Source organism: Dama dama, chromosome 9 (genome assembly GCF_033118175.1).
Source record: "Dama dama isolate Ldn47 chromosome 9, ASM3311817v1, whole genome shotgun sequence".
In the NCBI taxonomy this organism is placed as follows: Eukaryota; Metazoa; Chordata; class Mammalia; order Artiodactyla; family Cervidae; genus Dama; species Dama dama.
In genome coordinates, this window is record NC_083689.1 from 10,029,583 (window position 1) to 10,090,916 (window position 61,334).

General features: G+C 50.3%; 2 protein-coding genes across 3 annotated transcripts; both read right to left on the bottom strand.

The window, feature by feature from the left end:
* Positions 1–17,984: 17,984 nt before the first annotated feature.
* COLGALT1 (collagen beta(1-O)galactosyltransferase 1) lies at positions 17,985–40,270 on the bottom strand. 2 transcript variants are annotated; one of them, XM_061149888.1, is made up of 12 exons: positions 39,993–40,270; positions 38,517–38,627; positions 37,646–37,763; positions 31,339–31,473; positions 30,000–30,204; positions 27,999–28,118; positions 22,953–23,029; positions 22,773–22,879; positions 22,403–22,535; positions 20,710–20,837; positions 19,723–19,929; positions 17,985–19,548 (listed from the first exon to the last, which is right to left on the bottom strand). In XM_061149888.1, exons 1-12 carry the CDS (start codon positions 40,253–40,255, stop codon positions 19,281–19,283), a joined length of 1,872 nt encoding a protein of 623 aa, XP_061005871.1. In that variant the 5' UTR covers positions 40,256–40,270; the 3' UTR covers positions 17,985–19,280. The 2 variants fall into 2 exon arrangements, with proteins under 2 accessions (XP_061005871.1, XP_061005872.1); XM_061149889.1 differs by lacking the exon at positions 39,993–40,270 and adding an exon at positions 39,433–39,761.
* Positions 40,271–42,072: 1,802 nt separating this feature from the next.
* On the bottom strand, positions 42,073–60,491 carry NIBAN3 (niban apoptosis regulator 3). Its single transcript, XM_061149532.1, has 15 exons — positions 60,437–60,491; positions 58,915–59,045; positions 55,681–55,806; positions 55,013–55,127; positions 52,947–53,111; positions 52,108–52,223; positions 51,921–52,025; positions 51,565–51,727; positions 50,756–50,946; positions 48,949–49,107; positions 47,565–47,681; positions 47,377–47,484; positions 46,303–46,414; positions 44,403–44,486; positions 42,073–42,367 (listed from the first exon to the last, which is right to left on the bottom strand). Exons 1-15 carry the CDS (start codon positions 60,489–60,491, stop codon positions 42,303–42,305), a joined length of 1,812 nt encoding a protein of 603 aa, XP_061005515.1. The 3' UTR covers positions 42,073–42,302.
* Between the last annotated feature and the right edge of the window lie 843 nt (positions 60,492–61,334).

Consider the following 61,334-nt stretch of genomic DNA (forward strand, 5'->3'; position numbering starts at 1 on the left):
AAGAAGAGAAGGGAGGGAAGGAGAGAAAAGAGGGTGGGGCAGACAGACAGGAAAAAGTCAAGAGGATCAGATCGTGCCCGGATGGGAACAGCCAGAACTTTGAAATGAAGAGAGCGATTCAGAGATGGGGCTGCAGAGACAGGAGAGAAAAGGCAAAAACAGAGAACTAGAAGGAAGAGGGACCTCCTTGCTCTCTCCAGTCTGTCCTCAAAAGATTTACCTAAAATAAGGAGGTGCCAGTTGCATCCCCCAATCCTGGTTCTTCGGCACTACATCCTGAAACCTCACCGTGCCCTCATCAGAGATGCAAAAAAAAAAAAAAAAACTTAGCCAACTAGAAATCCTTGGGACCTCTCTCGGCTGGGACCTCAGAGACCTTTCTGTCCTTCACCCCCAGCAATGTCCATCTTACAGGTGGGAACACTGAGACACGGGGGGGCAGAGGGGAGACAGCCCAGAGTTGCCCCAATTCTGCTGCTCAGGCAGAGAGGGAGGGGAACTCACTGTGGAGCTGCTCTACATCATGACCCCTGCTGTCCCCTGAACATCCTTTCCTAATAATTGTCGAGGACCAAAGTCATTTTCGCTGACACGTGTTGCTTTTCTCTTTGCCTTTTTTTTTTAAAAGAGACAAATCAAGTTGACAGTGTCAAGTAAGACCCTCTCCATCTGCCCCCCACCCCCCGCCCAGCCATAGTGACTCTTGTGCAAGGCACAGGTCACTGGCGGACGGTCCCTAGGCATCCCTGGCTACACAGTCAGGGAAAGTCAGACCCCACCTCTGGCCCTGGCCCCTTGAGACCCTGAAACCTGGCCACGCAGTCCAGGGAGGTTCTTCCTCCACACACCTTCTCTTAGCATGTGATTGCAAATGTGAACTCAAAATGCTGTTTGTCTGTTTTAATTCCATCCCGTCAGTCTGGCATCTGCACAGATGTCCCCATTTCTCTGTAAATATTGGAACAAATGTTTAAAACCAACGAGAAGTGGTCATGAATGCATGGTGTTGAGATGTTTTGCACTATTCTGACTTTTTGGTCTCTGTAAAAATATTTTATTAACAGCAGACATTAAAAGAAGAAAAAGCACACAGCCTCGGATGCGTGGTGACCTCCTTGCCTTCCTAAATTAGCAAAAAAAATCACATAGCACCTACTGTGAGCAGCCACTGTTTAATATACTTCCCGCCCACGAATGCAAATCATTACAACTGCCATGGTTCCATTTTACAGAGAAGAAAGCAGGTCCAGGGAAGGGAGATACTTAGGAAGGGATGGAGCCAGGATCTGAACCGAAGATATTGGGCACCTGTCGCTCTTTGCTCAAACAAGTTAAGACACAAATGCCAGGGATGCAGTCAAATTCCACCCACTCACCCTTGTTTGGAATTTTTTTTGTTTTGTTTTTTGATGTAGCAGGTGAGAATCTCATGTTATCAACTTGGATGGGCAAAGAATGAAGCTTCATTTTTCTATAGCTGAGTCTGACTTCTCTGTTGATTCCCTCATCCCACCAGGGAGCAGAAATGGAATCTTACTCAACTCAGGGTTTCCTCGGTAAAGTCTGGAGATTCCTCTTGAGGTTTCTTCTATAGGTTTCCTCCTAAGACCTGGAGTTGTTTCTCCATTCGAATGGCCAGGGCAGGGGCTGTGGGATCCACCCATGGAAGTGAGTTTGATAAGTGCATTTGGCTGCAAGTAACAGTCAGAAAGGCTAAAAGTAAGCGACTTCCCTGGTGGTCCAGCAGTTAAGACTCTATGCTTCCATTGCAGGAGGCATGCATTTGATCGCTGATTGGGGGACTAACATCCTGCACGCTGCATGCAAAAAAAAAAAAAAGGGTAAAATATAAAAAAGTGGCTAAACCGCAGGGGTAACCAATAGCTCAGTAACTCTGTCCTCAAGAAAGTCTTGCATGTGGGCAAGATTGGAAGCAGCGTCAATGACATGGTATCTTCACACAGTGGGGGAATATTATACAGCTATGAAATGGATAAGGCACAGGTGTCTGTGTGACCTCTGTGGAGGCAGCCTGCAGGTTCTGAGCACCATGCAAGTTCTTTTTTAAAATTCTTTTTTAAAAATTTATGTTTTTTAAAAATTATTTATCTGTTTGGGTAAAAGACTCCTTACTTCTATTTCTGCAGACTCCACCTGGCTTTCAATTATTTCAATGCATTGTCTTTTGTGGTTCTTCACTTATAACAGTTTCTTCAGCAATGTCCTTTGCTGGTACTATTAATACTTGTTGTCCATCTGGCATGGTCACAATGATGGCCTGACCTGTTCCACTTGTTTGAATGGAGTGCAAATTTCCAAGCTGAATTCCATCTGTAACTATTGTGATGACATGAGGGATTTTTGGTCTTTGTTACATCATGCTGGTTCCTTAGTTGTGGCAGGCAGGATCTCTTAGTTGTGGCATGGGGAATCTTTAGTTGTGGCACTCAAACTCTTGTGGCATGTGGGATGTAGTTCCCTGACTAGGGACTGAACCCAGGCCCCCCGCACTGGGAGCTTGGCGTTTTAGCCACTGGACCACCAGGGAAGTCTACCTGCAGGCTTTTGCTGACTGTGCCAGGCTGCAGATCCGTCCTTCTTCCAAGACCAAGCAGTTTCCATAGCTAAATACATAGGCTACACAACATGACTTTCTTTTCTTCTTAGCTGGGCCACAAGGCATGTGAAGTCTTAGTTCCCAGACTAGGGATTGAACCCGCGCCCCTGCAGTGGAAGCATAGAGTCTTAACCACTGGACTGCCAGGAACCTCCCCACCCAGCATGACTTCTGCGTAACTGTTTCATCCCTGACAGAGGGAAGCCAGCTGGTACTGCTTTGTACAAAAGGTGTTCGGCTCTTGGCCCTCTGCCTCTCAGCGTGTGAGGTCCATCGTGTCACCCAGGGGGCGTGGGGACTGAGGCTCATGTTTGCTGAACTCTGAGAAATAAACTTTCTTGCTACGATGCAGTGAGTCTCACAGTTGGCTCCATACCAATGGATGAAGGACAGGCTTATTTTTGCCATTCTCTAGGAAGTGAGCTTCTTCATTCTGACTAATGAAAGAAGTGTGATGATGGGTGGAAAAAAAAAAAAGCCCTAGAAGGTTTCAAAGAGCATGACACTACATTTATAAAGCTGTAAAGACCTATCAGGTACACCCACGGAGATTTTGTTTAGGGATAATTAAGCATGATTAATAAACTATGATAAGCGCAAAACTTCCCCAATGGCTCAGTGGGTAAAGAATCCGTCAGTAAAGCAGGAAACATAGGAGACATGCGTTCGATCCATGAGTTGGGCAGATCCCCTCAAGAAGGAAATGGCAACCCACTCCAGTATTCTTGCCTGAAAAATCACGTGGACAGAGAAGCCTGGCAGGCTACAATCCAAAGGGTCGCAAAGAGTTGGACACAACTGTGCAACTCAGCATGGCACACAGCAAGGGTTAAAGAAATGAGAATCCTACCTTATATACAGTGGCTGTTATCAAAACGCAAAACAAGACAGAAAACAAGCATTGGTGACTATGTGGTGAAGTTGCAACCTCTGTGCCCTGTAGGTGGGAATGCAAAATGATATACCTATTGTGTTCCTCAAAAGATTAAACATGAAATGTAAATTGGTGTAGCCACTATGGAGAAGAGTGTGGAGATTCCTTTAAAAAAACTGAACATACAGTTGCTATATGATCCTGCAATCCCGCTTCTGGGCATGTATCTGGAAAAACAAAACTCTAATTCAAGAAGATACCTGCATCCCAAATGTTCACAGCAGCACTACTTACAATTGTCAAGACATGGAGAAATAGCAGCAACCTCAGATATGCAGATGACAACACCCTAATGGCAGAAAGCAAAGAGGAACCAAGGAGCCTCTTGATGAAGGTGAAAGAGGAGAGTGAAAAAGCTGGCCTAAAACTCAACACTCAAAAAACGAAGACCATGGCATCCAGTCCCATCACTTTATGGCAAATAGATGGGGAAAAAAGTGGAAACAGTGTCTGATTTCATTTTCTTGGGTTCCAAAATCACTGCAGATGGCGATGCAGTCATGAAATTAAAAGACACTCGTTCCTTGGAAGAAAAGCTATGACAAATCTAGACAGCGCATTAAAAAGCAGAGACATCATTTTGCTGACAAAGGTCTGTATAGTCAAAGCTATGACTTTTTCAGTAGTCATGTATGTGAGAGTTAGACCATAAAGAAGTCTAGGCACCAAAGAATTGATGCTTTGAACTGTGGTGTTGGAGAAGACTTTTGAGAATCCCTTGGACTGCAAGGACATCAAGCCAGTCAATCCAAAAGGAAATCAACCCTGAATATTCATTGAAAAGACTGGTGCTGAAGCTGAAGCTCCAATAGTTTGGCCACCTGATGTGAAGAATTGATAAAGAAAAAAAAAAAAAAGAATTGATAAAGACTCTGATGCTAGAAAAGATTGAGGGCAAGAGGAGCAGGGGGCAACAGAGGATGAGATGGTTGAATGGCATTACTGACTCAGTGGACATGAGTTTGAGCCAAGTCCAGCAGATAGTGAAGGACAGGGAAGCCTGGTGTGCTGCAGTCCACGGGGTCACAACGATTCGGACATGACTTAGTGACTCAACAACAACAAAAGACGTGGAAGCAACCTAAATGTTCATCAACAGATAAGTGGATAAAGAAAATGTGGAATATTAGTAAGCCATGAAAATAATGAAATAATATCATTTGCAGCAACATGGATGGACCTAGAGATGATCATACCAAGTGAAGTAAGTCAGAAATAGAAAGCAAATACCACACAGTATGTGGCCTGTGATGATGGGGAGGCCAGAGAGCCCTTTGCTCCTGGGCATCCTTCAACATCTATGGGCTCCAGCCAACAACTCCAGCAGGGTCTTTGCTCAGGCCCCGGGGCACCATGTGGGCCAACACCCAGCAGCCTGTGAAGGTTTACATACTCAAGAGGACCAGCAGTGGGACAACCAGGGTGCCAGGCATGTCCTACATGGGGCAGCTAAATGGCATGTCCCTGCTAGTCAGGGCCTGACAAAACTTGGTCCACTGGAAAAGGGAATGGCAAAACACTTCAGTATTCTTGCCTTGAGAATCCCATGAGTAGCATGAAAAGGCAAAAAGATATGACATTGAAAGATGGACTCCCCAGGTCGTTAGGTGCCCAATATTCTACTGGGGAAGAGCAGAGAAATAACTACAGAAAGAATGAAGAGGCAGAGCCAAAGCGGAAACAACACCCAGTTTTGATTGTGTCTGGTGGTGAAAGTAAAGTCTGATGCTGTAAAGAACAATATTGTATAGGAAACTGGAATGTTAGGTCCATGAATCAAGGTTAATTGGATGTAGTCTAATAGGAGATGGCAAGGGTGACCATCACATTTTAGGAATCAGTGAACTAAAATGGATGAGAATGGGTGAATTTAACTCAGATGACCATTATATCTACTACTGTGGGCAAGAATCCCTTAGAAGAAATGGAGTAGCCATCATAGTCAACAAGAGAGTCTGAAATGCAGTACTTGGGTGCAATCTCAAAAATGACAGAATGATCTCAGTTCCTTTCCAAGGCAAACCGTTTAATATCACAGCAATCCAAGTTTATGCCCCAACCACTAATGTTGAAGAGCTGAAGTTGAACGAGTCTATGAAGACCTACAAGACCTTCTAGAACTAACACCAAAAACAGATATCCTTTTCATCATAGGGGACTGAAATGCAGGAAGTCAAGAGATACCTGGAGTAACGGGCAAGTTTGGCCTTGGAGTACAAAATGAGGCAGGGCAGAGGCTAACAGAGTTTTGCCAAGAGAATGCACTGGTCATAGCAAACACCCTCTTCCAAAAACGTCTTCCAAGAGACGACTCTACACATGGACATGACCAGATGGTCAATACCGAAATCAAATTGATTGTATTCTTTGCAGGCAAAGGTGGAGAAGCTCTATATAGTCAGCAAAAACAAGACCGTGAGCTGACCTGGCTCAGATCATCAGCGCCTTACTGCAAAATTCAGGCTCAAATTGAAGAAAGTAGGGAAAACCACTAGGCCGTTCAGGTATGACCTAAATCAAATTCCTAATGATTATATAGTGAAGGTGACATAGATTCAAGGGCTTAGATCTGGTAGATAGAATGCCTGAAGAACTATGGATGGAGGTTTGTGACATTGTATAGGAGGTAGTGACCAAAACCATCCCCAAGGAAAAGAAACACAAGAAGGCAAAGTGATTGTCTGAGGAGACCTTACAAATAGCTGAGAAAAGAAGAGAAGTGAAAGGAAAAGGAAAAAGGGAAAGATATACCCAACTGAATGCAGAGTTCCAGAGAATAGCAGGGAGAAATAAGAAAGCCTTCTTAAGTGGAAAATGCAAAGAAACAGAGGAAAACAACAGAATGGGAAAGACTAGAGATCTCTTTAAGAAAATTAGAGATTCCAAGGGAATATTTCACACAAAGATGGACACAATAAAGGACAGAAACAGCAAGGACTTAACAGAAGCAGAAGAGATTAAGAAGAGGTGGCAAGAATACACAGAACTATACAAAAAAGATCTTCATGACCCAGATAACCACGATGGTGTGATCAGTCACCTAGAGCCAGATATCCTGGAGTGCAAAGTCAAGTGGGCCTTAAAAAGCATCACTGCCAACAAAGCTAGTGCAGGTGATGGAATTCCAGTTGAGCTATTTCAAATCCTAAAAGATGATGCTGTGGAAGTGCTATACTCAGTATGCCAGCAAATATGGAAAGCTCAGCAGTTTCCGGCCACAGGACTGGAAAAGGTCAGTTTTCATTCCAATCCCAAAGAATGTTCAATGCCAAAGAATATTCAAACTACTGCACAATTGCACCCATTTCACATGCTGGCACAGTAATGCTCAAAATCCTTCAAGCTAAGCTTCAAAAGTATGTGAACCAAGAACATCCAGATGTACAAGCTGGATTTAGAAAAGGCAGAGGAATCAGAGATCAAATTGCCAACATCTGTTGCATCATAGAAAAACCAAGGGAATTCCAGAAAAACATGTATTTCAACTTCATTGACTATGCCAAAGCCTTTGACTGTGTGGGTCACAACAAACTGTGGAAAATTCTTCAAGAAATGGGAATACCAGACCACCTTACCTGCCTCCTGAGAAACCTGTATGCAGGTCAAGAAGCAACAATTAGAACAGGACATGGAGCAATGGACTGGTTCAAAAGTGGGAAAGGAATATGTCAAGGCTGTATATTGTCAACCTGCTTACTTAAATTATATGTAGAGTACATCTTGCAAAATGCCAGGCTGGATGAATCACAAGCTGGAATCAAGATTTCTGGGAGAAATATCAATAATCTCAGATATGCAGATGACACCATCCTAATGGTAGAAAATGAAGAGGAACTAAAGAGCGTCTTGATGAAAGTGAAAGAGGAGAGTGATAAAGCTGGCTTAAAACTCAACATTCAAAAAACAAAGATCATGGCATCTGGTCCCATCACTTCATGGCAAATAAATGGGGAAAAAGTGGAAACAGTGAGAGACTTTATTTTCTTGGGCTCCAAAATCACTGCAGATGGTGACTGCAGCCATGAAATTAAAAGACGCTTGCTCCTTGGGAGAAAAGATATGACAAACCTAGACAGTGTATTAAAAAGCAGAGACATCACCTTGCCCACAATGGTCTGTATAGTCAGCAATATGGTATATATGTGGAATCTACAATATGAAAGACATGAATTTATTTACAAAAGAGAAATAGACTCAGATACAGAAAGCAAACTTTTGGCTACCAAAGGGGAAAGGAGGATATAAATTGATAATTTGGGATTAAAAGATACATACTACTATATATAAAAAAGATAAATAACAAGGACCTACTGTATAACACAGGGAACTATATTCAATATCTTGTAATAATTGAAAAGAATCTGAAAAAGGAATATATATGTATAAATATACATATCACTGAATCACTTTGCTGTATACCTGAGACATTCTAAATCATCTATACTTCAATTAAAAATCAAAAATAGAATTACCAAATGGTCCAGCAATCCCACGTCTTGGTATATGCCCAGGAGAATAGAAATCAGGGTCTCAAAAAGATATTTGTACACCCATGTTCATAGCAGCATTATTCACAATAGCTAAAAGATGGAAGAAACTCAAGTGCCCACCATCAGAAGAATGGATAAGCAAAATGGGATCCATCCAGTCAATGGAGTATTATTCAGCCTTGAAAAGGAAAGAAATTCTGCAGTATGCTACGACTGGGTAAACCTCGAGGACATTATACTGACTGAAATAAGCCAGTTACAAAAAGACAAATACTGTATGATTCTAATAATATGAGGTACTGAAGACTAAGCAAAATCACAGAGACAGAAAATATAGAGGTGGTTTCCAGGGACTGGGGAAGGGGGAGTGAAGAGTTAGTGTTTAACAGGTACAGAATATTGGTTTCACAAATGAGATCTTTATGGGGATGAATGGTGGTGATGGTGCCCAACACTATGAATGTATTTAATACCACTGAACTGTACACTTAAAATGGTAAAATTTAGGTTATATGTATTTTAACACAAGTTTTAAAAATCAAGGATTAAAAGAGGAAACATAAAAGCCAAGGGCAGTGGTTGCCTTGCGGAGTGGGGAAGGCAGGGAGGTGGGAGCAGGGAGCAGGGAAGTGTGGGTGAGATGATGTCAATAAGAATCTGGTCCTTTAGTGGGCAGTGGCTTTGTAGGGGGTTATTTTATAATGTACAACATATATTTTTGTGGTAGAGGTAGCTGGTTACCCCTCCCCCAGCACTTTCTTCCCTCCTTTAGTACAATAATAGAAGCATCATTTGTGGACATAGCTAGCTAACCAAAGGCTACATTTACCAGCCTCCCTTGTAGCTCCTGGTCATGTGACCATTTCTGGCCAATGAGGTATGAGCAGAAGCCACATGGACAAAACTAGCTCATATCCTTAAAAAGAAGGCTAGACAGGTCCAGTGTTGGACAGTGTTTGCTGTCTTTTCTCTGTCTTTAATGTCTTTTTCTCATTCCCAGGATGGCTGTCAGAGCTCCAAAATTCCATTTGTGTATATCTCTTTTTCTCAGGCAGTTAAAGTTTTCTGGAAATCTCCTTTTGCACACCATTGGCCAGAACTGGGTCACAAGCCTACACCTAAGCTGACAAGGGAGATGGAACACCAGGGTTGGTGTAGACCAATCAGACCTTTAGTACTGGTTCCTACCTCCCACCAGGCTACCCAGCCCATGAAGCAAATGGTGGCTTCCAGGTAAACAGCCCCCAGAATCAGCCACATTCATTGTCCTTGCTCCACTCGGGATGCCCTCTGTATTAGTTATCTAACACTATGTAACAACTGCCTTTGAATGCACCAACCTAGAACAACAAATATTGGGACTTCCGTTATGGACCAGTGGCTAAGACTCTGAGCTCCCAATGCAGAGAGCCTGGGTTTGATCCCTGGTCAGGGAACAAGATCCCACATGCTGCAACTAAGAGTTCATATGCTGTAACTAAAGATACCACAAGTCACAACTAAAAAAGATCCAGCATGCTGCAGCTAAGACCTGACACAGAAAAATAAGTAAATATAAATACTTAAAAAAAAGAGTAACTAATATTTATCATCTCACTGTTTCTCTGGGTCAGGGATTCGCCTCTTCCTCAAAGTCTCACACAGGCCACAGTGAAGATGTTGGCCAAAGCTGTGGTTTCATCTGAAAGCTCAACTGTGGGAGGAGCTACTTTCCAGTTCACTCATGTGGTTGTTGGCAGGCTGATGGCTCCTTGCTGGCCACTAGCTGGGGGCTCCCCTCACTTCTGTGCCAGGGCCCTCTGCACAGGACAGCTCACAGCATGGCGGCTGGCTTTATCAGAGAGAGACATAGACGTTCCAGCCCTTTGTAACCTAATCTCGGGTGTGACATCCCGTTATTTCTGTTAGGATCTATCAGTTAGGAGGGAGTCACAATGTCCAGCCCACATCAAAGGGAGAAGATGACACAAGGGCTTGAAGACCAGGCAGCGATCATCGGGGGCCATCTTGGGGGTTCCCTAACTATGACCACACTCCCTTTGGTTTTAAATTCCCACCCTAATCCTGAGGCTTACAGGAGTTTGGGCACTTTGGTCTGCTTTCCTCTGCTGGAAAAAACGCATTGGAACTGAATGACAATGGAGTATAATCCAACCTCAGAAATGAGATGGAAGATAATCCTGCTACAAGTTCATAAAAACAGAAATGGGGTTTCTGAGTCAAAAATTAAAAGCAAAGCATTTGAGGACCCTGGCTTACCCAACATGAAACTACTCTTGTTGAACTGCTAAGTCATTTCCAACTCTTGGTGATCCCATGAACTGGAGCCTGCCAGGCTCCTCTGTACATGGGACTTCCCAGGCAAGAATACTGGAGTAGGTTGCCATTTCCTTCTTCAGGGGATCTTCCCAACCTAAGGATCAAACCTGTGTCTCCTGTTTGGCAGGTGGATTCTTTACCACTGAGCCACTTGGGAAGTCCCTACATGAAACTATATCCAAAACCCAACTCTAGGCATATTAAACGTTTAAATGTGAAAAGCAAAATGATAAAGATTTTAGGAGTCAGCGTAAGAGGATAGCTTTATGACGTTGGCTCCAGGAAAACTTTTTAAAGGAGACACAACAAGCATGAAAGGAGAATACAGGCAATGGTGATCAGCTCAACTTCATTAAAATGAATTATTTCAGTTCATCAAAGACATTCTGAAGAGAATGAAATGACAAGCCAAATATTGGGAGCATATGTGTGCACCACACCTGACCAAAAAAAGAATAGCATCAGGACTTCTCTAGTGACCCAGTGGTTAAGAATCCACCTTCTAATGCAGGCAGCTTGGGTTTCAACCCTGGCTGGGAAGTTAAGCTCCCATATGATGTGGGGCAACCAAGTCTGAGTGCTGCAGCTAGAGAACGTCAGAGCCCCTCAACAAACAGTCCTCATGCCACAGCAAAGACCCAGCGCAGCCAGAAAGCAAAAGAAAAGAGTAGTATCTGTAAAGAACCCTGAGTTAATAAGGGGCAGATCACACCCTATAGAACATACGCTAAAGCATGTATAGGAATTTCCTGAATGGAAAAGTTGATGGCTGATAAACACATGGAGAAGCACACACTTCTGGTAATCAGAGAATGAAAATGAGAGCCACAGTGGGCTCTCGTATATCATATCATATTACCAGGGCTATATGCCATGTGGAACCATCTTTTCATCTTGCTTCTTCTACGTCAGGGTCCAAGATGTCTGCTCCAGCTGGTGGTAATGAGGGAAGGCCTGAGGAGGTCAAATCTCATCCCTTCAGGCAAGACCAAGAGGCTGTGACCATCACTTCCATTAGGAGTCCTCCGACCAGAACCTCCTTGTGGCGTGTACCTAGTTGCAAAGGATGCTGGGAAATGTGCTCTTTGCAGCCATTTTCTCAACCATAGTTATAGTTCTATAGGAGAAAAGAATGTTATTGGGGCGAAACCAGAAGTTTCTACAAGCACAGAGAACTATATTCAATATCCTGTGATAAACCATAAGAGCTTCCCTGGTGGCTCAGATGGTAAAGAATCTGATAGAACTTTGCTCGGAAAAACAAGCCATTTTAGTTCTATTGCTCACAATAGTCAAGGGTTGGAAACAACCCCAAATGTCCATCAACAGATGAGTGGATGAACACAGTGCAGACCATCCATACTGTGGAGTATTACTTGGCTTTAAAAAGGAAAGAAGCAGGGATGCATACTACAATGTGGATGAACCTAAACAGCATGGTGATGAAAGAAAGGAGCTGTAAAAGACTGCATAGATATGATTCCATTCATATGAAATGTCCAGAGGAGGAGACAGAAAGCAGATTGCCAGGGGCTGCAGGAAGGGGACGTTGGGGAGTACTGGGTTTCCACTGGGGTGACGAGAATGTTCCAGAACTGGATAGCTGTGATGGGTGCATAACCTGGTGAATGTGTCAGGTGTCATTAAATTGTACACTTTAATTGGTTAAATTGATATTATGTGAATTTCACCAAAGTGAATAATAATAAATAATTTTTTAAAAAAGAAATGGGGGGGCTTCCCTGCTGGCTCAGTGGTAAAGAATCTGCAGGAGACAACCAGTGCAGGAGACACAGGTTGGATCCCTCATCTGGGAAGATCCCACATGCTGCAGAGTAACTAAGCCCGTGAGCCACAACTGCTGAGCCTGTGTGCTGCAACTACCGAAGCCCTCGGGCCCTGGAGCCTGTGCTCTGCAACAAGAGAGGCCACCGCAATGAGCAACCCGCGCACCGCAGCTAGAGAGGAGCTCCCGCTCACGACAACTGGAAAAAAAAGCCCTTGAAGCAATGAAGACTCAGCACAGCCAAAAATAAAATAAGTAATTTCTTAAAAAAGAAATGGGGAGGGAAAAAAGGAAATTTGGACTTCCCTGGTGGTCCAGTGCTTGAGAATCCACCTTCCAAAGGTGGGGGAACTAAGATCGCACATGCCATGGGGCAACGAAGCCTGTGTGCCACAACTATTGAGTCTGCAACAAGGATCCTGCATGCTGCAACTGGGACCTGATAAATAAATAATGCTTAAAAAAAATTTTTTTTAAATATAGCCGCTATGGAACATTGGATGAGAGTTCCTCAAAAAATTAAACAGAATTACCATATGATCCAACAACACATTTCTGGGTATATACCCAAAAGAACTGAAAATAAATATGGAACAGATACTTGTACATCTATGTTCATAGCAGCTTTATTCAGAATAGCCAGACGGTGGAGGCAATCCAAATGTCTGAATAGGTAAACAAAATGTGGTCTGTACATACATGCAGTGGAATTGAGGCAGGAGAGAGATGAGCTCCATGCTGAGCAGCTGAAGTCTGTCCCCTGTGGACAGATACTCCAAGATAGAGACAATGGCAGGGACAGAGAGGAGCTGTGTCCTGTCCAAAGAAAAAATAAAGACACCACATAGTTCCCATTCTTGAGGCTGAGGAGAGCTTTCCAACTACACACGTACAGAGAGGCTCCTCGGGGGCCAAAAAGGGAGGCAAGGCCAGCCCATCATAGGTGGTGTCAGCCTTCCCATAGGCCTCTGCGCCGAAATCCATCTTGGCTAAGAGATGTGCATGCGCACAGAGGAGGGCCCTGAGTTACGCTAAATACAGGCTCCAAGCCAGGGAAAGCAAAGTGATTGGCCAGGGGAAACCGGGAAGAAAGGGCCCCATATAAATGATTTCAACTACCACAAAGGGGAGATTCCCTCTCTGAGTCTATTCACAAGTACTCTTATTTCCCTCCTGATATACACTTTACTTGTCTCACCGCTTTCTGTCTCTTTAAAAGTTCATTTCCACAAAGCAGAAAAGCCAAGGCCTTGTCACTGGCCATTGGCCCTCACAGCCTCATGGTTAAGATTCAGTGCTCTCACCGCTGCGGCCCGGGTGAGCTGAGATCCTGCTTCGAGATCCTGCTTCAAGCCGCTGCAGGCCAAGGCCACCCAGATCAGAATACTGTTCAGCCTTAAAGAGGAAGGCGACATTCAGACTTCCCCAGCAGTCCAGTGGTTAAGACTCCACACTCCAAATAATGTGGAGTTCAATCCCTGGTCAGGGAACTAGATCCCATATGTAGCAACTAAGAAGAGAAAGAAGATAAAAAAAATCTCACGTGCCCCAGTGAAGACTGAAGATCCCATGTGCTGCAACTAATACTTGCAACAGCTAAATAAGTCAATAATTTTTTTTCAAGGAAGGCAATTCTGGTTCTTGCTACAACATAGATGAACCTGGAAGGTACTATGCTGAGTGAAAGAAGCTACATACAAAATGACAATTATAACATAACTCTACTTATATGAAGTCACTGGAGTCATCAGATTCATAGTGATAGAAAACAGGATGGTGGGTCCCAGGGGCTGGGAGTGGGAGAATGGCGAGTTAGTCTCTACTGTGGACGGAATTTCAGTTTCAGAGGATGAAAATGTTTGTAAATGGCTAGTGGTGATAGTGGCACAGCAGTGTGAATACAGTAAATGCTGTGAGGTTGTACACTTTAATATGACTAATTTTCTGTTACCCGAGTTTCACCTCAATAAAAAATTTATTTTTATTTTTTAATGTTTGTTTATTTATTTTTGGCTGTGCACGCGTGCTCAGTCATGTCTGATTCTTTGTGACCCCATGGACTGTACCCCACCAGGCTCCTTTGTCCATGGGGGTTTTCCAGTCAAGAATACTGGATTGGGTTGCTATTTCCTCCTCCAGTGGAATCTTCCCAACCCAGGGATCAAGCCCGTATCTCGTGCCGCCTGCATTGGCAGGCAGATTCTTTACCTCTGGCGCCACTTGCTGTGGCTCGAAGGTTCAGTAGGACCCCCAGGGTATGTGGGATCTTAGTTCCCTGACCAGGGATCGAACCTGAGTCCCCTGTACTGCAAGGCAGATTCTTAACTATTGGACAACCAGGGAAGTCCCAGTTTTAAAAAAAAAAAACAACAACAATGAAACATGGCTGACCAGATTTGGCCCTTAGACCATAGTTTGCCAACTCCTCACTTAATCCATTTTTTAAAAAAATATTTATTTTTTATTTATTTGGCTGAGTTGGGTCTTAGTTGAGGCATGTGGGATCTTTAGTTGTGGCATTTGAACTCTCAGTTGCAGCGTGTGGGATCTAGTTCCCTGACCAGGGATGGGAACACAGGCCCCCTGGACTGGGACCTCAGAGTCTTAGCTACTGGACCACCAGGATGGTACGTGACTTAATCCATTTTTATTCAACTTCCCCTCCTGGTTCCCCTCACTTCTCCCAACCTTAGGCCAAACTTTATCACCACCCTTCCTTATACTCACCCCACCTCCCACTCTCACCCAAACCCTCTGCTCCCCCTTAAACTACACAATCCCACCCTCTCCCCATTTACACACACCTCTGCGTCCTGACACCTGCCAACACAACAGGCTCTCTCAGAGAAAGTCAACGAAATGCACACTCAGTTCCTAGAGGGTGTAACATGACTGTGTGATTCCCGATCTACGTAAGGTTACATTTCATTCTGTAATTTGTTATACTGCATTATAATTATTCAGTTCCTACTCCTGCAATTACATAGAATGGTTTCTATGATTATACAGTCTGGAATTACACAGTCATGCTTCCCACGATCACAATGGACAGTCATTAAATGAGAGGGAATGCTGGGTTGACATCGGCACCCGCCCCCACCCAACTCGTTTCTGGGCAGAGGCTGCATAGCTGTGGCCACACTGCGAGAAGTCCCTGCATCAGTGTCTGCGCTCAGGTCCACGGGCCAGAGGTGTCCTCGGGCGGGAGTGGAGGGCTGGAAGGCAGAAGCAATCGGAGTTGTCTTGGTTTTGCTTTCACTTCACACTGCCAGCAGTGGGGCATGGAAACATCTGATATTTTGGAATTCAAATTCCCTTGTTCAGTGACCAGTTTGGAAGGCATTGAAAAGCAGCTGTGGGACTTCCCTGCCAGTCCAGGGCTTAAGACTCCGTGGTTTCATAGCAGGGGCACAGGTTTGATCCCTGGTCGGGGAACTAAGGGTCTTGTATGCCACATGCCAAAACTCAAAACCAAAAACAACAATAAAAGAAAAGCAGTTCTGATGGAGGCAGATTCAAGGTATGTGCCCCAAGTTGGAGGTTTCTAGAACCTCCCAACTGCCCCCTTTCTGTGAGTGTGGGGAGCCTCAGTTCCCACTGGTGAGCCAGTTCTGTTGGAATGTTCTAGAAGGATGTGGTTCTCCCAGCTTTGGAGAGCAAAGGAGAGCTCCAGGTTAGATAACAAGATGCCTACGTGTGTGCTCAGTCACCCAGTTTTGTTCGACTCCTTGCGACCCCACGAACTATAGCCTGCCAGGCTCCTCTAGTCATGGGATTTCCCAAGCAAGAATACTGGAGCGGGTTGCTATTCCCTTCTCCAGCGGATCTTCCCAACCCAGGATCAAATCTGAGTCTCTTGTGCCTCCTGCATTGGCAGGTGGGTTTTTTCCTACTGAGTCACCTGGAAAGCCCCATAGACAACTGGACTGTTGTTGTTCAGTGGCTAAGTCATGTCTGACTCTTTGCAACCCATAGACTGCAGCTTGCCAGTCTTCCCTGTCCTTCACTATCTCCCAGAGTTTCCCCAAATTCATGTCATTCCCTAAATTCATAGTTGGTAATGCTATCTAACCATCTCATCCTCTGCTGCCCTCCAAATAAAACTCTGGTTCCTCGGCATCACCTCCAAGATTCTGACCCCGTCAGTTTGGAAACAGAGCCTAAGAATCTACGTTTGAATCAGAGACATTTCATAGCCAAGGAAATTTTACTCGTGCCACAAAGAAGTCTCTTCTAGAGGCTCATGTCTTCAAGAGGCTGAATGGAATTGGGTGTGACTGTGGACTTTTGGGGCCCAATTTGTTATGGACCTTCTCCATGCACTTCACGGTGTTTAATTTCTGTCTGCCAGATGCCAATAGCACCCACCCCCAGTCATGACAGCCAGTAACATCTCCAGACATCACCAAATGTCCTGGAGAGACACAATCCAATCCAATAGCGACCCACCAAATTTTAAAATCTTAATTTAACCCCTAAGAGTTAAAATAAGATATGGAAACATCACACGCAATAGTAACACATGAGAAATGATTGCAGTCTTTGATGAGAGGGGACTGGACACCCTGGTAGACAAATGATGAATAGTTAGGATTTAACCAGAGTAAATATGGTAGTCTCTACTGAAACATCAAGCGTTCATTTCTGTTAACCCAGCAACCTCATCTGTATCAACTTACCCAACCGAAATAAAAAATCCAGTAGGAAAGATGTGTTGTACAATGCTGTTCATTGCCAGACTGTGATATTCTTCAGTCAGGATGATTGAGTAAATGCTGGCTGGTCCATCCTGATTATGGTATTTTTTATTATATGTAACAACCCAAAAAGAGCTGGTAGGTGCCTGGGCTGATTAGAATGTCCACAATATGCTGTTAAACTTAAAAAGAACCTTGCAGGGGAGGAAAAAAAACAAAACCTGGATACAATTTGATCCTGTTTCTGAAATAAAAATGTGTTGTGTGGGAGAAAATACGTGTTGTGTGAGAGAAAATACAAGCAGGTTGTAACAGAGTTTATGTAATATGAAACTTCTTTTTCAAAACATGTATATATTTGCACCATGCACATGGCTAAGACTGAAAAGGTTTGTCACCAAAAAGTTGTCTCTGAGGAGGTGTGATTTAATTTTGCTTTTTTCAGTTTGCTTAGCTGTAAGTTCTCATTTCTTCAGTAGGATCACACACCATCTGTTATTTTGTAAAAGCCCCCGGTAATATGCCTGCAAGCCCTAAGGGCTTAAGAATCTTGAAAACGTGTAAGTATTTGACCCAGAAAATGTACATGCCGTTAAGGGTGGATAAAAGCCCCACCTCCCTCACCTGGGGGCTGGGACCACTCTAGGGTCGATGCCCTGTATTGCTCAGCCCCACCTCAGGTCCCCAGTTACTGTAGTTAATGGCTCCTTGTCACGGAGTCGGACGCAACTGAGCGACTGAAGAAATGAATGGCTCACTGGCGACCCCTGCAGGACTCCTCCCCGCTCTTCTTCACGTCACCCTGGGGGCTACTCGGAGGGTCCCCTCTTGGATAACTCAAGTCCTCATCTCAGGGTCTATTTTCTGGAGACCCCAAACTATGCCAGCCCCCTCCTCGTTCTGTCACCTGAGACAGCCCTGCAGCTGACCCTGCAGGACAGAGTGCGGCTGACCAGCTGTCCTCCCCGCGCTATTCTGGGTGAGTTTCACGGGGCGCGCTGGGACACCAGGCTCTCATTCCACCCTCCCCCGCCTCTCTGGCTCCTCGCCAGCACCTGCTTCCCTCCCACGTCTCGGTCTGAAGCAGTGGGTGGTGTGTAGGCGATGAGCAGACCATCGGGCCAAGAAGGGAACACAGGTGTATGTGAAAACCCAACCAGGAACATTTAATAAAAAAAATAAGCAAGTTATCCAGAACCTGACTGGGACAGCACTTAGCTACCCCTCAGAGAACGAGGCACCGCTGGCCGGTTCTGACATTTGTTTCAGGCTTGAAGGCACGGTCAGTCCTCCCGGCTGTGCTGGGGGACGTCCTGCCCAGGCCATGGATAGCGCCCCCGTGCAGCGGAGCCCATCCAAGGCCCCAAACACATGATCCCACCAGAGGCTTGGACAAAAGAATGCCATCAAGCAGGTAGACCACACCTGAGATGCAGGGCAGGGCGGCCAAGCAACCGAGGACAGGGGGGTCCTTGCCCCCTCCAGGGGGGCTGGCTCTAGGGGAGCCTTGCATGAGGACATGGGGTCACTGAAACTCGTGGCTCTCCCTGTTGAGGGAAGAGTCTGCCTATTCCTGGGCAGTGGTGGGGGGGTGTTAGGTACACACATTTCAGGTGATGGGGGTGGTGCAGGAGAGGAATCAAACTCAGTCAGCCCCACTGGGAGTCCACGAGGTCAGGCACACAGCAGGCACTCAATAAATGCTTGCTGCATGAAGAAATGGAAGGACTCGTCCATCTCTGTGGGGGGATCAGATGCTGACTGAACATCTGCATCACTAATGCAGGAGATGCTCTCTGGATGTGTGGAGAAGAAACCAATTAGAGTGAAAAGCACCTTGATTATCTTAAGCCCTAGCACCACGCTCAGCTCCCGGCACACAGCAGTTACTCCATAAATGCACCGAGTCAGTAAGAACTTTTGCGTCGCAAGTACCGGGCACAGAGTAGGTGTTCAGTATGTGTTCAAATAAATGAAAGTTTGCCCCACTTGTCCCAGAGCCTGGAATGGTGCCTTGCATACAGTAGGCACTCAATAAATACTCGCATGAATTGAAACAGTGAATGTGTATCACTAGCGCCTGATTCTTGATGGAGGATCGATAACGCTTGATGACTGACTCCATCACTGCTGGAGGGAGTAATCAAACCTCATTCACTGCTAGAACGCGGGAACCTGGCACCCGGTGACCAACAAAGTGTTGGGTGCACCCAGAGATGAACAGTTCCCACCCAGTCCGCCTGGCATACAGTAGGCACTCCATTAATGCTGCCTGCGTGCACGTGATTGCTGAGCAAGAGTCGGCTGGACGCTGCCCCGTGCAGGGAGCCCTCCGGGGCCTGCCAGGGGCCACAGGGGCCCTGCCGTCCCCGGTGGGCGTGTGGGGCCGGGCCAGCGACCGCTGCTCTGGCTCCACGGCCACCGGCCCTCAGAGCTCTCAGAGCTCATCCCGGGCAGCACTGTCCAGCGGGGACTGGAGCACGTCGGAGTTCTTGGCCTCGCGGCTCAGGGCCTGCTGCTCCCGCATCTTCTGGGACTTGGCGCGGTCCCAGTCGGTCTTGACGCGTTCGTTGTTCCACACGACTGAGGTCTCCGTGTCGCTCACATACCCGTCGTCCCCTGTGTAGTGCGTGGGGTAGATGAGCAGGGGCTCCACGGAGAAGGCGCGCAGGTCCCGAGGGGAGAAGTGGGCCTTGTACTCAGACCTGCGCGGGAGGAGCGGGGTGGGGGTCAGAGGCAGAAGGAGACAGAAGCGGGTGGCGAAGGGGACTCATGAAGGAAGCGGCAGAGAAGGCAGAGGAGAAGCCTCAGGCCCCCCTACCCAGGCCAGCTACACAGCGAGACCCCAGCTCCCCTTGCCCACTGCCGCCCCCTCTCACACTGGGTGCTTGTCGAACATGACTGGCAAGAACTCGTCCACCGGCAGCATTTTGGAGAGCGGCCGGGCAGCCAGCAGCTTGTGGGCGCCTTGCAGGGAGATCACGTAGGCCAGGGTCCAGTACGAGTAGTCGGCCTCCACCAGGTTCCTCACGCGGGGCACAGCCTTCTCGGGGTGCTCCACCTGCATCCGCTTCCGGCCCACGTAGCTAGGGTGCAGAATGGGGGCTCTGTCACCCTCCGCCTGCTCACCTGCCCAAGAACGCTAACCCAGGGAGCCACTGAGCCGCTGTCAGACCCTGGGGTGGGGGGAGCTGGGGAGCACTGCGGAGGCACGTGTGACTGGACTGGGTGGGAACAGGCCCACAGCGGTCTAGGGCCCACACGGAGGAGAGTGGGACTGAGAAGGAAGCTGCTCTGGGTTCAGAGGGCAGTGGGATGGGTGGGCAAGGTGGAGGGTTCAGGTGAAGCAGTCAGGAGTGAAGGGGACCCATCACTATTCATTTTAATGACACGCTGCTGAGTCTGAGGCTCAGAACCCGGATCAGGGCTCTGCGCAGGGGAGGGGGGAGCAGGGGGAGATGAACCAATCCACCTACATGAGACTGTTCTGGAAATACTCTGGCCACCCTCCACCTAGTACTGGTCTAAGACCCAGACTCCTTTGGCCACACCCCACACCAAAGGCTCCGCCCTGCTCCCAAGCCCTGACCACACCCACCCAGGCCACACCCCCAAGTTCTTTAGCCACATCCACAGGCTTCCAGGTCAAATCTTAGCCACACTGGTTAAGTAAGAGGAAGGCCCCAGTCAAGTCTCCAAGCCCTGAAAGAGCTGGAAGGCTTCCAAGATCCCAGACTTCCAGGTCAAGTACTGAGTCCTCCTGCCAACCTCCCACAAGTCAACCCAACCTATTAACCTGCAAAGGCCCTCAGAGCTAGTCTCCAGGCCCCACCTTGGAGTTCAGGTCCCACCCAGGCCCAACTCACATGAGGTCCCAGTCCAGACCCTCCCGCTCCACATCCCGCATAAGGTTCATCAGTCGCCTCTTGAAGAAGATCTCGAAGCGTAGGTCATCCTCAAACACGAGTGATTTCTGCAGCCCGCGGTCCACAACCTGAGGGAGGAGGCCCTGCTGAGATCTTGGAGAGATCAAGTCCAGGCCTGACCCCAAAGCCAGTTCTGCTTAAGAGGTCTGGGGCACCAGGAAAAAAGCAAAATAGACACACACACACCCCACCAATAGTTCAGATCTACCTCTTGGCCAAAACCTCCTCCTTACAACTTGGAAGCAGATTCCACAGCCTCAGCCTGCTGTCCCTCTCCACCCCAGGGCCTGCGCCTGCCGCGCCTGTGATACAGAGCACCCTTCTCCATGCAGCAGCAGGCAGGATCCCTCTCACCCTGCTGGCCTCAGTTCCAACGTCAACTAAAGAGATCCTTCATGACTATCACCCAAAACTGCCAGTTGAGGACGATTCATAATCCTGGACCTCTCCTGTGGGTGCCTCTCACTTATTTCAACGTTAGTCACTTCCCTGTGGTCTATCATCAGTCTCCCCACCTCCCAGGGCTGTGAATCCCCTGTGGGAGCTGGGTGTGTCTTGGGGGCTGCCGTGTCCCCTGGACCAGCACCAGGCTGGGCACGCAGTCGGTACTTCGCAAATCTTCCCTGAATGAATGAACTTGATAATCTTCATGACTGAAGACTCTGTCTTCTTCATCTGGGAAAACGAGGCTCAGATTGGGAAATGGCTTCCTTGCTCACAGAGCTCACCCCACTCAGAGGCAGGGCTGGACTTGAACCTGGATCCCCTCTGGCTCCACAGCTGCCTGGACACCGCAACCTTTGCCCCGTACCTTCCATGATGAACGTCAGAGAAAGAGAGCAACCTGGGCGGGAATGCACTGCCTCAAACATCAAATCTGGCCTCAAGTTGGACGGTCCCAGGTTCGAAGCCCCATCTGGCATCCTTGCTCATCATAACCTTTCCCTCCCAGGGTGTCTGAGGAGCCTCTGTGGCTGGTGGGGTACCAGTGTGTGGGGTGTGCGTTAGTTAACATCACCATGGCTGTGCTCCTACTAGAAGCTCTGAGCGCGGTGCCCAGGCTCCAGATACTTGATAGTGGCTGGCTATGAAGAGGCTTCACTGGGAGGTCCCGGGCCTCAGACCCCACCTGTTTCTAGAGACAGGCTCAGCCCTCCTCAGACTCAGGACTCACATCTGCACAGTGGAAGGACGGCAGCTGCCCCACCCAGGGTTCGGGTGCCACATTCACCCAAGGAGAGAGGCTTAGTGTCCTGCAGTGGTTTTGGAAGCCGGCCTGGGGTGCAGGGGATTCCCTCTCTGAGCTGTTAAGAAGCCCAAGGAGGGGACTTGCCTGGTGGTCCAGTGCTTAAGAATCTGCCTTGCAACACAGGGGACGCGGGTTTGATCCCCGATCAGGGAACTGAGATACTGCATGGTGGGACAACTGAGCCTTCGAGCCACAACTAGAGAGGCCGAGCGCCACAACTGGAGAATCCCCTAGCTGCAAGGAAAAGCCCCCGCGTGAAGGGAAGGCTCCGAGTGCTGCGATTAGGACCTGATGCAGCCAAATAGATAAAGATAATAATAAATAAGATTTGTTTTTTTATAAAAAGAAGGGCTAAGGAGGGTCCTGCCCCCCTGCCAGACATACCTCCTTCCAGATGTTATAGTGGCTGAGGAAGCAGCCCAGTTCGCCCTTGGTGAGGGGCCGCCCATGGTAGGGGTCCCGGTAGCCGGGCAGCATCTGGATGCCCAGAGCCTCCACCTGGCTGGTGTTCATGGCTCTGCAAGTGGGGAGGGGTCGGGGGCAGAGAAGACTTATCTATCTACAGTCCCAACAGTTAGCGAGCCTCCCTCCCCCACCCTCCCCCAACCCATCGTGGATGGGCGTGGTCTACACCCATGCGCGCAGGTCTGTGAGCACCCAGCCAGCGTCAGACCCACGCCCCCTCCGTGGCAGCCATCAGGGTGGTCTACACCCACCCGTGGCGCCGCCCCTCCCCCAGCAGGGTCCAACTCACTTGCCGTCCACAGCCTCCACCAGCCGGCACGCTATCTCCTGCTCTTCCAGGGCCCGCAGCATGCGTTCCCGCCGGTCCTGCCGCCGCTTCAGGTTGATCATGAAGACCTGCGGCCCAGAGCCTCTGTTGGACCCTCCAGGCTGGGCCCCGGCCCCCGCCCCGAGGGAAGGCCCCGCCTACCTCGTCAAAGCCCATCTTGTCTGGCGTCTTGGTGGGCACTGAGATGAACTGCGAGGGCTCCGAGGGTGGGTGCTTCACTGGGGGGCAGCAAAGCCGAGGGGTCACCAGGGGGTCATGGAGACGGAGGGCGCCAGCCTCGCTCCTGAAGCCCCCTCCCCAGCCTCTGCATGGCTCCGTGTCACCGGGCTGCTCAGCCTGATGCTGAGACCCTGCCTGACCCAGCCCCACCCACAGAAGCGGTGCCAGTCTCTCTCCCCTGCCTCTTACACACTCCGGCTATTGGCACTGCTCCAGACTCACCCGTCCCCTATTCCTACCTCTGGGCCTCTGCTGAAACCCCGTTCCTTCCCCTCTTCCTTTCCCTGAGTTATCAGCTAAGATGCCTTCTTGGGGAGGGGGGATGCACCAACAGGAGTCTCCTGACCTCCCCAGGCTGAGTCAGGCACCTCTCTGGAGGCCCCCACAGCACCTGGGCTTTCGTCAAAGCCTCATTCCACTACCCTAAGTCCCAGTTCTCTGATTATCTCCCGTGCGCTCCACCAGACGGACACCAGGTCCACCCACTCACACTGGCTCCCTGGCGCCCAACAAGGAGCTTGGCACAAACTCATAAAACAAGCAAAGGAATGACACTCCTCATCTGTGCTGTTGTTTAGTCACTAAGTCGTGTCCGACTCTTTGCGACCCCATGGACTGCAGCACACCAGGCTTCCCTGTCCTTCTCTATCTCCCAGAGTTTGCTCGAACTCATGCCTATTGAGTTGGGGATGCCATCCAACCATGTTATCCTCTGTCGCCCCCTTCTCCTCCTTCCCTCAGTCTTGAAAATGGGCTAAAAAGCCTCTCAGAGGTTTATATCATGAGACGATGCCATGAAATCACACATGTTATTGTGGGTTAAACTGTGTCCTCCCTGCAAAGATACGCTGGCATCTTGATCCCCAGTACCTCAGAAGGTGACCTTATTTACAAATAGGATCTTTAATGAGGTCATTAGGGTGGTGGGCCGTAATCAATATGGGCTTCCCCGGTAGCCCAGATGGTAAAGAATCTGCCTACAGTGCAGGAGACCCAGGTTTGATCCTTGGGTCAGGAAGATCCCCAGGGGAAGGGAGTGGCTACCCACTTCAGTATTCTTTCCTGGAGAATCCCATGGACAGAGCTGCAGTCCATGGGGTCACAAAGTGTCAGACACAACTGAGCCACTACACAAATACAGTTGGCATGTAATCAGTGTGATTGGGGTCCTTATAAAAATGGGAAACCTGGACACAGAGACACACACGGAGGGTAGACGGGGTGAAGGCACACAGCGAGCTGGCGGCCTTGTGACCGCAGTGACCCACCTACAAGCCGAGAATCTCAGGGTGGTCATGATCGCTCCCCTTCTAGCTGCTGTGGGCGGTGCCCAGACCACATCCCCAGAGCCCTGTCTTGGCCCATGCCTGATGGTTTCCCATAGAAGGAACAGATCCACAGGGGGCTGTGAGCCTGCTGAGGCTCCTGGTATCTACCAGTCTGGCCCAGAAAAGCCCAGCGTGCCGGTGAGTGTGGCATCCACCTCCCCAAGAACAAAGGCCCCGTGTGAGCTAGCAGGGCAGACACAGGCCCCTCTGTCTGGGAGAGGCCTGGGTGAGGCCCAGAGTCCACCCGGAGCCTTCCACCTCACAGCCTGGGCCTCCTCCTCTAGCGACACTGTGCCCTGGGCTTCTTCTTATTCGGGGCCCATCACAGCTCCCTGCCACCCCCTGCCATCCTCAGGGGACCCTGGGACCCAAAAGGGCAAGGCTTTGGGATCTGAGACTCCGGCTGCAAATCTCTTTCCCTCTCTCTCTCAGTCTCTGCCTGCCCCCTTGGGGTGTACGTGTGGGAAAGATCTGCCTGTGGGAAGTGGAGGTATCCCTTTATCCTGTCTTATCAGTTCTGGGGAAATGGAGCATATTAGGGTCCAGAAAGAGCAAGGCACTGCAGCTATGTCACAGTGATATAAAAATGCAACACCCCTAGGGATTTCCTGTCATCCAGTAGCTAAGAATCCGCCTTCCTGTGAAGGGGCTGTGGGTTCAATCCCTAGTCGGGAAACTAAGATCCCATTTTCTTGGGGCAACTAAGCCGGCACATGGGCAACTACAAAGCCCGTGAGCTACAGTGGAAGATCCCACAGGCTGCAACTAACACCAGATGCCGTCAAAGTAAAAAAAAAGAAAATTGTACATTGCTAGACCTATTATAGGGTGAGGGATTAATCTTGACCACAGACAGGTCGGGCCTTTGCTCTCTGCTCCTGGGTAGTTGAAGACCTTGGAAATGTCTTTGTTTATTTCAGGCCTTGGGCCATAGTGGGCATCTATGCCAACCGTGTAATGTAGGGTGGGGGTCTTGGCTCAGTCTCTCCTGAGATAGGGGTCAGCCACATGGTAGTCAGCTGTATCTGAATGAGTCCCAGCACAAGCCCTCGACGCAGAGGCTTGGGGAGCAGCCCTGGCTGGCACTGTACACGCATGCTGTCATGCGCTAGTGCGGACACTAGGAATCCCTGTGCTTGGAACTCTCCAGGATGCTGCCCCACGCACCTTTTCCCTTTGCCAAGATTGCAATTTGTGTCTTTTTCCTGTAATAAATTGTGAGTATAACAGCTTGCAGTGAGCTCTGAGTACTTCTAGTAGATTATCCAACCTGAACCTGTTCTTGGGCACTCCTGATGTTGTAACTGGTGTAAGAAGTGAGAGCAATCTTGTAGATATTTCCTAACTTTGCACCCACAGATGCATGTCTAGAACTCTCTTGTACACACTGCAATGCAGGGAAACAAGAAATGCCCTACATGCCCCAGAGAAGATGGGTAAACCGACATATGACACAGCCAAGAGTACACAAATCTGCAGCTGAACACCTACATGGAATACTAGGCAGCAAGGAAGGGAGGGAGTCATGGCCACACTCAGCAGCCAGCGGCAGCGCAGACAGGGGCGCTGCGTGGAAGACGCCCGAGCCGCACACTGTGTGATTCCACTGATGGGAAGCACAAAGTGGGAAAAGCCTGTCAGCTGGTGGATGCAGGGCGGTGGGGACACTGGGGAGGGTCAGGGCTTGGTCTGCATCTGGATATAAAAGGATATAAAAACAATCATCACGCTGCACACCCGTGACCCGTCACTGCCCTGTGTGCTAAAACTCAGAGAAGAGGACTCATAATGAGCCAAGTGTATGGGGCCAAGTGGGAAGACACTCCATGAGCAGGCAGGGAAGGAAGCAAGTTGCTGGATTCCCCATGAACAGAGGGCATCTCTCCGAGGTTTTCTGTAAGCTTGAAATTTTATTGTAAGAAAGATCTTTGAACACATGTAAAATCGCATGCATGGCCTGGGACCAGGTACCCACACACAGGTAGAGAGAAAAGACGGTTTTCACAAGAACTGTAAAGAAGGATTTGCACAAATATCTGAAACTTCCAGACCCTCCTTCTCTCTGTCCTGGGTGATCTGTTCAAACCCTCAAAAAAACAGGAAAATATGCATGCCTCTGTTGTGTTTGAGTTTATAACAGTGGAGTGAATGGTTTCCTGACCAGAAACAAGAATATATGTGAAAATTTAAACTAGGACCATCAATAGTAGCCACAGAGAAGCTTCTCAGGGTCCAGTCACTGAAAGGAGTTGGCAATAAGCAGAGACCCACCTCTTGGACTGCGGTGGGGCCGCTGTGCTGGGCCTGGACAGCTGCATGGGCAGACACTTGGGTGTGTGTGGGGGGGGGGTCTTCGCCCTGGTGACCTTGCAGCCTCCAGGCGTTATCTCTAAAGACTCAAAATGTTATGTGTTAGTCGCTCAGCTGTGTCTGACTCTTTGTGACCCCTGTGGACTGTGGCCTGCCAGGCTCCTCTGTTCATGGAATTCTCCAGGAAAGAACATTGGCGTGGGTAGCCATTCTTTTCTCCAGGGGATCTTCCCGACCCAAGGATTCAGGTCTCCCACATTGCAGGCAGATTCTTTACAATCAGCCACCAGGGAAGACCCCAGAGCCCCCTCTAGAGAGCAGAGTGTCATTCCATCGTCAACCACAAGGGGGAGCCATAGACAGAACCTTCTAGAACTGGATGGGGGGATGGGGGCTGAGCCCCAGGACAGGGGCCTGGCCCTCCAGTCCTCTCTCTGTGCAGTGGAAGGAATCGCTGTTCTGCTTCACAGGCCTTCACAGGGAAGTGGGTGCTCGGCGCAGGGCCAGGCCCCCACAGAAAAGGACGTTGCTTCACTGTGTGGTTGCTTCAGAGACTCCCCAGCGGGGGCAGAGGCCCCGTCCTCAAGCAGCCTCAACGGTGGCTCAGCCCTGTGCACTCAGCCCACCTCACCAGAGGTCCAGGTGCTCATATAATAGTCCATGGATTTATTTGTGTATGTATTAGAGAGACATCAGCTTGCAACCACAGTAAAAATACATATTAAAGTTTCCTTTTCAAAGTGTATTCAAATAAAAAAAAGAAAGTGTCCGATCAGATAAACATTAAACAAACAGTGGGTCTGGGGGCTGGCAGGGGCATGGGTGATGAAACGGCTGACACGGCCAAGCATGTGCAGGGTCATCAGTGAAACCTCCTACCTTCCATGCTCCCACACCCTCCACGGCTCCTGCCTATCCCAGGGACAAGACCCGCTCCTAAGTCCAATGTCTGATGTCCCCACCATGGCCCTGCCTGCTGGCTCTGTCCCCCTTCTGCCCCACCAACCCTGCCTGTTTTCTGAGCTCGCAGCCCCTCCAGCCGCCCAGCTTCTGCACATGCTGCTCCCTCCGGCTGCAGCCTCCCTTCCAGCTAACTCACCCTGCATCTTAATGCCACCCCCACCAGAAAGCTCACCCTGATTTCCCCAAGCGTGCCATGCGTAGCCGCTTATAAGCCATGAGAGCGGGGACAACTGTTCACACTGGATTCTCAGTGCCCGGCAAAGAGACTGAGGCCCAACAGACACTCAATCGGTGTTCACGGATAGATGCGAGATGGTGGGGAGAGGGAGGCAACTTGGCCCTCCCGCGGTGGCACGGACAGACTCACCCATGACCTCCAGCTGCACGTGCATGAAGCTCTCGGCCTCATCCTGGAGGGTGCTGTGGGACCGCAGTGGCACCGGCAGAAAGCCGTATACTTCCTTGTTGCAGACGTACATCTGGACCTCTGGGGCCAAGGAAACCACGATGAGAACTGAGTACAGAGCAGTAAGGCCTCGGAGGCAGCCTCCTAGCAGCAGCATTAGCCTCACCGCCCGGTGTAGGGCCGGGGCGTCAATGGGTCCAGCTGTTCCCAGCAACTGGCAGAGACCACCCCAGCACTCCATCTGGGAACTGGGGTCAGAAGAGGGGTTCACAATGCCAGATGAGAAGACAAAAAAAAACTCCAGAACTGTTAACACGCAGCTTGCATGGGTACTGACAGGGCTTGCAGGCTTCCACGACAAAGCAAACCACAAAATGGTTGGTGAACGGTAAATACTCACATTTATGCACAGAAATGAGATGCAGTTGGACAAACCATGAATGTCATTACCTCTGTGTTTGTCCTTCTCTGAATAGCTAAAACATTTTTTTGAATTATTTAAAACTTTACAACAAGTATATACCTTTTTCTAAAGTGATAATCCCAACGAAAATGATTTTCATTCAAGGTGTGTGGGTGCTAAGTCGCTTCAGCTGTGTCTCACTCTTTGTGACCCCATGGACTGTGGTCTTCCAGGCTCCTCTGTCCATGGGATTCTCCAGGCAAGAATACTGGAGTGGTTGCCATGCTCTCTTCGAGGGGATCTTCCCAACCCAGGGATCGAACCTACATCTCCTGAGGCTCCTGCATTGCAGACGGATTCTTTATTGTTGAGCTACCAGGGAAGCGCTTCATTAAAGGGCCAGATATTAGGTTTGTGGGCCAAACTGCTCTATCTGAACAACTCAAGTCTGCCTTCAGAATGTGCCCAGAAAGGGCATGGAAGCTCTGCGCCCCTCGCCACACCATGGCCCATGCATCCCTTCCTGCAGGTTGTTCGTGAGTTATATACACTTTTATAATAAATAGTAACCTAGTTAGTAAATGAGTTTCCTGAGTTCTGTGAGCTGCTCTTGCAAATTAGCAGGACCCAAGGAAGCTGTGAGACCTCTGATGTATGGCCATTTGGTCAGAAGCATGCGGGCTTCCCTGGGTGGCTCAGTGGTAAAGAATCCACCTGCAAGGTATACAGGAGACGCAGGAGATGTGAGTTCTATCCCTGGGTTGGGAAGATCCCCTGGATGAGGAAATTCTCCAGTATTCTTGCCTGGAGAATCCCATGGACAGAGGAGCCTGGCGGGTTACAGTCCATAAGGTCTCGCAGTCAGACACAACTGAGCAACTGAGTATGCAGTAGAAACACAGGTGACAACTTGAACTTGTGACCAGCATCTGAAGCAGGAGAGGGGTCAGTTTTGTGGGCCTGAGACCTTAACCTGTGGAATCAGATGCTATCTCCAAGTAGACAGAGTCAAAATTGAAATAGAATTGAGCTGAATTATCAGACACCTTGCTGGTGTCCTAGAATTGCTGGCTGGCATGGGAAATTACCCCATCTCCAACATACACACATGGGAGTTGGATCCTAGAACCCAAAAGACATTCTAGCTTGTGTCCATATGAGTGAGTACAGATGGTGGGCTGGATTTGGCCCATCAAGATGCTGACCCATCTTTAAAATAAATGAAAAATCAGCATTCAGTGTTCTCTTTCTCTTTAAAAAAATTTTTTTTGCCCCAAGTATACAATTAGAGAGCAATTATGCTTAACTGTAAATAATTGGAAGAATATAGGGAAATATCAGCAAGGAGGTCTTAAAGACCTGGGGAGTGAAGTCACCCAGCAGAGCCAGGGCTGGAGAGAGAATAGGTCCTGAGGATATCCCCTGAACACCTGGATACAGCTGCACTGAAGTCATCGATGTACTCTGCAGTGCTGGTTCTGTGAACCTTCTGTGGGCTGAGAATTGGTCCCAAAGAACCAGACAGACACCCCAGGATGGCAAATCCCCTGTGGGCTCACCTGCCTGCTTGCAGGAGAAGGCAAAAACAATGATGTCATCAAAGGACCAGGTGTAGTCAGGGTGCGGAGGGTAGAAGGCCAAGTTCCTGGATGCCGCCTTCCGCAGGTCGATCAGGAAGGTCGAGTGCACCATGGGGACGGCAAAGCAGCCCCGGCGGTCCCGCTTGCGGATGGGGAGGTAGGCAGGCGTGCGCTTGTAGTAACCCTATGGGGAGTGGAGGCAGAGTTCTGCGTGGGGGTCCCTAAAGGGCAGGCTGGGGACCAGGACAATGGGAGGCCCAGAACACCTGGAGAGTAAGACCAGGTGTCAGCTTCTGGCTGCAGTGGGCATTCCCTGAGTGCAGAGCTCTGGGCAGGGCCAAGCAGTCTCCAACCCCCAAACCTCAGTCGCTGGGCAGTGGCAGAGAAACAGGGAAATAGTTACTCACAGACCCAGATCAATACTTCTGATCAGAAAGGCAGCATTTGGGGAGGGCAATTAAAAAGCTGAAAAGGGACCGGACACTTGAGATTCTTTGATTTTAAAATTAAAACACCAGAAGCGGGACTTCAAAAAAGTCAGGGGGAATCTTTTAGAAGTTCTAAAAGCTTCTGGAACAATCTGGAGTTGTTATTTCTCTTCCTTGTACCCTTTACAAATTGGAATTGTTAGCATATAAATTTAGACTTCTACGAATACTTTAAAATATAGACACCACTGAATTATTCACTTTTAAAATGGTGAACTTTATAGTTTATGAATAATATATCAATTCAAAACAGAAAGACAGGAAGAGATAGGACAGATCAGCTTGCTGGCTCTAGCCACCTGGCCCCTTCCCGAGGCACAGCCCTGCTCCTGCACCTGTCCATCACTCCCTACAGCCCCACCCTCAACTCTGGGCTGGGATGATCAGAGCCTAGCATTTTCCTGGCTTCAGTAATTGGTTCAGGTCAAAAAGGAGACTGGACAAGGGTCAATCAGAGGGAACTAGCTGAATGCTGCCGGAACCATTCCCCAGGAGTTTGAAAATGAAGTCACTCAAGGGAAGGAGGAAGAGGAGTGTTAGCTGAACACGTGGATCCAGCCATGCCTGAAGTCCTATCCGGGCACTACCACATCATAGCTATGTTTGCATAGGCAAGTCTCTCCCCCCTTTGTATTTGTGTTTCTGCCTCAGAGTCTGGTAGCCGGGGGCAGCAGGTGGGGTGGAAACAATCGCAGCCCATCCCCTAATTTAAGGATTGTCACAATGGTGTTTATAAAATGTTCACGATGAGGCAGCATGGTAACAAGCCAGATTTCAAACCCAGCCCCTACTTGCTCTGTTCAGCCCCCACCACCCCCAGGCCCCCTGACCTGGGATGTCATCCCACACCAGAAGTTGGAGTACGCAGCCCGGGAATCCAGCATGGGGGCCACCACCGTCTTGTTCTCTGCGATGAGCAGGGTCAGTGTGTCCGGGTTGAGGATCAGGTTGTCGGCGTCCACAAACTGCAAAACACCCAACGTGGCATCCGCATGGGCCATCAGAGTCACCTGGGTTAGGCCGTGGCTTAGAACAGCTGGGGCCGAGGCCAGCGTCCCAGGGGCCCGGGGTACCCTGGGTAGCACACGCGGCCTTGGAAGCCCCCATGCTTCTCAACAGACAGCTCTGACCTAAACCACCAGCAGAGTTACGATCACATGATGAAATACACTACATGGCAAGAGAAGGGACAGGCCACATGACACAAAGCAATACAAACGGGTCCCACGCACAGTGCTGGCGAGACCCCGGAAGTGACAGCCGGTGCATCACGTGGCTCCATTTATGGGAACTTTCAAGATGGGCAGCGCTGGTGTGTGAGGAGGACGGTTGGAGCAGAAGCCACCTCTGCAGGGAGGGGCCAGGAGGAAGACGCTTTTTTCTCTGTGAGTTAAACACCAACCAAAAAATTCGTAAAAATAGGATCTTTACGTAAGGTTCTTTTTTTCCTTTAACACTTTGAATATTGGAGTAAAAAGATGATCACCCATTTGTGGCAACCTGGAAGGAAATTCACCAACCCACAGACAGGGTCATCACAGGGGGTGTGCGCTTACTGGTCGTCCCTGGAAGGCCACACGGCAGAGTCGTTCATCACACAAACTGGGAATGACTCAGGAGTCTAGCCATGGAGAATCAGCTACAGAAACTGGCCCTGTCCCATTGTCTGGCTACAGAGTCGAGACAAGCGAAAATCAAACAACATAAAACAGGTAAGGATCTCTCTACCGGGATGTGAAAACATACAGATCACAGTCTATTACAGAGAGCTGTCAGGAGGTCGGATTCTTGGTTTTTCTTTTTTTTTTTTTTAATGCATCTGGTCCACAGAACATGCTATCCATTACCCATGCAGAGTTTTGAGAATGCGCGAATCACTTGCTGCAAACAGCAGACACTAGAACACCAGCCTTCTCCAGCAACATGGGAACGGCATTCCCACAAGGTAAGGTGCAGCTGGAGAAGGGAGGTGGCTGCCCCTTGGGACACACCATGCAGTCCTGTTATATTCCCCGCCCAGCCGCTGTGGACATTTGAATCTGTGACCTTGGAGCATACACGCAGTGAAAACGGCCAGAACAGTCTGGTAGTTTCTCAGAAAGTGAAACATCGAGTTACAGCGAGTTCACTCAGAGATACAGACTGAGGAAACTGGAAACGGGAACTTGAACGGACATTTGTACGCCATGTTCAGAGGCGTTATCCACAGAAGCCAAACAGTGGGAACAACCACGTGTCCATCAGCGGAGGAAAACAGAATGTGGTCCTTTCACGCACAGAACATGACTCAGCCGTGGCGAGGAGTGAAGCAGGGACACACGCTGCAACATGGGTGAACGCTGAAAACCCCAGGCCGAGTGAAGTCAGAACCAGTTTAGTTTACACATAGTTTACGAAACGCCCTGAACAAGCCAAGTCACAGAAACATTCGGCAGATCAATGGTCACCAGGGACGGGAGAGTCAGGAGTGACTGCTCGTGGGCACTGGGTTTCCCTGGGGGGTGATGGAAGCCAGTTTTGGAACCAGACAGAGGCTGTGCTTGCAAAACATGATGAATGTACTAAATGCCACTGATTTGTACACTTGAAAAGGGCTAATTTTATGTTACGTGACTTGTACCTCAATTAAAAAAACACAGCCAGAGAGTGAGTCTCTCTAGGAGGTGACATTACAAGGTATGGTGTTTTTTTTTTTCTTAAACCAATTCTTACTGTTTCTTATATATTTTCTTACAAGTAACACCCACAGTATCCATAAAAAGAGGGCTTTTTAATAATAATTTTCAAACACTAGGGATTTCCCTGGTGGTATAGTAGATGGGGATCTGCCTGTCAATGCAGGCGATAATGGATTAGATCTCTGGTCCGGGAAGATTCCACGTGCCATGGTTTAACTGGGCCTGTACGCTACAACTACGGAGCCTGCACACCCTCGAGCCTGTGCTCCGCAAAGAAGAGGAGCTCCTGCTAGCCACAACTAGAGAAAGCCCACGCGCAGCGGTGAAGACCCAGAGCACTAAAACATAAATAAATACATGTACTCGGTCACTTAGTCATGTCTGACTCTTTGCAACCCCATGGACAGAAGCCCACTAGGTTCCTCTGTCCGTGGAATTTTCCAGACAAGAATACTGGAGTGTGTTGCCATTTCCTCCTTCGGGGATCTTCCCAACCCAGAGATGGAACCTGGATCTCTTGAGTCTCCTGCATTGGCAGGCAGATTCTTTACCACGGCACCATCTGGGAAGCCCCAAATAAATGCATAAAATTATTAAAAAAAAAAAAAACCCAAAACACTCAACAAATGATTTCACATTCCAATATGGATTACCAAAGCCCTCAGTTACAAAAATACAGCAGTGTGTCAAAAGCTGCTTTGAGTTCTGAACCAGATCCCTGAGTTCCACCCAGGTTTGCTGAGGGAAAAAAGTGAAAACCAGCCAACCTCAAACCATGAAAGCAAAACCCAGGAAGGCAGACAAGGTGGCCCTGGGCTGGATGGCTCCAGGAGGTTTGAGTCCCACCTCTGTCCCTCACTGGTTCTAAGAGGCCACCCAGCAGGCTGTCACTTCTCTAAGCTTCCATTTTCCCATCTATAAAATGGTCTGATAAGGTACCAAGTCACGGGGCTTCCAGGAGGAGCCTGTTACCTCCTTCCTCCTCCCAGGAGATGGCTCTGTCCTCCCCACAAGGCTCACGCCAGGATGTGAGGTCCTTCTGGCATCCAAACATCCAGCAGGGACTGTTCTCTCAGCCTCAGAACACATCCCGAAGCCACAGCCCCAAACCAGCGCCCACCCTGGCCTCCTGCTGCCCCTATTCCTGCCCCATCGGCCCCGCACCCATGGCAGCCAGAGGAACTTCTAAAAATCAGAAATCAGAGCCTAGCCCTCCCCTGCTCACATACCCTCCATGGCTCCCCATTACCCTCAAAGTAAAAGCCACATCCCTCCCTCTTGGCCTGTATAGTCCGGCCCCCACCCACCACTTCAGCACCAGCCCCTTCATCAGTCCACTCTGGCTACACTGGCTTCCTAGCCAGCCCCTGAATGTTCCACACTTGCTTCCTGCTCTGTTCGCTCTGCCTCAGACATTGACCCCCAGCTCCTGGGGCCGCTCCTCTGCTCCTTCAGATCTCTGCTAGGGCCCCCTCCTAAGGGAGGTCCCCAACCCCTGGTACCTGGGACTGTGACCTTATTTGGAAGCTGGGTCTCTGCAGATGTAATTAAGATGGAGTTCATCCCTCCTACACTGTTGGTGGGAATGTAAGTCGGTGCAGCCACTATGGAAAACTGTGGAGACTCTTCAGAAAACTAAAAATAGAATGACCATATGATCCAGCAACCCCAGATCTGGGCATATATCCAGACAAAACTATAATTCAAAAAGACACATGCACCTCTATGTTCCTAGCAGCACTGTTCACAACAGCCGGGACATGGAAACAAACTGCATGTCCATCAGCAGATGAATGGATAAAGAAAACATGTGTGTGTATACAATGGAATACTACAAACCAAATAATGCCATTTGCAGCAACATGGATACAACTAGAGATTGTCATACCAAGTGAAGTAAGCCAGAAAGAGAAAGGCAAATACCATGTGATGTCACTTATATGCAGAAGCTAAAATACCGTACAAATGAACCTGTTCTATAAGACAGAAAGAGATTCACAGACTTTGAGAGCAGACTTGTGGTTGCCAAGCGGGAGGAGGGGTGGGGGAGGGAGGGCCGAGGGGTACGGGATTAGCAGATGTCAACCATTATACATAGGATAGGTGAACAAAAAGGTCCTCCTGTATAGCACAGGGAACTATATGCAATATCCTGTGATAAGCCATAATGGAAAAGAATATAAAATAAACAAAACGATAATCACTTAAAAAAAAGATGGGACTCATACTAGATTAGTGAAAGTGAAAGTGTCAGTCTCCAGTTGTGTCCGACTCTGCGATCCCGTGGACTGTAGCCTACCAGGCTCCTCTGTCCACAGGGAGTCTCCAGGCAAGAATACTGGAGTGGGTTGCCATTTGCTTCTCCAGGGGATCTCCCCGACCCAGGGATTGAACCCGGCTCTCCCATACTGCAGGCAGATTCTTTACCATCTGAGCCACCAGGAAGACCATCCTAGATTAGTGCATGCATGCTAAGTCGCTTCTGTCGTGACTGACTCTCTGCGACCCCACGGACTGTAGCCCGCCAGGCTCCTCTGTCCATGGAACTCTGCCGGCAAGAATCCTGGAGTGGGTTGCCACGCCCTCCTCCAGGGGATCTTCCCAACGCAGTGATCGAACCTTTGTCTCCTGCAGCTTCTCACTGCAGGCAGATTTTTCACCGCTGAGCCACGGGGGAAGCCCCACACTAGATTACAGTGGGCCTTAAATTCAGTGACTGGTGACCTTATTAGAAGAGATCACGTGATCACAAAAGCAGAGACTGCAGGGATGCTGCCGCAAGCCAAGGAACACCTGAAGCCGCCAGAAACTGGAAGCGGCGAGGAAGCCCCCTCCCCGAGATTTCAGACTGCTGGCCTCCGGAAGTGTGAGACCAGAAACTTGTAGCATGTGAAGCCCCTCAGTGTTGGCACTTTGTTACAGGAGCCCCGAACACTGATCACGCTGCCAAGTGTCTCTCAGAGCGCTGGCCGCCTTCTGATACTTCCTTGTTCAGTTTTGTTTGCTTTCTGGTCATGTTCACCTTTCCGGGGAAGCTGGGGCTCAGCTTGTGCTAATCGTCACTGTGTGCCCCAGGCCCGGCACGAGGAGGGCAAGAGGAGCGGCTGACAGACATATGCTGACTGACACATTAAGAAGGTACAGACCAGAACTTCCCTAGGGGCTCAGCGGGAAAGCATTCACTGGCCAGTGCAGGAGACACAGGTTAGATCCCTGATCCAGGAAGATCCCACATGCCGAGTGGCAACTAAGCCCGGGCACCACGGCAATTGAGCCTGGGCTCTAGAGCCCAGGAACTGAAACTACTGAGCCCAAGCACTGCAACTACTGAAGCCTGAGCGTCCCAGAGCCCAGGAGCTGCACCTACCGAAGCCTGTGGACCCTAGAGCCGGTGCCCCACAAGATAAGCCACCGCTATGAGAAGCCTGTGCCCCTCAACAGAAAGTAGCTCCCACTTGCCACAACTAGAGAAAGCCTACATGCAGCAACCAAGACCCAGTGCAGCCAAAAATAAATAAATAAGAAGACAGAGACCAGGACTTTCCTGGTGGTCCAGTGGCTAAGAATCTGCCTGCCAATGCAGGGGACACAGGTTCGACACAGGTTCAGTCCCTCGTCCAGGACAATCCCACGTGCCACAGAGCCACTAAGCCAATGTACCACAACTACTGAAGCCCATGTGTTCAAGAGGCCGTGCTCCACACCAAGAGAAACCACTGCAACGAGGAGCTCACGCACCACAACTAGAGAGTAGCCTGCACACAGCGCAGCCAAAAAAGATTTTTCTAAAGAGAAGGAAAAGATCGAAGCTTGGGGTCTGTGCATAGATGGGAAACCACCATAGGCACTTAGTCTGGCATCATTACATTCAACCTCCAGAGAGTTAAGCTCAGTGGTCGGTGCCCCCTGCCCATCGCACCAAGTGAGGGGACCACGCCTGGTCAAGGGGCCAGGCTGAAGGAGCTCAGAGAAGACTCGTGATCTGTGGGCATGTATCCCAATATTGCATTCAAACCTCAACCAGCCCCTTCCTGCCAGGGGCCCAGGAAGGGGAAGTGAAAGTCAGGGGTCAGCAGTTCAGGGTCACCAACATCCCCCAGCCCCCACCCCATCCTCCTGCTTCTCGGAGTCACCCCGAGGTCATCACTGGGTCTATGCAGAGATATCAGATCACTGGTGATGGTGATAAAAGGGGAGATGAACAAGGGTCCAACCACAGGGAACATAAAAACCCACTCACTTCTGATGATTAAGAACCGAGGTGGCTTAGGATCAAGACCCAGCTCCTCCACTAACCAGCTGTGTCACCTCTGACAACTCACTTCCCCTCTTAGAGTCTCAGTTTCCCCCTCTCTAAAATAGGGTTAAGGTTGGTCTCTGAATCCCACTGCTTCGCCTTCCCTTAGAGACCCCAGACCTCCCGCTGGGGACCCCTAGGTTGGGTGGCCGAGAAACTCACCAGGATGTAATCAGCCCACATATCCCGGGCTGATTTCAGAGCCGCCTGGCGCAACTTCATGACATGCTCGTAACGTGAGTCAGACCAGTGTTTGGGGCCCTCCTCATCTGGATAGGACCTGTGGAGAAGCAGCTGTGATGGGGGAAGCACAGGGCACTGTCGGAGCCCAGAGAGGCCTTGAGCTGGCTGAATGTGGGGTAGTCAGAGAGGGCTTCCTGGAGGAGGCGATGTGTAAGCTAGATCTGAAGGCTGGGAAGAAGCAAGGAGAAAACAGAGGAGGATGGAGGTATGGTGTGCCCCAAGTAGGGGACACAGTGTGTGCAAAGACCCAGAGGCAAAGAACGCTTGGAGAGGGGTGAGGGGCACAGGGGCCTCTACTGCCTTGTAGGGACACGCCCCCATCTCTGAGCGGGAGGGGGAGTCGGAGAAAACTGGGAGCCTGTCCTCCTAGACTCCTAATCTGGTTTGGGCAGTGGGTGGGTACAAAACTAAAGCCCGAAAGAATGAAAGGAACTGAAGTCCACATCGGCCAAGGGCTAGTGAGGAAAGTAAACAACTGAGCTAAGAGAGACAGGGAATAAAGCAGCGGGTGTCCACCACAAAGCCCAGGGAATGAAGGAATTCCAGGTGGAATAAAAAGAGGGGGTAAAAGTCCCACAGAAGGATTATGGCCCCCTGGGGAAGCTAGAGGGGAGGTGGTAAGTAGCCAGAGCCAGTGCTAAAGGCTGCAGAGCTGGACTGGAACGTCAGGGGCTGGAGGGAGGGGGCGAGTATGTCTGTCTCAGGACAATGGGAGCCATGTAGGGTGTGTGAGCAGGGACACAGCCAGGTCCAACTGGAGAGGGGGATCAGGGCAAGGTCTGGCGCTCACCTGGGCTCCTCCGACGGCCGCCACTCCACAGAGTGGTACAAACCCTTCACAGCCACCAGCCACTCCCGAAGCACCGCTGACGTGTTGTCTGCATTGTGGTCTGTGGCCACCCTGTAGACAGAGCAGGACAGTGAGTGAAGTGAGGGAGACGGAGGCAGGACAGGCAACAGTAAGGCAGCAAGGGCTGCCACATACCCGCTGGGCCTCACACCAGCTACACGGCCCTGGGCATGACACGTCCCCCCCGCATGCCCCAGTTTCCTTATCTGTAACACAGGGGGTGAGGACTGGGCCCACTTCACTGAGTTGCAGAGGGGACTACACAAGATAATTTTGGAAAAACACATTAGATATGATGCCAGTATTCCAGGGCATCTAGGATCTTACAACCATATTCGCTACTAAATATGTACAATTTAGTAAAAATACACATATATCATATGGTCTGGTCCTGCCTTCTTCAACTCTCTCCTGTGAGTAGTGGGGTTGTTGTCACTCATTCATTCAAAAAACATTTCTTAAGCACCAACTATGTGCTTGGATTCTCTGGACTGGAGGGAAAAGTAACATTTGGAAGCCATCAGCCAAGAGCTATTCTCCCAAATGAATTGTTAGTTAGTTGACAACAACGGTACCACTGATGACAGTCATAACAACAAAATCGAACAAAATTATTATTATAATATTCACAACTCGGGTCACTGATGCCCAGCACAAGGGCTTCACACTCATTAACTGGTTCATCTTCAGAAACAACTCAATCAGAGTTAGCTTAATATCCCCACTTTCCAGATGAGAAAACTGAGGTAGAAAGCAATGAGTCACCAGCCAGATTTGTTCCTGGCCCTGCCCCATTCCGCTTCCAGGAACAATCTGCTCCCCCTACCCTCCGCCATCCGCCGGGCACCCCACCCACCCACTCCAGTAGTCAGGAAGTCTGATTCAGGCTGGGCTCAGAGACCAAAACGGCAGCAGGAGCGAAAAGACGTTCAGTTAGCAGAAGTACAATGTGGGCCACGGCAACGCCCCAATGCGGGGGGGGGTGGTTCTCAGGCTTCCCATGTTTGAAGCTGTGAGTGCTCCCAAGTGGGTTAGGGGGTTAGTCTCGGGCTGCGGGGCACGGCTGATCCCGGATGTGTCCTAATGGGAGTGGGGGCAGGGAAGCCAGTAGGCTGCAGAGCAGTGGCTCGCCCCACCCTAAAGGGGCCAGCGGGCTCAGCGCGGTTCCGCCGGTGCTAACGCGGCGGAGGAAAGCAGGCAGGAAGGCACACGCGGCTTTGGTCCGCTCCGATGCGGGACAGTAGGCAGGGCGCGCGCGCGGCGCGGGTCTGGCCCGCCCGAAGGAGACAGCAAGCAGAGGTCACGCGTGGGTCTAGTCCGCCCTGCCCAGTGCGAAGCCAGAGGGCAGGACGCGGCGTGGACCCGCCGGGACGGGGACAGCAGGCCGGATGCGGAGCCGGTGGGCGCCGCGCTCACCACAGCGCCGTGCGCTCCCGCGGATGCCGCAGCCGCTCGAGGGCGCCCAGCGTGGCGGGCAGCGCGTGGGCCGCGTTGCGTGCCAGCAGCGCGATCAGCACTCGCGGCGCCTGCAGCGGCGACTCGGGGCTCCAGCGCTCCTCGGGGAAGTAGGCGGCGGCGCCGGGCGGGCCCCCCAAAGGCGGCAGCGCCAACAGCAGCAGCAGCAGCAGTACCGGGAGCGGCCGCCCGTGTCCCCTGCACGCGCGTGGGGCCGCCGCCATCGCGCCACGAGTCGCCTTTAAGCCGCTTTTCTGCCGGCGGACGCGGACCGCGCCTTAAAGGGGACGTCAGGGCCCCGCCCCTGAGGCGCGCCTTAAAGGGGAGGAGAGCTCCAGGCGGAATCAGGCTTTAGGGCCCGCCTCCAAACGGTCTTAAAGACACAAGTGCCTCGTACCCTCAGCAACTGCCCCCTAGGAGGAATGACGTCAACCTATAGGCAAGCTCGGGATCCCCCGCCCCCTCATAGACTTGGAGCGCTCTGAACGTGGGTCTGTGCAGTAAAGGTGTCAGAGCTCAGAATCTGCCTTGCCTCGGAAATTGCTCCCCGCCGGGATCAACCCGATTCTCTGTCCCACTTCTATTTGTGTAAGCCCCGATTGTGTCACGAGGCAGACCTGGATAGTTAGGATCTGGGTTGAGGCTCCTGAGATCCGAATCTCAGTTTCCTCTGCTGCAACATGGTTTTACCATCTTAGTTCTCGATCTCCCAGAGATGTCCTCAGGGGTTGTTGGATACTAAGAGCATGGGCCCTGGAGTCCCCAGACCTGGCTATAAATCCAGCCCCCGCGTGGGGGGTCGCTGTGTGAGCCTCAGTTTGCCCATATGTAAAATGGAGTCATAACGACCTCAGGATTGTCGGAGGATAGAACTCGCTGAGCACGCGCTCTGGAGACAAGGTGGGCGTTTCCCTAGAAATGCTACAAGGGGATTGTTTTTCAATAATCTATTTTTTCCCCACAATCTAATTTTTTCCCAATAATCTAATGTGTTTCTAATCACTTTTTGTTGGTGTTCAGTTGCTAAGTCGTGTCCCACTCTTTGCGACCCCATGAACGGCAGCACACCAGGCTTCCCTGATCGCTTTTGTGTCGTTATAAAAAATTGTTTTAAGAAAGATGCTCAGATGTCTGTTAATGTGAGCGGTGGGGCAAGGCTCGATATTGTTAGGTAAAATTCAGAGCACAGATTGTGTGTCCTCAATGTGCTCAAGGGACATGAGGCAAAAGTTTAGGAGGGAAAGCTAAGGAAAATCTCATTCTCTTGGGGGAGGATGAACATTCCAGGGCAGAATGGGAGAAAACCAGGGAGTCTGCATGTCCTCCCTCTGAAAGCTGAATTGAGAAAAACACTGGGGAAATCCCTCTCGGGACTGGTGCCGGAAGCAGCTGGAAGGCTTGTGATGTGCAGAAGCTGCCAACCTCCAGTGGACTGATGGCTTCTGGCAGGCAGGGGGAAACCAGTAAAAGCTCTACTGTCAGCTGGGAAACTTGATACTAAGTTAAGATTTGGAGCAAGTAAACAATCCCAAAGGCACACAGCAAGCTGAGGGGGAAAAAAGTCTGTAGCTTGTATCACAAAACTGTTAATATCCTTAATATATAAAGAGTTATTAGAGATCAATAAGAAAAAGATAAACTCTTCTGAAGAGAAAAGTAGGTAAAAGCTCTGAAAAGGCAACTCACTAAAACAAAGCAAAACATAAAAACACACGAACATATAAAGGGTCCGTAGAGATATTTTTAGGTGATGCTAGTGGTAAAGAACCCCTCTCCCACTGCAGGAGACATAAGAGATGAGGGTTCCATCCCTGGGTTGGGAGGATCCCCTGGAGAAGGAAATGGCAACCCACTCCAGGATTCCTACCTGGAGAATCCCATGGACAGAAGAGCCTGATGGGCTACAGGCCAAAGGGTCAGAAAGAGTAAGACACAACTGAGTGACTTAGCATGCATGCATGTAGTCATCAAAGAAATTAAAACAATGCAATCTGTGTGTGTCTATCAGATTGGCAGTCTTTCTTTTATGAAAATTCCCAGTGTTTGGAAAGGAGAATATGCACAAATACTGTTGGTGGAAGTGTTAATAAAAGGCACAGCCTTTCCAGAGAGGAATAAGGTGGAGGTGTAGGGGTCATAATAAGACTTGAAATGGTACATATATTTGACTCCGAAATTACACAAGTAGACATTTATCTGTTGAGAATGACTGTAAGTGTGGGCAGAGCTTCAGCGCTGGAATGTCCCTGGAGGAGGCAGTGGGCATAGTGGCTAGACCTCGGTGCTGGGGCCTGGTTGCCTGGAGCAAATCCCTCTACGAGCCTCAGTTTCTACATCTGTAAAATGGAAAAGTATCGTAATGATGCCAAAATATTTGGACATATCAAGTGCCTGGAGTATAATAAATACCTAGGAAATGGAAGCTTAGTGAGAAAAGCTTAATAGAAATGTAAAAGCACCCAGAAGATATGTACATGGGCCACCAAGAGAAACAGAATTTCACAGAGAGGCTCCTAAACACATGAAAAGACTCTCCACTTCGTTCCCAATAAGATATGTTCATTAAAATGATGCTGAGACATTTTTCACCCAGAAGATCTGAGAAATCCCAAGTCAGCTGACAGCCTGTGGGGAAATAGTCCACCTCCAGGTGAGGGGGTACCAGGTGGGACCACACTGATGGACAGCACTCTGGAAACTGCTACTGAAATGACAAACATATGTGCTCTAAACCCTGAGATTTCACCTTGGGGGATTTACCCACTTGCATAAAAAGTGCATGAAAGGTCATTCACAGTGGCATTAGCTATCAGTGCAAAAGACCAGACGCAAAAACCCATCATCAATTAGATTCTGGTTAAATTAATGCTGGGAAAGGTTGAAGGCAGGAGGAGAAGGGGACAACAGAGGACGAGATAGTGGGATGGCATCACTGACTCAATGGACATGAGTTTGAGCAAGCTCTGGGAGATGGTGAAGGACAAGAAAGCCTGGCGTGATGCAGTCCATGCGGTCACAAAGAATCAGCATTGACTGAGCAACTGAATAATAGGTTAAGAAGCCCATCCACAATCCCTCATCCTAGTTGCAAATCCCCAAATAATCTGACATTTCAGGATAATTTTAATCATTTAAAAATTGTCTAATCTTCATTCATCCCAGTGAGTGTGAATATTCATCAGTTTATCTGCAGCATTTGACTCTGAGTTCATTAAAAGGCACAGTCTTTCCGGAGAGGAGTGGGTGAAGGTGTGGGGGTCATATGATAAGCCTTGAAATGGTATATATGTTTTGACTCAGAAATTCCACGAGTAGACATTTAAATCTGTTGAAAAATTACTATGAGCCCAGTCACTTCAGTCATGTCCAACTCTTTGCAGTCCTACAGACTACAGCCTGTCAGGCTTCTCTGTCCATGGGATTTCCCAGGCATGAATACTGGAGTGAGTTGCCCTGCGCTCCTCCAGAGGATCTTCCTGACCCAGGGATTGAACCCATATCTCCTGCATCTCCTGCATTGCAGGCAGATTCTTTACCCACTGAGTTACCTGAGAAACCCGATTGACTCTGAGATGCTGTCCCATATCAGCTGGGATGTGTATTAGTTAGCTACTGCCACATAACAAAGGACCCAAAAATTAGCCACTGAAAACTACATTTATTATCTCAGAGTTTCTGTGGGTAAAGAATGTGGGAGCCACGTAGCTGGGTGGATTCACAAAGCTCTCTAAACAGTGATACCCAAGGAAGTTGAGGAGCTGTGAGCCACTCCAGAATCCCTACATCCACCCTGGGTTCTGAGCACCCAGATTATAAACATCTTGCCCATTGGTCTGCTTCCAGTTAGACCAGCTATTTTCTGTCCCATTTCAGGGAATTCTCCATAAAACATTTCCATCTTAGGGCTGGAGTTCAGGATCTCCGCACCACCAGCAGTGACAGCCTCAGCCCTACACGCATTTACTGTTCCAACAAGGAGCTTGCTGTAGGGTCCTATAGTAGGAGGCCAGGCTACCCCGGCCCTGAGATCAGTTCCTTGCATTGTTCAAGGTGAACTCAAAACTCCCACCACCACTATCTTCCCCACCAGTGTTGGGAACCAGTAGCTGCTGGGAGAGGCCCTGTAGAGTCCTGACAAGAAGAAATGGGACACAAATTCACATGCATGTCAGAGGATACCTCTATCACTCAGGTACACTCTGTGGCTTCCCATTGCCCTAGTTCACTATGAGTGTGGACAACCTGGCCAAGTCAACAGACAAGGTGCACGCTGCTCCATCCAAGAACCCACACTCACAACCCCCCTGGAGACCCCCCTGCCTGACCCCCAGCAATTCACTGGCATGGGCCAAGAGCCTCTGAGGGCCTCACCTGCTTCTGCCTGGTCCCATGGCTCCTCTGAGCAGTCATCCAGAATGCAGGACATGTTTCTGGCCCCAAGGGCCTTTTTCAATTCTAAAATAAAACAGAAATCCCTGGGCCCATGTGGACAAACCCCGTAATCCCAGGGCTTCCATGAATTTTCCCAGAGAGGTCACAAGAGGGCAAAGGATGGGGGATGTATCTCAACCAGGAACCCTAAAGGAATGGCTCATACCAACCTATGTCCACATCTGTACCCATGGCAGACATTGCTAGCCAATCTTCACACCTTCACTGAGCCTGAATGCGACCTACTCTACCTTCCAGCACAGCACTTCAAACAGACATCACAAATCAATTCAGGATGGAAACCCCGCCCCCAACTACCCACCATACCCCACCCACATGACCTGTAAAGCCTCTAGGAATAGAAACTTGTTTTCTAAAAAATTGTTTCCACAGGATAGCCTTTTTCCATTTAAAATGTCCCCTATTCTAAGATAACTGGGTTCTTTTTGTTTGGCCATGCACAGAACAAGGAAACTTCTTACCCTTACTTCCCGGCTCCCATAACTTTGCTATCTCTGAGTTTCTCCTCTGAGATTCTCTGAGTTTCTTCTCACCCTTACTTCCTGGCTCCCAGAATTTTGCTAACTCTGACTGCTCTTTCTGCATCCCTTCTTACTCTTTTTTTTTAAATACATATACATATATATGCATTGAGTTTTATTTATCTTTTTTTAAATTGTCGGCTGCACTGGGTCTTTGTTGCTGTGTGGGCTTTTCTCGAGTTGCAGCGGGTGGGGGCTCCTCCCCGGTTGCAGTGCTCAGGCTTCTCACTGCAGTGGCTTCTCTTGTTGCAGAGCACAGGCTCTAGGGCACACGGGCTTCAGCAGTTGCAGTGCATGGGCTTAGTTGCCCTGAGGCATATGGGATCTTAGTCCCCAGACCGGGGATCGAACCTGTGTCCCTGCACTGGCAGGCAGATTCTTAACCACTGGACTGCCAGGGAAGTCCCCTTTCTTCTTTGTGTCCTTCAAATCCAGGCCCTTTGGGACGCCTCTCCAGTCTATCCACACCATTTCCAGGGTTGTGGTCCCTCCCATGCACCCAGTAACACCCAAGGCCAACAGCAGCCTCTGATTTCTGCCTCTTCCTCATGCCTGGGCTCCGTCCCCTTGGTTTCTGCCCCTGCTCAAGTCCATCGTTTGCTCCCAGGACCGGGTCCTCAGCCTACTTTCTGGTTTCCAGTCTGGCCTCTGTGGCCCTCTGCTCACACACTCTCCATGGCTCTCTATTGCCTGCCACAAGATGTCTAAATGCCTCTGCCTGTCATGCAAGGCCCTGCATATCTTCCCTGGCAGCCTCCAGCCTCCTCTCCTTCCTTCCGTGTCAACTGTGGCGTTCCCTGAATGACCATGACACATTGCTCATCACCCTGTGAGTACACGTCTCAGCAGTCACAGGCAGTGGGTCAAGAAGGCAGCGACAAGGCTGGAGGGAGAAGAGACCGTTCAGGAGCCTCTTCCCAGCCCCGGAAACCCTGAGAGGCCTACTCCCAAGTCCAGGTACACTTGGGGCCTCAATGCCAGCTCAGAATAAAACAGGAAGAGGTCACTGACTGAATAATGTAAATATGTATCCCCAGTTTTTAAATGTTCCCTCCCTCCTTTCAGCCTCAGAACTCCTACACATCCCTCACAGCCCCACTCCAGTGCCCCCTCCTTCAGGGAACTTCCATCACTGTCCCTCTAGGCTCTCCCAGCCCAGATACCTTCTTTCCCAGTCCTGGCCCTGAGTCAAAAGGCTAGTGTTCACAGGAAGTGAGAGCAATGGGGACTCTAGTAGGGCTCAGTAGACACAGCAAAGAGTCACCAGGCTCCCCTGAGCTGTAGGGGGCGGGGCTCACCTCGATTGATCCTCTGGAGCAGGAACCCCCGGACAACATCCTCGTAAATCCCCTCGATAGTCAGGGCAGGGCTGCCCACAGCAAGGACGTCCCCTTCAAACTTAAGCAGCTCCTGGAACCGAAGCAGGTGAGGGGCTGAGCTAGAGGAGTGGGCTGTGTGTGACATGGGTTCCAGCCCCAGCTTTGTCACTGATTAGTCAGGGAAATTTGGGCCTCAGTCTCCTCATCTTTAAAATGGGCTCCTTCCCCAACTTTGTCACTGATTCAGTTCAGTTCAGTCGCTCAGTCATGTCTGACTCTTTGCGACCCCATGGACTGCAGCACGCCAGGCTTCCCTGTCCATCACCAACTCCCAGAGTTTACTCAAACTCATGTCCATTGATTAGCCAGGGAAATCTGGGCCTCAGTCTCCTCATCTTTAAAATGGACTCCTTGACCCACTATTCCCTTGGTTGTTGTGGGGATTGGTGAAATAAAGCACATCACAGCTCAGTGGGAACAGTATGGGTGTTCCTGCTGGGTCCCCTCACAGCCACCGCCTGCCTGACCCCTGCTGCAGACCACTTTCCAGCACCCCTAAGCCACGTGTAGCCAGGTGCCTGGGACCTCTTCCCTTGTCTACCTCCTACCTCCTTGCTCACCAAGCTCCAGCCACACTCGCCTTCTCACTGTTTTCTGACATACCAGAAAGGGATCTACCTCAGGACCTATGCACGTGGCAAAGAACACCCTTCCCCTGAATACGGCTCATGCCTTTAGTTCACTGCTTCTCAAGCATCATCTTCCCAAAGACAGCCTCCCTAACCACTCAGAACCCTCCCCCCACGCACAGTCCTCCCTGCTTCCTCCTTTCTCTAAAGCCTCTATCACCTGCTGATATGTGATACATGGGACCCCATGCCAGCTCTCAAATGGCAGACATCGAGCGCTGTCATGGGAGAAGCAGAGGACATTATGGGAGCCCAGAAAAGCCATCTGACCCAGCCTCAGGGCTCAGGGGACAAAAGTCTTTAAGCATCAAGGTGGCTCTATGATGCTTGGTTGTTCTGTAGGGCCTGTCCCCCATCAGCTCACCGCTTTGCAGCTCGGCTCCAGCTGGCTCAACACGAAGGGCAAGAAGATGCAGAGCAGCCAGCCGTGGATGAACCTGCTCCGCGCCGAGCTGCTATCCGACTGGAATTTCTGCATGACACACACAGCAGCTGGTCCCCCAGCCACCTGAACAGTCAGGCCCATTGCCACGCCCTCCTCGCAGACCTCACCTTCAGCACGCGCCCCCTGACTTTCTCCAGCTGCTGGGTGGCCTGGTTGCAGTCCAGAGTCGTGGTCAGACACTGGTCAGCCAGCTGTAGGAAGGTGGTCACGGCGTCAGCCATGAGCTGTGGGAGGAGATGCTGAGATGAGCCTTGGAAATCCATGCTCTTTCTGGGCCCTGCGCCTGCTCAGTTGAACCCTTCTCAGTATCCAGCCTGCCCTGACCAGCTACCTACCCCCAGGCTCCTTCTTGTCCCAAGATGCAGTACCCTTGAGACTTCCTTGGTGGTTCAGTGGCTAAGACTCTGAGCTCCCAATGCAGGAGGCCTGGTTCGATCCCTGATCAGGGAACCAGGTCTCACATGATGCAAGTAAGAGTTTGCATGGCACAATTGAAGATTCCCATGTGCTGCAACTAAGGATCCTATGTCCACAACTAAGATTGGGAACAGCCAAATAAATAAATACTTATAAATACAATTTAAAAAAGACAAATATAGCACTCTCTTCCTCTCAGGACCTGGGCCTCATCCAGTCAGTGCCAGGAGGTCCAGCATGGGGAGCAGAGAGTTGTCCAGAGTCCAGGCTCCACGACTGAGCTCTCTTGTGCAGTATGCAGACCGAACAACCGGGCCAGGCAGTACTGGGTCTTCTCAAGTTCTGTCTCTCTCACTCACCATGTCCATTAGCAGGTCCCATCCCCTTGGCCTTCAAAACCACTGACTTCTCTCCACCAACCTGCTCTGGTTCAGACCTCCTTGCTTCCATTCCTGCCACCAACAGCCACTGCTCCCCATGGCAGGCAGGGCTTTCTAAAAACCTTTGAATTTGCTCATGCCCCCTCCTGCTCATGCACTGGCTGTAGTTCCCATTGCCCTTGAAAAGAACCCAGCCCCTGCAGCCCCATTACTCAAGGCCCTGATTCATCTGCCTCCCCACCTCTCCGTCATACCTCTCACATCGTTGCCTGCTCTTGAAATCTACAACCCAATGTCTCTAAATTGCTTTACTTTCCCAAAGGTGGACAAGCTCTCTCACCTCCCAGGGCTTCGCCACACTGTTCATTACACCCAGGACATACCCTGTTCCCATTCCTCCCATGGCTGCCCCAGCCTGGCAGTCCTCTCCTCCTGGAAAATCTCCCCACCCTGGAGATGGATCAGGTGCCCCCTCAGGGTTCTCATAGCACCTCGGGTGTCCCCATCACAGCCCTGTCCATCAGATGTGGTTACTGCCTGCTCATGAGTTCATGTCTGCGTGACACTGGGAGCCCGGCCAGGGAGGCTCAGGTCTGTCTGGGTCACTGTGGTCTCCTCAGCACACACGTAGCACCTGTTAGGTAGGGGCTGCCATCCTTGCCTCGTCTCCTCCCAGCCTCCCACCAACCCTTACCTGCTGTGCGAGATCCTGGGCCCCAAACACTAGGCTCTGTGTTCCAAAGAAGCCAAACGGTGCTGCCAGCTGCCCCAGCTGCCCCCGGCTCCTCTTGGCCTCTCGGTAGCAAATCTGCATCAGCTCTGGGTCCCATGGCATCTCCCCAAATGAGTATACCTGCATTCCAATGAGAGTCCGGTGAGAAAAACACCACCAGTGGAAAAGCAGGGCCAAGGGCCACAGAGCCCATTCATTGAAGGAGAAACACAACTGGAAACACATCCAAACTCAGTTGTCACCAAAAAAAAAAAAAAAAAACCCACAATAAAGGTGAGGTATGTTGTGATGGACACAAAATGGTGAAACTTGAAAAAAATGAGGGGAACACATGTAAATCCATGGCCGATTCATGTCAATGTATGGCAAAAACCATTACAATATTGTAAAGTAATTAGCCTCCAACTAATAAAAATAGATGAAAAAATAAATAAATAAAATTAAAAAAAAAGAAAAAAATGATAATGTGGTGATGGCGAGACTGAGGGGAAATGGGCATGCCCAGCCCTCGTCCCACCAGTGCCATCACCCGATGTTCTCTTTGTGCTGGATCCTGAGGCTGCAGAAGTGGAATAATCCAAAGTGGTATTTTCCCTCAAATTGCTCACGCAAAAGTTGGAGGAGACAAGAGTTTAAACAAACAACTATAGTGGTGCGTAAATGCTCATATGAGGAGGGAAGCATAAACAGCTGCAGCTGCAGAAAGGGCCAGGAAAATTTCTGGAGGAGGTGATTATGGAACGGAGGTGTGACGATTACTAAAGGGAGTATTAGTGTTAGTCACTCAGCTGTGCCTGACTCTTTGAGACCCTATGGACTGTAGCCCACCAGGCTCCTCTGTCAATGGGATTCTCCAGTCAAGAGTACTGGAAACCTCATTTAAAATGAAGTCATGGGAGTTCCCTGGCAGTCTGGTGGTTGGGATTTGGCACTTTCACTGCCACGGCCCAGGTTCAGTCCCTGGTTAGGGAACTCAGATCCCACAAGTCGAGTGGCTGGGCCAAATAAATAAATAAAATGAAGCCATTAAGCCCTAAAGAGAGAGCTCTCACGCACTGCCACTCCTTGCCCTCTGCAGGCTCCAAACAGGGAAAAGAAAATTACTGCTTTACCACTCCCACAGGAGGAAGATTTTCTCCTTACCCAGCAACAGCCTCAACCAGTGAGAAACTACCACCACTCAGCCAACGAGAAAGTGTCACCATCCTGAATTACTGCTTTCCTTCAAAGTCACTCCTCCCAACTTCCTCCTTTTTCTCTATAATGTTCCTCCCCTTTGTTAGACTTGCCTATGGTTTTGCCCTAGCTTGCATGTCCCAAATTGCAATGTGGAGGCTGTCTCTCTCTCCCTAAAGTGTTTTGTTGGTAAAATAACTGGCTTTTTCATTTTAAAGGTCAATAGACACTTAATGAGTTGAATGTTTCTTAGCATATAGTACGCTCTCATTTCATATCAGAAGAACTGAGCTGACCTGCATAGAGCAGAATTCTGTCTCAGGAGATGGGGTGGGCTGTGGCCAAACAAGTGAATGGGAAGAGGAAGAGTTTTCAGGTAAGGTGACTCCAGATCAATGTTACTAAATCGCTAATCTTGTCCTCTTACTCCTCCCCGCCCACCCTAAGTAAAATGCAGCCTAGAAGAAAGTGAAAGTTCGGAGATTTTCAAAAGATGATTTTCAAACAAGAAAGATGCAAGGTTCACATGACTCTTCCATAAAGTTAAGACACTGCCCATAGGCCCGATGAACCCAGAGCCCCTGGAGCTCACCTCCTTCCGCAGCTGGGTGCTGGAGGAGCTCCCACGCAGGAGGCGGAACAGGCGGTCCATGCCCTGGGTTAGGAGGGTCCGCACCGCCGCGAGTTCGGCTTCCACAGTGCTCAGCAGCGTCTGCGTGATCCGGGGCAGCTGTGCATCCACCTTCCCGCGCAGGCACGACTCCAGGGGGCTCTGGACCTCGGCTGTGAGTGGAAGACACTGGCCTGGATCTCCTTTAGGTGCTTAGCAAATGGGAGAGGGAAGGGGGTAGGTGTGCGACTATTTGCTCAACAGTGTTAGGAAGATGGGAGCGCAGACTCTGAGCATCCTCCTCTACCCTGTTTTACAAATCAGAAAACTGAGGTTTCAAGTGCGATGAGGATCAGCTCAAAAGTCGCACACTGGGAGGCTGAGTCCGGATTCCAACCCAGTTCTCTTTGCCATCTCCGCTGTCAGACCGGACAACCCCCAACCAGGGTCAGACCCGCTACTGCCAACGCTTCGGCCCCTCTCCCCACCGAGTCAGGGTCTGGAGTCTCAGCCTCTGCATCCCTGGCTCTCCCCCTTCCCGTGGCCCCGCCCTTCCTCTTGACTCGGCCCTTGTCTCGCCCCACCCTCATCCTAAACCTCAAAACCACGTCCATTCTCCCACTTCGGCCCCGGCCTTTCCTTTTCTGGCCCTGGCCCTGCTAGGTCTTCGGGTTCCAGACTATCGGCCCCTATCCCTTACACCCAACCAGTTCCCCTTCTTTCTCTAGGGCTCCCAGCCCCGCCCCGCCCACTCAAGCCCCGCCCCTCTAGGCCACGCCCCCGAACCGCACCCTTCAGCCTTGCAGCCACGCGCGCCCTCAGCCGCAGCATCTGATCCATGTCTGGGCGGATTGTCTTCTCCAGGGCCGCGAGCAGCTCGTCCTTTTCGGGCTGGAAGGCGCGGAGCCCCGCGGAGGCCCCAGCCAGGACTGCAGCGTAGACGGCATCCAGGAGCTGCTCAGACCAGCGAGGGGACCCCACAAGGGTCAGGGGAGCGGTAGACCGCCAAGACGGGGCGGGGATGAGAGGGACGGAGGGACAGACAGGCACAGACAGACGCGCAGAGAAACTGGGCACTCAAGTCCGACTCCTGCCCCCTCCTGGCCTCCCGAGCGTCCCTACTCCACCTCCTCGACCCTGTGTGTACCTTGGTCCAGGCCCAGGCCCGGGCGCGGCCGGCTCCTCGCAGGCCGGGCAGGGTCTGGGCTCGCAGCGCTGGCAGCAGCTCCCGCATCAGTACCGAGGTCAGCACCTGCAGGAGAGGTGACCATGGGTGCTTCGGTGGGCCGAGAGGGGTCCTGGGGGTCCCAGGTGCGTCCTGGTGTGGCACTGACCTCAGCGTCGGAGCCCAGGGTCACGTCATCGTTGCCAAATTGGCCGTGTTGTTCCCGGTAGAGCCGTATGGCATCTAGGAAGGCACGGGCTGCCGGCGCTTGACTTCGCTGCAGGACTGAGGGGGCGACTCCTAAGTGTCCACCCATCCCTCCCCTGCACTCCTCAGGCTGCCTGGCTCCCCATCACTTCAGGAGGAAGCCCTCCACCTCCTCGCCAGGTTCAAACAGCTAGGTCAGCCACTTCCAGACCTTTGCACAAAGAATTGCCCTCCGCAGGAAGCACACCTCCCTAACACCATCATCAGCCCATAAGCGAGCTTTATGTTTTGTTGTTCAGGTGCTCAGTAGTGTCTGATTCTTTGTGACCTTGTGAACTGTAGCATGCCAGATTCCTCTGTCCTCCACTATCTCCTGCAGTTGGCTTAAATGCCTGTCAATGCCAATGCCATTTAGGAAAAGACATCCCCTACAGGCAGTCACCACCCAATCCCGAGGCGGTCTCCAATTGCCTCTCCAGTTAGGTACATTTGTTCAGTCAACAACCTGCCCAACTGTATGTGTCAATTCTGTTCCTCTTCTTGACCTGGCTGGTCCCTCAGCTTTTTGAGACTCCAGCTTTGACTTCCTCTCCCTGATCCCCAGGCTAAGCTCCCACAGGCCTGTGCCCTCATCACAGCCCTGGCCATGCGTTATTGCCTGTTACCCCTCTGTCCTTCCCCACGATCCATTTTATAGATAAGGAAACCGAGGCTTGGAGAGGATTCCACAGCCAGCAGGAGCAGAGCCATTTGACCCCAGATTCTGCACCCCACCACTGCCTGCCCTTTGCCAGGACCCACCTGTGCCTCGAAGCCGGATGCCACCTTGCAGGGCTAGTCTCCAAGCACGCTGCGCCTCCCCTGTGGCTGCAGAGAAGCAGAGGTGCTGGCGGAAGGGATGCTGCAGGAACAGGGGGGAGCTAACCGGCCTCTCCAAGAGGGGATCAGGCTCTTCCTGCGTATGGTCTGAAAGCAGACAGGGAAGCTCACGTCTTCATTCATTCATCCCCTTCATTCACCATGAAATACTTGTGTGTGTGTGTGTGAGCTCAGTTGCTCAAGTCATGTCCAACTCTTTGCAACCCCATGGACTGTAGCCCTCCAGGCTCCTCTGTCCATGGAATTTTCGCAAGAATACTGAAATGCTTAGAAGATCCCGATTTCAGCTCAGTCCCAGGAGGAGGTGTGCCCAGGGCAGATATTAATAATCTGTCTCAGCATTCTCCTCAACACGGCGGCCTGGGCAGCCACCAACAACTGTCTGAACTGGCATGTGATCTGAGCCCTGCTTGCTGGAGGGAGCTGGAGCTAGGCCCAGATTCATACCTGGCCAAGCCATTTTCTATCTCTGCACAGATTTTCATCACCCTAAAAAACCCTCAGTTTTCTTATCTGTAAAATGGGCTAAAAAGTGATACCAATGACATAGAACTGTTGGGAGGACAAAAATGAGTGGTGGTTTAGTTGCTAAATTGTGTCTGACTCTTGTGACCCCCATGGACTGTAGCCCACCAGGTTCCTCTGTGCATGGGATTTTCCAGGCAAGAATACTGGAGTGGGTTGCCATTTCCTTCTCTAGGGGATATTCCCTACCCAGGGATCAAACCCAGGTCTCCTAGGCTGCCTGTGGTCTCTTGCACTGCAGGCAAATTCTTTACAGACAGAGACACCAGGGAAGCCCCAAATTAATTAAATTGGGATCTCATAAATCCTTAAGTGTTTTGTTCAAATTTCCAGAGTGATATATACACACTGCAGTAAAATACAATAATGCAGAAAGAAGTGGACATTCCTCATCATGCATCCCTTTAATCGCAGCCTCCAGAAATGATAATAATTGTTAACAGTTTGGGGGACATTACCCCAGATTTTAAAATCTGCACAAAGCTGTATGGGATGCATTTTTTAACAGGGTGGAGTTTTCTGACGTATAACTGGCCTTTTGGCTCCTGTGTATGTCTGGGATACCTTCAGAGGCTGCACAGATTTCCTTCCTAAGGGTGAGGCCATAGTTTATTTAATCAACCCCAAAGGATGAGTATTTGGGTGAACTCCCGTGTTTTCAACATCATCAACATTTCTGCATATGGTTTTTGTTGCTACATCTTTGCATCATTAAGCAGCAGAATAGCTCTGCAGTGAAGCAAAGGGTGTAATTCTGGCTCTATCTCTTATGGTATGGTAGACCTCAGCCACAGTGTCCCCTTCTAAGAAATGGGGTGATTAGTGATGGGACTGCCTCCTGGGCAAAGTTAATGAAATGATGCAGGCCCTCAGTCAGATGCATGCCAGCCACTTACGTTGCTCCTTACCCTATTCAGAGAGAGAAGGAGGAGGAGTGGGGAGGAGGGGGAGGTGAGGGGAAGAGAGGTTGGAGGGGCAGGAAGAGGAGAAGGATGGAGGGAGGGAGTAAAGACAGGAAGGAGGGAAGGAGAACCCTCCTGGAAACACTAAACTGAACAATTAGATTCTTAACAAGTCTGTACAGTTCTACTGTCCACCACTGTCCATCTCTCCATATGTTGCTGACACCAGATTTTTATCATTTTTACCCTTTGCTGCTTTGATTCTGGTTTAGTGACCTAACTCCTTCACCCTGACAAAAGTGGGTGTTTCTCTTCCAAGAGACAGAGTGCTCACCCAGAGGCCATGCTGCCCCTAAGGACACTTGGCAATGTCTGGAGTTATATTCGGTTGTCACATGTAGGGTGCAGCGTGCTATTGGCATCTGCTGGGTGGACGCCAGGGATACTACTTAACATCCCGTGGTGCCCAGGGCAGCCCTCACTGCAAAAACAATGATCTGGCTCCAGTATCAGCAGTGCAAAAGTAGAGAAACCAGCTCTTGGGGTCCCCAGGAGCCTTACTTGAGGAGTCTGGGCAGAGAGCATCCAACAGGCAGAGATATTCACGTTGGGAAGTCAGGACTGTGTACCCCGTCAGGGTCGTGGAGCCCAGGGGACGGTTCCCATTTTCATATTCCTGCAAAGGGCATCCAAAGAACTGTCTTGGGACAGGTCTAAACGGTAGCTTCTATATTCCAATGTAGGATCAGGGGAAGATTTGGGGTTAACTGGGGTTAACCCACCTCCCTGCCTCCATCCCTTCCCCCAGTACCCACTGTGTGTTAGGCCAGTCCGAAGTGCTATATAAGGACTATCTCATCAAATCCTCACAGCCCCATGTGGCATAGACCATCACCATCCCATTTCACAGAGGTGAAAACTAAGTCCCAGGGAGACAAGAATTCCCCAGCTGGGAGGCAGGATGCAAGTGGGATATGCAAAGGCCTCGCATGGTTTCAACCTCACTCTGCTGGTGACCACAAGTGAGTCCCCACGCTGGCCTGGGCCTCAGTTTACCCACCTGGCAGAGGAGGAGATGGTTGCCCATCCGGGGGCCAAGCACACAGATGAACTTGATTCATATTTGATGACTGAAGAAAGGAAGGGGGGCTATGCCGGGAACTGGACCCCAAATCCACACTGGGGAGGGTGAGATGGAGAGGTAAATGGACTGTAAGCCACTCACTCACCTCCCTGTGGCTGAACCACTCCAAGCGGCCATCCCCACGCAGAACACAGAAGGTTGGCTGCCACTGGGGTGGGTGACCCCGCAGCTGGGTCAGGGGCCCTCGGTGCTCACGGACTCGGGGTAGCTTCTGTGGGAGGATGGGCAGGCAGATGTCAGGAGCATCTGACAGTGTCCCAGTGTCCGAATCCCCTGGACAGCTCGTGCTGTAACCTGGGTGCCCCCAAGGACAAGGTGCTTGGGAGCTGCTGTTGAGATGTTTTATTCTTTATCACACATGCTCACAGTATTCACTTCCAAATACAAATCGAGGCGGAGACTTTTGTTATCTCCAATTTACTTGCAAGGGGATCCTCCCCATTTGAGCTTCAGATGAGACCCCAGCCCTGACCAACATCTTGGTTGCAGCCTGTGAGAAACTGAAAGAAAGGAACTAGCAAAGCCCCATCTAGATTCCTGACCCACTGTAACTGAGACGATAAATGCATGTTGGGACGTCCCTGGTGGTCCAGGGGTAAAGAATCTGCCTGCCAACGCAGGGGACCTGGGTTTGACCCCTGGTCTGGGAAGGTTCCATGCCATGGGGCAGCTAAGCCTGGGCACCACAACTCTGAGCCCACACGCTCTGGAGCCCATAAGTCGCAACTACTGAGCCTGCACACCCTATAGCCTCCACCCTGCAACAAGAAAAGCCACTGCAATGGGAAGCCCATGCATTGCAACTTAAGAGTAGCCTCTGCTTGCTTGCTGCAACTAGAGAAAGCCTGCACATTGTAACGAAGACCCAGTACAGCCAAAAATAAATATTAAAACATTTTTTTAAAGATAAATGTGTGTTGTTTGAAGGAGTGATTTTGCAGTGTATTGTTATGCAGCATAGCTAACTGATACGGGTGGGATTGCTAGATCATGGAGCAGGTGTTGGTTTAAGTTTATGAGAAATGTCCAGGCCTCTGTCCGCAGACCCCTCCCTCAGGCAGGATGGGACAGTAACTTGTTTCGTTTTCTTTATTGCTCATCTCACTACCTGTCCACCTGAATTGTGTTGCCCCACGACTGAGCCCCAGCGTGATGCCTGGTGCATAGTTGGCACTTGGTAAATATTTGATGACCAAATGACCAGCATTTGTGATGTTTTGATTCTTTGGTAGAGTAGTGGGAACTAAGATGTTTGTTAAAGGATTCTCCATCCCTCTTCCTAGGTCTGACATTTTTCACAGCAATATTCTTAAAATGTTATTATGGAAATGATATACCTAATGCAAATAGATAAAAATAAATGTTAAAGAAAATGTTCCAACTGAAGCGAGAGGAAATCCCTCCATGCTGCTTGAACCCCAATATCATCAGCTGTGCCCTGGCCAGGTGGCTGGGACCGGCAGGTGGAAGGTGCAGGTGGGGGCAACACCCAGGCCCCGAGGTGCCCAAGCGGGACAGGTGGCATCCCAGGTGGGAGTGGGGTCTGCATCCACAGAACCAGGGAGCCCCGATCGCAGGGCAGACACAGCCAGGAGATGGGGTGTCCAGGAGGAACTCTCAGAGCCCTGGCTGGGACAGATGACCCAGTGTCATGAGTACTGTGGGCTCTGGGTGCCAATCTCGCCTCTGCCTCCTGCTGGCAGTGTGACCTCAGGCAGGTCACTTCGCCTCTCTGTGCCTTGGTTTCCTCAATGGTCAAAGACTCATCTTCTGAGGCTGGGGAAGATGGGGTGAGCTGGGCAGGGCACGTGGAGATCCTGGGCGCCATCGTCCAGCTCAGAAGACGTTTGGAGCTGAGAATGGGCAGCTCCAGGCTCTTCTGTTCCATTGGCACACTCTTCCTGACCCCTACTGGGTGCAGGCACCCCATGGGCACAAGGAGTGAGGGGGAAGGGGAAGTAAGACTTGAACCCTGTCCTTACAAAGCAGACAAGTGGAGGAGGCAGCCTGTGACCCTGGAGCTGCGTTGGAGAAGCAGACAGACGGGGGTTCCAGAGGAGGGGCCCCACTCAGGCAAGGGTGATGGTAATCAAGGAAGGCTTCTAGGAAGAAGTGGCAGCCCAAGGATGGGATGGAGTAGGGAGGATGGCACGTGAAAAGGCCGGGGGTCCATCGGGCACGCTGTGCCTTTGGGAACTACATTCAGACAGGCCACACCTTTTCCAACTTCAGGGCTTCTGTATTGGCTGTGCCCTCTCCCAAAATGACCTTCTGATGTGGGCTCCAGAATGCTCTGGCTCTGTCTCAGCCTTTACATCTCAGCTCAGAAGGGCCTTCCTACAGCCCAGCTTCCCACCCTCAACAGCACCTTTCATTTTGTCTTCCTAGCACCTATCAGGGGTTATCCTGCATCATGATACGTTAGCTTGATAACTAACTGTCGTTTCTCCCAGTTAGACTGTGAGCCCCAGAGGGCAGAGGGAAATCTCTCTCAGTTCCTATCATGTCCCCAGCATCCCTGGTGGGCCTTCCCAGGTGGCACTAGTGGTGAAGAACCTGCCTGCCAGTGCAGGAGACATAAGGGATGTGGGTTCAATCCCTGGGCTGGGAAGATGCCTAAAGGAGAGCATGGCAACCCACGCCAGTGTTCTTGCCTGGAGAATCCCATGGACAGAGGGGCCTGGTGGGTTACAGTTCATGGGGTCGCAAAGAGTCGGACATAACTGAAGCAACTTAACACCACCCTGCACCCCAGCACCAACCAGGGATGTGGCAGGCAGTTGATGCTGGGTGAATGTTTGTTCAAAGGATGAATCTTTTTTTCCTTATTTGTATCCTTTCTGCCCCCAAACTCCTCTCCCATCCAGTCTGCCACATAACATTGAGCAGAGTTCCCTGTGTTATATAGCAGGCCCTTGTTGGTTTTCCATTTTAAATAAAGCAGTGTGTACCTGTTATCCCAAGCTCCCCAACTATCCCTTCCCCCCGTCTTTCCCCCTGGCAACCGTAAGTTCCTTCTCTAAGTCTATGAGTCTCTTTCTGTTTTGTAAGTTCATTTGTATCATTTCTTTTTAGATTCCACATATAAGGGATGTCATATGATATTTCTCCTTCTCTGATTTACTTCACTCTGTAAGTCTAGCTTCATCTAGTGGCTTCATCCATGTGGCTGCAAATGTCACTATTGCATTCCAAGAATGAATTAATAGTCAGCCTAGGTCATGGCTCCAGCAAGGGCAAGGATGTGAAGAGGGCCCCTCAAACCAACAGCCTCCCAGCCTTGCCTGCTCTGCACCCCCTCCCCCCTTGTGGCACCCACTTTGTTCTGCAGCAGTTGGCATCTGGCTGGCTCCTGGGGGCCCAGCTCTCTGGAGATTTGCCGCAGGACCGAGGCCGCCAGCTGCCCACGGTAGCAAGGCAAGAAATTCCTCAGCAGGGTGTCCACCTGGCCTGCAGGGACAAGAGGATGGTGAGGTGGCTGAGTCAAGTCCTCTCAACCTGCCGGAGTGGAGGCCAAACAGGCAGAGAAGCTACTTATGGATTCCTACCCACACTCCAAAGCTTCCCTGAAAGACAGGCTCCAATTCCATTCATCCTTAACCCTCCACTATCTGCTTTTATCTACAGAGGGGTTGGTGGGGGGCAGGGGAGTTGAGGGACTCAGGCTTAATTTATAACCGATGTACAACACACCTTAATTGTATAAATCACAGACGTTAATGAGTCTGACACATGTACATGCCTGTGAAATCATCACAGGTAAAGAACAGATCATTGCATCTGAAAATTTCCTTGTGCCCCTTTCCTGAGGAGACTATCAAAATCTTTAAACAATTCACCCAGCACAAGGGAACTTTCTGGGGTGGTGAACGTGTCCTGTAGCCTGATCTAGGAGGTGATTACACAAGTGTTAAAGCTCTTTAAGCTGTTCTAAGATGTGTGCACTTGACTGTGTCTACAACACACCCATTGAGCAGACTGGAATGTGGATGTAATGACTGGAGCTTGAGCAGCAATTCTGGGTCAGGCGGTGACCTCAGGCACAGAAGCCACACACGGTAGAATCATGAGATGGAGAAGTTGGGTTGTCTTTTATCAGCCTGCCTTCCACTGTTCCCCTCTATGTCGTGGTTGTTTAGTCAGTCAGTCACGTTCAACTCTTTTGCAATCCTGTGGACTGGAGCCCGCCAGGCTCCTCTGTCCATGGGATTTCCCAGGCATTGCCATTTCCTTCTTCAGGGATTCTAACCCTCTATAGGAGAGAGAATAAATATCTTGCTTAAGCCACTACAGAAAAAATTTTCAACACTCTGCAGAGTAGCTTATTGAATCCATTCATGTAATGATAACTTGACCTTGTTTCTTGGTCTATGTGAGCCCCCCATATCCCCAGTGCGCATGCTCAGCCGTAGGTACGGAGTGTGAAGGACGCTGGCCCTTCTTTGTCTCAAGAGGAGAACTGTGACTCAGTCCCTGAGGTCCACACAGAGGGGCCTATTGGTCCCTGCCCGCCTGAGAGGACCATTCCATGTCTGGCCAGGTTCGGGGCACCTCCCTCCTGGCCCCATGCACCCCCCTCCCAACTGAACCCATGCCCCAAGTAGGATTACCACATTGAACCAAATAAAAGTACATGACACCAATTAAATTTGCATTTCAGGTAACTAAGGAATACTTTTTATCAGCACAAATATGCCCTCATGCAAAATTTGAGACACACTGATACTAAAATAAGTATTCATTGCTTTTCCAGAATTCACATTAACAGGACATCCTGTGTAGCTGGCAACCCAGCCCTAAATCCCACCTGCCAGCATCGGGCTCCTTCCCACCTCACTCACCTTTCAGGTGCTGCTGCTGCTGTTTGTCCAGGGGGCTCGAGGGGCGCCCGCCCATCCTGCTGCCGGCTCCTGGGCTCCGCTGAGTGAAGTAAACACCCCTCTGTTCCCCACAACGCCCCAGGTTCCTCAGCTCTGGGGCCACCTGGGAGCAAGGTGACCTGAGGGGCCCAAATGCTGCAAGACCTGGGATCCAAAGCCAGAGCACAGTCCTGGTGTGTGCGCGTGGGGTACCTGCTCCCCACTCTGCCCTGCCCCGCCTGCCTCACCCTGCACCTGCGTCCTCTCGCTTCCCCTGGGCCAAGTTCCCCAGAACTGGTGGTTTCTGTAGGGGCTGCCCCAGGGTGCGGGTGGAGAAAAAAGACCTCGCTGGACTGGGAGGGTGGATGAAGGGCAGACATCTGGCAGCACATGAGGGCAACTGTTAGTGCTGGGAGGGCAGGGAAGCGGGGAGAAGGCAGGGACAGGGCATCTAAATCATGTACCTATTCCCTCATCTGTACCCTCACGGGGTGATTCTGGGGCCCAAAAGGATTCAGGCCTAGTCCAGCCCCAGGTTGGGAAGACAGAACTGGACTGACACCTCCAGTCCTGGGGTCCATGTTAGGGGTGCCACTGTTCTGCTGTAGACAGGTGGGACATGTCCCTTCAGATCCTGCTTTACCTGTCTACAGCAGAGGATTGTGCTGAAATAGTTGGGTCTCCTTACCCCTTCACCTGTTTTTCCACTGCCTGGCACAAAGCAGTCCTCAGTGTTTGGCAATGGAAGAAAGAAAGGGAGGGATGGAGGAAAGACAGAAAGGCAGGCAGGGAGGAAGGAAGGTCTACATTTCAGACTGAAATGTGATCAGATGGGGTTTTCACAGGATTTCAGATGAAGAAAGCATCAAATTCCAGTGGA

Excerpts from the sequence above, each read along its gene's own strand:
- COLGALT1 (XM_061149888.1), bottom strand. The coding sequence starts at position 40,255 with ATGGCGGCGGCCCCACGCGCGTGCAGGGGACACGGGCGGCCGCTCCCG. Across the intron at positions 31,474-37,645 it reads TGTGGGCTGATTACATCCTG|TTTGTGGACGCCGACAACCT; the intron begins GTGAGTTTCTCG and ends GGTGTTTTGCAG. Across the intron at positions 23,030-27,998 it reads CGTGCAGCTGGAGGTCATGG|TGAAGCACCCACCCTCGGAG; the intron begins GTGAGTCTGTCC and ends GCTGCCCCCCAG.
- NIBAN3 (XM_061149532.1), bottom strand. The coding sequence starts at position 60,491 with ATGGGCGGGCGCCCCTCGAGCCCCCTGGACAAACAGCAGCAGCAGCAC. Across the intron at positions 52,224-52,946 it reads CATCCGGCTTCGAGGCACAG|TCCTGCAGCGAAGTCAAGCG; the intron begins GTGGGTCCTGGC and ends TCGCCCCCTCAG. Across the intron at positions 42,368-44,402 it reads ATGGGACCAGGCAGAAGCAG|ATGTAGAAACTGAGGCTCGT; the intron begins GTGAGGCCCTCA and ends TCCATTTTACAG.